The sequence below is a fragment of the Budorcas taxicolor genome, chromosome 10 (genome assembly GCF_023091745.1).
Source record: "Budorcas taxicolor isolate Tak-1 chromosome 10, Takin1.1, whole genome shotgun sequence".
NCBI classification, from domain to species: domain Eukaryota; kingdom Metazoa; phylum Chordata; class Mammalia; order Artiodactyla; family Bovidae; genus Budorcas; species Budorcas taxicolor.
This window is the reverse complement of record NC_068919.1, coordinates 29,868,653-29,940,741: the sequence shown is the minus strand read 5'-3', so window position 1 is coordinate 29,940,741 and position 72,089 is coordinate 29,868,653.

Below are 72,089 nucleotides of genomic sequence, written 5' to 3'. Positions count from 1 at the left end.
GAAATTTTGTAGGATTGAGTTAATACCTGCAAAGCACTGAGAACAGTGTCTGGGACACAGACAGCAACAATTAATGTTAGTTATTTTATGAGAAATATAGGTGCTGTGTTAAGAAATTAAATACTATATGTGGTGAACCCTCATTATGGATATTAAATGTTATTATTTATTAAAATGCTAAATTAGGTTTTAAAATCAAAACCGCTAACAAATTACATTTAAATAATTTAGAGCCTAATAATATGGAAAAATATTTCTAGGGGGAATATACTCAAAAGTTTTAAAAAATCCTACAGAAAGATTATTGAGTTATTTCAGTTAATTGAGACAGGCTATGACAAAGCAGACCCAAAATCACAGATTGGAAGGAATTCCAGACCATGGGATAAAACACAACAATTGAAGAGGAAGTTAATAAATAGATATTAGGACAAGCACTAAGGAATCTATTACCACATATTAGGGAATGTAGAATGGTGGTAGTGGTTCAAGATATTCTTATCTCACCCAAACCAATGAGACAAGAAAATCTGAATGGAGTAGCTTCTCCCCATCTATGGGGTATGTTCCAAGACCCCTTATTATTGCCAGAAATACAGATAGTATCAAATCCTCTTTCATACTATGTTTATCCTATGCATACATACCTATGATAAAGTTTAGTTTATAAATTAGGCATAGTAAGCTGCAGCCTTCGCTAAGTCGCTTCAGGTGTGTTCGACTCTGTATGACCCCATAGACGGCAGCCCACCAGGTTCCTCTGTCCCTGGGATTCTCCAGGCAAGAATACTGGAGTGGGTTACCATTTCCTTCTCTAATGCATGCATGCATGCTAAGTTGCTTCAGTCATTTCCAACTCTGTGCGACCCTATGGACACAGCCCACCAGGCTCCTCCCTCCACAGGATTCTCTAGGCAAGAATACGGAGTGGGTTTGCCATTTCCTTCTCCAAGGCATAGTAACAGAATGGTGGAATTGCCAGCATCACTACTCTTGTATTTTGGGGCCATTATTAAGTAAAATAAGGGTTACTTGAACACAGACACTGGGATACTGCAATAGTTGATCTGATAACTTAGATAGCTAAGTGACTAATGGTAGGTAAGAGGGATGATTGACCTCCCAGCAAGACAGGGTAGGACAGTGCAAGATTTCATCATGCTATTCAGAATGGCCTGTAATTTGAAACTTCTGAATTGTTTATTTCTGGAATTTTGGACTGTGGTTGACTGGGTAATTGAAACCAAAGAAACTAAAACTGCAAACGAGGGGAAATGACTGCAATGGTGATATATGCATAAATCTTAGCTAGACAGGCCTTGTGAGAGATCTGTGAGAAGATAATGGGGAGTAGGGTCCCAGCTTAGAGCTGGGATATAAGATCAAACTCCTGCCATTGGAGTGAAGTCTGAACAGAATAAAGGGTCTAAATCATTTTGTGATGTGAAGGCAGGAATTGGTCTAGCCTACCATGTTCCTTCATCCATGGGATTTTCCAGGCAAGAATACTGGAGTGGGTTGTCATTTCCTTCTCCAGGTAGGAAAGAATACAAATTCTGTTTTGAGAACTAGGAATGAGTTGGTGGCTAGTTCCTAAACAAGTCATATTCTGGTAGATGTTAAACTGACTCCTCAGGGTTAAGGTCTGTTTTTGTTTTTTTTTGTTTTTTTATAGTTTGCCAATGTCTAAACTGCAGTAGTACAAATACTCCCAACATGGCTGATTTCAAGCTACCTATGTAACATCCACTAGCTGCATAATTTCTCAAAAATGAACAATGGATTTCTATGAGCCAATACAAGTCAGCTCCAGCTCACAGAAGGAGGTCTGTTTTTCAGAATATCAATGATAAGTCAGAATATAAATCCTGAATCATCAAATGATAGACTAGACCTCCTGTGTGTGCCTGCCTGCTAAGTTGCTTCAGTCATGTCCGACTCTAAGAGACACTATGGACTGTAGCCCGCCAGGCTCCTCAATCCATGGGATTCTCCAGGCAAGAATGGGACCTTCTATATTCTTACGCTAATGGTTGAGAATGCTCTTGAGACACAAAGCAAGGCTAAGCTTTAAAGGGAGGCAATCAGGAAGCCCCAGTGGAAAGAAGAGATATAAGCAAGCTCCACACTCCTTGGCTGGCTATACATCAGCCACCCCCATACTGTTTTATCTGCATGGCTTAGACTGGAAAAGGTGCAATTATGTAATCCTGAGCCAACAACACTGGCTGACCCCCAGGTAGGCTCAACACAGAAAGTCTGGACATGCAAAATGGACTCGCCAGGGAATCGGTAAACGCTCTTCTAGAAAAGAAAGTACCATCTCATTTTATCATTTGTAAATTAAACTGCTTTCTCCTAGAAGGAAGTTCCAAAACAACTGGTGACAATAATAACATTAATGGCATTACCCAAGCAAATATTACATGGCTGGCGTTATTCAAGATCCTTTACTTTCATGGTCTCCAATAAACCATATCAAAGTGGGTTTCTACCACTATTCCTGGAGCTCAGAGCTTCATAGAGATGCCGGAAGGATTACCAGAAGAAGGAAGACAAAGCCAGGGCATGGAGCTTTGTCAGCATAGCAGCTCCACATACATATATTTATGTAATGAAGTTTCATCTAAGATGCCTTTTCAAAGAGGGACTCTATTGATAAAAAAAAAATTTTTTGTGACCAACCAAACCTTTAAATAGTCCTACAAAACTGTTATATATTTTTCTTGTTTAAAAATATTTAATTCTATCTAAGGTAAAAGACAAATACATTCACCTCTGTAATAAAACTACTATTAACCTTTTATTGTATGCCCTTCCAGATTTTTTTTAATGTACACGTATTAAGGTAGATTTTACTTTCTACATTTAACAGCTGAGGAAATGTATACTTGCTCAGAGTAATACAGATGAGCAGGGATACTAACTCAGCTCTGTCTTCTATGTTCTTACCTCTCATTCTCTTGTACACCATTTAAATTAGTCCCTTTGTCTTTCTGTGAAATCTCGTGTTATGACTAATGATGGTGCTCACATCTGCCTACTCTATCACTTCTATCTGAGTCATTTGTTCCCTAGAGGAGGAAGCCTCACACTAAATTCCATAACATGTATTACATACTCAAGGAAAGAAAGCAGACTAGATAGACAGTTTATACCCTGGCCCCATGCATTGGTATAGTTCTTAAATATTATCTCCTCCTTAGACCAGGCTTTCATCATTAAGCATTAAAATAATTTTAAAAGGGATAAAAATTGTTACAAACTTTGAAAGGTTTCAAGAGCAAATAAATGCTAGCATATCAATTTCACAGTCAAAGAATATTAAAATTAGATTAAAAATATACAATTAACCTAATACATTTTGAATTTGGACTAATTGTTTGAAATTCAAAAGGACCCCAGGATATTTTTCACTTGAAACACAGAAATAAAAAATTCATACTAAACAGGCAGAGTTGCCCTCAAGGTTGAAAACATTAATCATCATGCATCTAACTGTTAACTGTAAAAAATCATTTTTATTCTGATTTAAAGGGAATTATTTAGTGAGTGTTTTTAACTTCTCAGCTTTCTCAAGCAGAAGCAGTAACACAGGGTCAGGTTCCAGGCTCCTCTGCCCCTTCACGTCTCCCTTCTCTACAAAAAACTGCCTTTGATATACAAGGAAGCTCTTGGCCTAGAAAAGAATACACAAAGCCCACAAAGAAATGAGAGTCTGCTTGGAATGTAATTGAGATTTAGTTACTAAATTCAGGAAATGACTGGAGCTGAACTGGAGTCTTTCTAAGAAGGGACATATTAACCCCAAGTAAACATGGACTTGAGGTGACAGATGAATCAGCAGGGGTGAGTCTTCACAGAACTTCCAAGTTTCTGACAATCTTTCCATAGTTTTCAAAAAATCATCAAACTAGAAGTAACCACTTTGAAGAAAAAATTGACTTTCTATAAAATGGACAGGTATATTTCATATCAGAAAGGAAATATAATAAATCAAATATACTTAATAGCCTATTTGTGGTGCTGTCTCATGGTCCAAACCATCACAACTATCTATCTGGCCTACAATACTGTGTGTGGGCTTGTCAGTATTGAAATTGCATTAGGTGGGATCCAAGGTAGCTTTTCTAATATAAAACTATATTCTACCAGAAATATTGGAATAAGACTCAAAAGGATTCATCATCTCTGACTTTAGGGTTGATATTTGTCTCACTAGAGACAAGGGAATTTTAGATTTTTTTTTAAACTTCTGGTTCTGGACAATATTTTCGTCCTGCAGTGCTATAGATGGCATCCTTTCTCTGTATAGGTATTAATTTTAGAAAAATGTCCACTGTTCATTAGTTAAACTTCTCTTTCTCTTTCAAACTACAGTATGAAGGTTAACCTTGATTATATGCCAAAGTAAGTTTTTAAAATGATTCTCTTTCTTTCTCTTCCTAAATATTTGGAGCCATGGATTTTGCTATAAAATCTAAGGAATCTTGGGCTTCCCTGGTGGCTCAGATTGTAAAGAATCTGCCTGCAAAGCAGGAGACCTGGATTCGATTCCTGGTTTGGGAAGATCCCCTGGAGAATGCAATGGCTACCCAGTCTAATATTCTTGCCTGGAGAATTCTATGGACAGAGGAGCCTGGAAGGCTACAGTTCATGGGGTCACAAAGAATCAGACATGACTGAGTGATCAACATACATACAAAGTCATTGTCATCACACCCTCTAATCCAGTTTTATACAGTGACCCCAGAATAGGACTATAAAAGAATAATGTGAGGACTCTTTGTACATAATTATTATAACAAAAATATCCACCACATGAATAATAATTTTATATAACACTAACCAAATCTCTGGACATATGCTCTCTTTTTAAAATCACATGTTTGACCAGTAAAATATATTGTTATTATTCTCCTAATATCATACTGGATGATCAGAGTTTAGAGCAACATGTTTGTATTCTAATCATATTATAGAAGGTTCATTTTAGAAATGTGGTTTATTCAGAGACTAATTTTAACCTAATTCCAGTATTATTTATCTCATACATTAAAAAATGAAATATATTGAGCAACTTACTTACTCAATGCTAGGTCTTGTGCTATAGGAACAAGTACTGCTTTACAGTTACTGATAATGTTACTACTTTCATAATTAAAGAAAATGCTAAATTTTGGTAGAAGCTAGTAAAAATACAAGCATATTTTCTTTCCAGTGAAGTCTGTGGACTCCATGGACCTACATTAAGACAGAGCCTTATAAGTTATTACAGTCACTGTCCACTCTGCCCGTATCTTCTCGGATTCCTTTACTAATTACATGCATACCAGCTTCCAGTGTGCTTTTATGGCAAACAGGCTCTGCATCTGTAACTGGAAAGCAGGAAGTATAGGTATTTTTGTTACCTTGGGAACATGCCTTCAACAATGACTGAGATATACAGGGGTCAAAATATTCTAGCTTTTTTTGCCCCAAGTTGAATTCTTCTGAGATGTCATCAACATGGTCTTCAGGGCCCCTCTGCATGATTAAGCCAAAGTTACAATTCTTGGATCTTGGATCCTTCTATGTCCCTATCAGTTTTTCCCAGGAATATTTCCCAATAAAATATATGCACAAGAGTCTTGATCAGAGTGTCTCCTTCTGAGCTTGAGGCAAGACACACTTCATGGTTAAGACTTAGATCAACAAGGTATAAAGTGTAGACATACATGTTCCAGCTTACTTTGTAAGTACATGATCCAGCTTACTTTGTATAAACAATCAATAATCCAGCTTACTTTGTATAAACAATCAATAATTTCCCAAATAAAATTTCATCTAAACTCTAACCAATAAGCTATTTAAATTCATAAAAGACTGAGAAAGAATTAGGACAAATTTAAGGAGAGTCCACTTTCAGTAACAGCAGATTAGGTAATTCAGATTAAATCACCTCCTGAGGAAGTCCAGAGCTGAACAAAACACACATCCAAAAGCATATGTTTAAAGGCACAAAGGAACCGATTAAGTAGCCAAGACTTATCAGTTGAAGATCTAGGGAAGAATAGAGACCCAGGGAGATGAGTGCATTTTGAGGGCTCCTTTTCCTCTGAGGGCATCTGTTAATTTAAGAAGGGGGAGCCTCTTAAGTATAAGGGACCAGTATCAAGTTAAGGGGTCTCCAAGGAAAGGGGTCCTATGAACTCCTACTGCTTTGGGTTAAGATCTAGAAAAACTGTGTGGGAAAAGCAAGGGCAGAATAAGTCAGATAAGACCTTAGAATGACTGTCATGCAGCTTTAAAGAATCCCAGTGCCAGACACCAGATTAATTTCCCTGAATGAGTTTCTACACAATATTCCTCAGGCATCTGGAAGAAACAAATACTATCTAGAAGAAGACATCATCCCAGTTCTCATATTATTTTTGTAAACAAATTTTCACATAAATTAAAAAAAAAAACTAACCAGGGATGCAGAGACACAAAAATATAACCTTAAAGACAGTAAAAACCACATTAGACAGACTCACAAGGGTTCAGTACAAATCAAACAACCCAATCAAAAACTGTGAAGAAGATCTAAAAAGACATTTTTCCACAAAAGATATACAGACAGCCAATGGGCACGTGAAAAGATGCTTGATATAGCTAATTATTAAAACAAATGCAAATCCAAACCACAATAAGGTATCACTTCCCATCAGTCAAAATGGCTATCACCAAAAAGTCTACAAATAACCAATACTGGAGAGGATGTAGAAAAAAGGATATCTTTGCATACTTTTCATGGGACTGTAAATTGGTGCAGCCACTAAGAAAAACCATATGGAGTTTCCTTAATAAATTAAAAATAGAACTGCCATATTTTGTTACCTCTGGTTATATATCTGGAAAAAGCAAAAACTCTAATTTGAAATGATATATGGATCCTAATGCTCATAGCTGCATTATTTACCATAGGCAAGATATGGAAATAACCCAAGTGCCCATCAACAGATGACAAGCTTAAGAAGATGTAGTAAATATATTGGAATATTACTCAGCCATAAAGAATGAAATCTTGCCATTTGTCCAACATGGATGGACCTAGAGGGACACTATAATGATTAGAAGTATAATTCAGCAGAAACTTAGAGCAATTCTACATGTATATGCCCTTATCATAGCCTTAGATACATAAAGTAAAAACTAACAAAACTAAAGAGACAAATGGACAATCATAATGAAAGATTTTTCTTAGTAACTTGATAAAACACACAGACAAAATTAGAAATCATATAGATGTATTTGCTGCTGCTGCTGCTAAGTCGCTTCAGTTGTGTCCGACTCTGTGCGACCCCATAGATGGCAGCCCGCCAGGCTCCCCCGTCCCTGGGATCTCCGGCAAGAATACTGGAATGGGTTGCCATTTCCTTCTCCAATGCACGAAAGTGAAAAGTGAAAGTGAAATCTCTCAGTCGTGTCCGACTCTTAGTGACCCCATGGACTGCAGCCCACCAGGCTCCTCCATCCATGGGATTTTCCAGGCAAGAGTACTGGAGTGGGGTGCCATTGCCTTCTCCGACAGATGTATTTAACAATATGATAGTAAACATATTTCAAACATGGCCATCATTTCAGTATACATATTCTTTTCAAGCACATACAAAATTGTCCCAACTTACCATTTCTTGGGTCGTAAAGCAATTTTAACAAATTTCAAAAGAACAAAAACATACAGAATATGCGCTCTGATAACAATGCAAATAAACTAAAAATATGTGGAAACAATTTGGAAAATCCCTATGTTTGAAATTAAGTAATATACTTTAAATAACTCATGGGTGAAGTAAAATAAAAATGGAAATTAGAGAATATTTTAAACTAAATGATAGTAAACTATGACCCCTCAAAACTTATGGAATATTGCTGAAGTTATTTGTAAATGGAATTTATAGCTTTAAATCCATATATTAGAAAAGAAGAAAAAGTAAAACTTGATCTTTTTAAATTACAAAAAGAACAGAAATTACAGCCAAAGAGAATAGATGAAAGTATCCAAGGAAAAGAGGAGAAACTGCAAATTAAACATATATAATAGAGAACTCAACAAAATCAAATTTGTTTTTTAAGACTAATAAAACTGATAAATCCTGATACAACTGATTAAAATTAAAAGAATGGTTGGCATAAATAACCAATATCAGTATTTTAAATTGACATCTTTATAGATGCTACAGATATTAACAATGTCATGAAAATAAATTTGAAAATTTAGATTAAATAGAATATCTAGAAAAATTAACTCTAAAAATATTGACCAAGTTTGTAAAAATTTGAATAGATTACCTGTTCATCAAAATATATTAATTCAAGGGTAAAAAGACAAACCATACAGTGGAATATCTAGAGCACATAACTAATAAAGACTCCTTTACAAAACTTTAAAAAATGATAACTGTGACAAACCAATAAAGAAAAAACTGCCATTCACAAAGAGTAAGCCAATACATACACAGAGTGTTCAATCCCATTACTAATAAGGGAAGAGGAAATTAAAAGTACAATAAGACATCACAAGAATGACTATTATTTTAAAAATTTAAAAATAACTAATGATGACAACAAAGTAAAAATCAAGTCTCTCTAACACTCCCAATAGAGGTTGTAAATTGATTGGTACAGCCACTTTGAAAAACAGATAAACATTATCTTCTTAAATTGAGCATACTGCTACTGCTGCTAAGTCACTTCAGTTGTGTCCGACTCTGTGCGACCCCATAGATGGCAGCCCACAAGGCTTCCCCCGTCCCTGGGATTCTCCAGGCAAGAACACTGGAGTGGGTTGCCATTTCCTTCTCCAATGCATGAAAGTGAAAAATGAAAGTAAAGTCATTCAGTCGTGTCCGACCCTCAGCGACCCCATGGACTGCAGCCCACCAGGCTCCTCCGTCCATGAGATTTTCCAGGCAAGAGTACTGGAGTGGGGCGCCATTGCCTTCTCCAAAATTGAGCATGCATATACCTTATCTCTCAGCAATTCTTCTTATAGACACCTACTCCACAAGAGTGCATGCACAAGGGTTCCAGGAAACATGTAAAATGTTTAAGGCAGCATTGTCTGAAATCATCCAAAACTGGAAAGTACCCAATATCCATCCATTCAATAAAATACTATACAGTTCTTACAGCAACATGAAACTTCATAAAGAAGCCAGACACAAGAGAATCTACATTGTATGATTTTCTCCATCTAAGTTTTAAAAACAGATAAAACTAAATTTTGACTTTAGGTGATAAAACTAAAGGGAAAAAAGGATGGTGATTACCATGATGGGAGGCAGAAGGAAGGCAGTGATTGGAAAGAAGTTCCTAAGGTGCTAACTGATATTTCATCTGACAGGTGGCCACCCAGGTGTTTCCTTCATGGTAAATCATTGAATGATACACATTTGCTTTATAAATTTTTCCATATAAATATTTTTAATAAAAGTCTTAAAGTAATTATTTTAAAAAATAAAATAATAAAGTTGATTTTTACTATTGGAAATGTTAATGTTACACAGTCTTTGTTTTTGATGTTATTGTTTGAATGGCCAGATTCTATTCTATTCTATTTCATAGATAATTTCAGAAGATTATAATATTGGGCAGCTCATAAATGACTGATAATTGGCATTTCTGAATATGTCTTTAGAGAACTCCAACAAATGCAGATTCATTTAAGTTTGGCCTGTTCTCTACTAGAGATGGGGTAGGATATTTGGGTTATTCAATTACTCTAAATAGTAGAGTTACTATCTATATCATGCTGCTGCTGCTGCTAAGTCACTTCAGTCATGTCCAACTCTGTGCAACCCCATAGATGGCAGCCCACCAGGCTCCTTGGTCCCTGGGATTCTCCAGGCAAGAATACTGGAGTGGGTTGCCATTTCCTTCTATCTATATCATCAGTTCAGTTCAGTTCAGTTGCTCAGTTGTGTCCGACTCTTTGCATACACAAATTGTATATTTTTAAGTTGTTAGAATCTATTTTTAAAATCATTGTATACTAATAAGGCTGGGCATAATTAAACTATTAGTAATTTGAAAGGCAAAAGTTTACCTTGCTTAAATCTGTTTAGGACAATCATGTGTGCATGTTAAGTCACTTCAGTCGTGTCTGACTCTTTGCGACCCTATGGACGGTATCCAGCCAGGCTCCTCTGTCCATGAGATTCTCCAGGCAAGAATACTGGAATGGATTGACATGCTCTCCTCCAGGGGATCTTCCAGACCCAGGGATCAAACCAGAGTCTCATATCTCCTGCGTTGGCAGGCAGGTTCTTTACCACTAGAGCCACCGGGAAGCCCCAAGGATAATCATAATGAGCATCAGTTGTCATTGTACTGTTGACTTCATAGGAGGGCCAGGTAAACATAGATTTTGGTTAATGGAACTTAAAGTAAGAGCATTTCTAGTTAGTGTCTCACAGGGCATTTATAGTGACTCCCTACTTGGAAAACTGAAACTCTATTTGGACAATATTTAAAGCATATTTTGTCATGAGTTTCAGTGATGGAAGAACTGCTTTTCTTCTCACTTCTTTCATCTGTCATTACAATAATCGGTCCTAATCTTAAGGCTTATTAGTATATGAACACATGCATATGCACACAGGGAATGCTTTTGAGTTTACATTTGCATAGATTTTTAGAGTAAACATCTGTTTTCTATAACTCCAAAAGACTTTTCAAGATGTATTTTTTGAGGGCAGAGGATCAATACACAGACAATACAAAGTTGGTGGTATGAATTCAAAGATAGTACTACTATGTACCCAAGACATTGCAATCCTAATAGTAAAGGTATAAAAATGATAATGTAAATTACTTTAGGGATGAAGCTGCCTATTATAACCATTGGCTGTTAGTTTCATACAAACTCTGAAAGTGGTCTAAAATTTCTGATTTTTGTGTGTAAGTTGAAATGTAAAAGTCTTTTAATGTTTTCATGTTACTTGGTTTCAAAAGCAAGGCTCTAAAATATTCATAGTTTAATCTAAATATAGCCTAAAATGATAGAATTAGCCTCTCTCCAACATCAGCATATAACCTTCCCAACACACACACACACACACACACATGCTGTATCATTAAAAAAAAATTTACTCTCAATCTTAAGTTAGCACATTTTTATTATTATGACTAAGCTTCAACCAGGACTTTTAGCCATCTTGTAAAATTTGAGTGGCAATGAAAAGTAAGTAAAATACTTCAAAGACAGGGTGAACTGACTCATAAAGTGCCCTGCCTCAGAGAACAATAACAAATGGTATCCTTCTAAGTTCAGAGACTAAGTAAAGGTTCGAGCTAAAGCTATATGATTTAATTTTTTCTCATGGAGAGAAAACTGTACTTCCTCTACCTATACACTTCTATTCTATAACTAAGTTTGATATGGTTCTAGTTTAAATAGAATAGAAACAAAGGGAGGAAGTTATGTTTGATATATTTAACATTTATGTCTTCAAGGTTGTTTGGAAATCTTTTAGGCAGTTTTCCTTTCTCCAAAGTTCTCTTCTGCTGTGTCTCTCATTGGAAGAGGTTTTTTAAAATTTTATATACTGTATATTTCATATATATATATATATATATAGTTCTGGGCATGTTATTTGCTTTCCTTAGAGACATAAATTGCTTTTGTTCATTTACCTTCTTTGAAATTCATTTCTAGTAGCTGCAGAGCTGCTGCTATGAGTGTTAATAGGCTTCTAACATAGCTGTCATTTCGAGTAATAGGTGCCAAGCTTTCAGCAGCTTATTAACACATTATAACAGCAGCCCCTATACTAAACAAACAAATTTCACAGAGGAGGACACAAGCAAAATTACTGTATATAAATATATATATTCTTATGTATACATACATACAGTATATACTTAGGACTTACCAACATGTTTGGTTCCATACATGATTAGCCCAGAATTGGCACTTTGTTTTTTATGAATATTCACAGGGAGAAAGAGTGGATCGGATTTGTATTTGGTCCCAAATGTGAGACGAATACAAACTGGTATAATTACTGAAAGATTTCCATCCTCTCAACCCAGCGCTGCTCTCAAGACCGAAAAATTGCAGACTTGTGGTATTTCACATCATGGAACTGTGCTAACGTGATCTTTCAGCGCCACTTCATGGGGGATGCTGCAGAGGAAGAAAAAGTGGAAATAAGCAAAGAAATACACCAACTGGCAAAACCACTGAGAAAGAAAGAGATGCAAATTTGAAAATTTTCTTCAAAGAGTCAAATTTGCATTTGGATATGAACACTGGACCAACTCTACAAATGTAAATATATTCTTCCAGATGCAGGGACAGACATATGTACAGATAAATATAAGAGTGTGTATTCATGCATGCTTTATATAAATATGTATAAATACACATACACACATATATATATACATATGTATGTGTTTAGAGATACACTGTACTTTCAAGTGTTTATATATTTAATGGTTTCATAAAAAATTTTAGCAGCTTTTTTGAAGACATATTTCAATGAAGGCTCTAAATTTTACATTGTAGTAAAAGTTAACCTTTTTTCTGAGTATAAAAAAAAAATCGCAAAGCAATTTGTAATCACCCTGTAATATATTCGGAGGTGGTAAATATGTTAAATTCTACTTTTCAATCAGTTGGATCATTTTCTAAAATTCACTAAAATTTGTAGTATAAGGAGGATAACTTGATGGCCTCTAGCTATCTTGCAAGATTTAAGATGTGTGACTTTTATTGTCACTAATAATGACAGGTGGCATTATTAATTGTTCAGTAAGCACAAGTCTGAGCTAGGAACTTTATATTACTCCAAATGTTTCTATAATACTATGTCCTGACAATTTTCCAATATTGGGAAGTGAGAAAATTCAAAACCAAAATGCCAAATTTAGTGATAAAATTTAAGATAACTGATTAACAATTGAGTTTTTCAAAACAACTCCTCCTCAATAATATTCTTATTGGACTAGATGCAACTTAACATCATAGTTGGAAGGAAAATTATTTTGAACTTTATAATAAAAAACAATAATTGATTTTAAGAAACTCTATTATAGAAAATGTTCAGATCATATAGTGTGTGTGCTAAGTTACTTCAGTCCTGTCCAAATCTTTGCGACCCTATGGGCTGTAGTCTGCCAGGCTCCTCTGTCCATGGGATTCTCCAGACAAGGAACTGGCATGGATTACCAGTGCCCTCCTCCAGAGGATCTTCCCAAACTAGGGACTGAACCCACGACTCTATTGTCTAACCTGCATTGGCAGGTGGGTTCTTTATCACTAGAGCCACTTGGGAAGCCCAGATCATATAGTACAAACATACAACTGACTGCTTGCTTGCTTGCTTAGTCGCTTCAGTTGTGCCCAACTTTTTGTGAACCTACGGTCCATAGCCCACCAGCTTCCTCTGTGGGGATTCTCTAGGTAAGAATGCTGGAATGGGTTGCCATGCCTTCCTTGCGGGGATCTTCCTGAGCCAGGGATTGAATATGCATCTCCTGCGTCTTCTGCCCTGCATGCAGATTCTTCACCACTGAGCCACCAAGGAAACCCATGACTGACTATAAGAACCTCTTGAAGCTTACTTGCCATAATGTCATAATTCACAGAAATAATTAATGACGTTTAACAAAGAACATTTTCTTTTCAAGGTGGAAATAACAGTATGTAGGTAACAAAGTCCCCAAATTTGAGATCTATCTCAAGGTTCTCCCAGTCACATTACTTACATTGACTCCCATATACTCTGTATAGTAATAATTTGTATTCTACCTTCATTGTGCTTATCTAATGTTTAATACTTCAAGTTGTTTTTTATACATAAAAGCCTTTGGAAAGTAAATAATTCCTTTTATTTGATACTTTGGAAGTCCTTGGAGAAGGAAATGGCCACCCATTCCAGTATTCTTGCCTGGAAAATTCCATGGACAGAGGAGTCTGGCGGGCTCTAGTCCATGGAGTCACAAAGAGTCAGTCACAACAGGGTGACTGAGCACTGGAAGTCTTTCTGTGAATTATATCCTCACTACTTCACTCATTTCTAGACATTTCAGATCATACTGGTATATAGGCACACTGCTCACAACTTTATGCTGCTAAGTTGCTTCAGTCGTGTCCAACTCTGTGCGACCCCATAGACGGCAGCCCACCAGGCTCCCCCGTCCCTGGGATTCTCCAGGCAAGAACACTGGAGTGGGTTGCCATTTCTTTCTCCAATGCATGAAAGTGCAAAGTGAAAGTGAAGTCGCTCGGTCGTGTCTGACTCTAGTGACCTCATGGACTGCAGCCTACCAGGCTCCTCTGCCCATGGGATTTTCCAGGCCAAAATACTGGAGTGGGGTGCTGTTGCTTTCTCTGACTCACAGCTTTATAGAATAAGCTATTTCAAGATTGCGTCCTCTAGATACAATCTCCTTGGGAGATGTCTGTGTTTTATTTGTCTTTGTTTCTCTCTGCCAAGTATAGTACCTTGTTCATGACAGCTGTTTCTTAAATGTTGAATAAATGTACAAATTAATGAATAAAGACTAAGTCTACTCTGTTTTTCCTAATCTGTCTTAGCTCTTCCTGCTTAGTCAAATTCAATTTCGTTTTCCCATAAATATCTGTTTCTAGTTCTGACAACAATCTATACCTTAAGTTAGAGCCAGAGAGAAGAGAAGCGTCTGAAAGTTAGGACCTGATCTTTCTCTAAGAACTTCTTCTGTTTCTTTGCCTGAGTAAATTGATGCCAACAAAAAATAAATATGTAGTAGGGTCAGGGTTAAGGGTCCTTTTGTATGATTTTAGTAAAAACATATTTTCATAGAAAAGTATCTGCAATAGCCTCCCTAGAGTTTGGTCAAATCACCCCAGAATTTGGTTTCCAATGACAGTTATATGATATATGTGTGAAAATAATAGGCAGTGGTTTCAGATTATGAATGTTATTTTGGTTGACATTCTGAGCAACTACCATGATTTTAAAATGGGAGAGCAAAAGTAAAATAATAAATAAGAGGAAAGGGAAGAAAACAAAAAGATAACAAAAATTCTAGCTCTATCTTTACAGAAACTATTCCAGCCAATTTGGAAAGGCTGAATGCCACATGACCCATAAAATATGAACTTTGAGTTTCCAAACAAACTATGAGGGGAAGTTGCCCTGCATTTCCACCAGAATTTTTTTAAGTCCCCTATAAATATATACATGGTTGAATTCTTTGATTATAACACAACAATAAAGGTTTGTAGAAAAATCTGTTTTCCACCTCAACATTGTTTATGCTATTTTAATAAGTCAAATAAACTTGGGAGACTAAGAAAATGTCACTTTTCCAACTCTGCTAGGAAGGAATCTGACAACTGTGACATAATCATTGAAATGCTGCAATTTGTTAAAATGTTCCTAATAATTTTTTCCTGACTTTTATTCAAAGGCTAACATATTACAGAGAGAAAGAGAAAGAATTAGACTAATGGTGATTAACATATTGCAGGAGGGAAACTTACAATGATGTTTAATTTCAGAGTTGAAATGCTAGGGAGTTGGCACCTTCATAGAATCTCTGATCATGGGAGGGAGCAGGAGTTTGAAAAGAGTGCAGAAAAACACAGCCTTTAAAATAATGAACAGCTTTCCCGAGCCTTTCCATATCACAAAAATACCCATATACCACACATGCATACAATTCCCAGGGTCTCATAAATTACTTTAGTGACAAAGGATTGTACCCTGAATGATATAGGTCCAGTACTACTATTATCTTGTGGATAATTGAGGCCATAAAATAGTTCCAAAGCACCTTTTATTTGTCATTTGCTGACAATTCAACCCACTCTCCTGTCTGCCATCCTCCATATTTAATGGGTCCCTATCGAAGTATGCAATACACTCGTTTGTATGGGAAGGACGTCTTCATAGTGCTATGCTGTTGCATATCCTTTACTTTCTTATCTTGTTCATCAGTCTGCCTCCTGCTCTTTTTTCCTGTGACACCTCTGAGATGGTACCCATAGCAACACCTCTGAGGAGAAGTGAAAGTGAAGATGCCACCGTCATCCCCAGCACACAGTGCTGGCAGTGCCAGTCATTAATGCAGCAGCTCCTGCCTACTCAGATCTCCCTCGCTCCTCTCTGGTCTTGCTTCCCTTCAGTAGCAGCCACAGAGCTCACTCACAGAGATCCAGAGACTTGCTGTTAATGATTTGTCACTTGTTTAGAACACCTCAGGATGGCAGCTCTGTATAATCTGCCCTCAATGGCACTGCCAGGTTGCATTAGGAAACAATTACCTGGTTTATGACTAGCAAAGTAGGCACCAGAATTTCCAATTAAACTCACAGGTTTCCAAAGGAGCCTGGGTGCTCCTATATTTGAGGAAAGGGAGAGAAACCACCATTAGAGATAGTTGTACTCACTACTGCTTCACAGTAAGCCAGATGAGATTTAATGCACTCTAGATTAATAAACTGAGAGTCACAGAATATAGAGAATGATTTTATGTGACTTTAGTCATTGCCCTTTATTAGGTTCTCACCCTTCGTCAGGATTTGGGTAAAATGAAACAATGCACACACTTGCCTAAATGCCTTTATAGTAGAGAACCAACCAAACAAACAAACAAAAAATAAGAGGCTAACATGCAGCTTTATTACTTTAGTCACTGCCCTCCTTCTGTGTGTGTGTGCTCACACCCATGTGTATGTGAATACATAATAATTATGGTATTTTTTTCTTTCTTTTTTAATTTGAATAAATGCTGGGATTTGTAGATTATTATCACCATGAAAGGTATATTGTATTGTTAAAAGTATCTATTATTGAATGTTTAACATAAAATACAAATATAAACTTGTATAAATTGACTAAAATTTTACATTGACCAGATCTTGACTTACACATGCCCTATGGATTTAAATCACTATGAGGACAGAATAAGATATTTTTCGTAGGTAAGAGAGGTCAAATGTTATTGACTGTCAACTCCAAAAATTTATAGTCTGGAGTTTCCATGCAATGGCTCTCATAATATCAGATAACAATAACATTCATTAATAATAAACTTAAAATCTTATTAAAAGTTCCAGAAAGAGTATACAGATATTTAATAAAAGACCTGTGTACAAAAAGATCACATACTCCTATATTTCTCTTCTGTCCCTCTCAAAAGGAGGGGAAGAAAAACTAACCATTTATCAGTAGCAGTGTGAAAGGAGAAGATTTATCATTTTAAATTTTTCATTGCAGATGGTTTTCATTTTAAAAGGCAAGGAAGCGATTTTTTTGAAATCATTTTTTTCCCTAATGCAATTGAGCCAGACGTCTCTCGTAAATCTTGTTGCTTTAGTAGACAATACTCCAATTCTCTAAACTTTATATGCAATAGCCAGCTTTTTTTTTTTTTAAGATGCTTGTCTCCTAGGCATGAAAATGAAATCCTCCTGAAAGGTGGCATCATATACAAAGTGTGCCACCTAGGCCACTCCCCTTTTCCTTAGCTCACAGCTCTAGGATATTCATCTTTGTGCCCAAACAAAATGATAATTTTTCAATAACATTTTTAAAGATTCCTTCTTCTTTCTGTATATTTTCTTTTTTGTTTGTAAATATGGGGAAAATACATGAGTCTGCTAGTCAATATATCTTTTGAGTCAAATAGCAAGCAGCACCCAGTGATTCACTAAGTTCATTGAGTCAGGGAGCCAAGACGAAAAGCAACTCATGACAGAAAAAGCAGGGCAGGGATGCTGCATTTGAAATTAAAAGAAAAAAGAATCATTTAATACTGGATTTGAATTTCTTACATGATGTCACCTCCTTTAAGGAAGACCAATTTAACATTTGTGGTACAGCACTGGATATTCACATTGAGCGGATGACACGATGGTACTGTGCTGACTAAAGTCATTGTTATTCATTAAGTACATTTGCTGTCAGTTTCTGAGTCCATGGCATGCCTAGAATCAAAATGCTCATTAAAATACCATCAACTGAAAAAAGAAAAATACCATCAATCATCTTTACATGAAAAGTTAGTTATATATACATAAATATACATGTACGTGTATATATATAAAATCTTCTAAAGGGAGATTACTTCCCATTTGCCCAGACCAAAAACATGTTGCTTTTTTAGATATTGAGGTTGGTTCTCTTGTGACTATTTTTGTTCCCAGCTTCACAGACACCAGGGATTGAATAAAATACAGTCACTGGTTGGTATGTATTTTGTAAGCTCCAAATGGGCAGATCCAAAGATGAATTCTACCAAGATTCATATTTGCAAATATTTCAAAGAGATACAAACAAAATCAATAAAGAGCTACAGAAAATCCTTCCTTTTAGAATCAAAGGTAGTGAACAGTGGCCAAGATCTCTTGGATGGGAGTGACAGAAGAAATACTGGATCCTCAGTCCCCTGATATTCAGTTCAGTGTTCATGCTACAATTTGTAGCTTCATACAGAAGTGAGTGAATATTGAACATTTTAGAAATACAGAAAATGATCTCTAATCAATTATCTTTAAGTTCATTTCAAAGAGTATCTGTCATGATATTTGCTATAGTATAGAATATACTTCTGCCCTCTCATTGCCTTTTGTATGTATATGGGTTTCTATTATTAAAATATGAAAATTACTTGGAAAAATAATTCCACTTTTGAGGTCTCTATGTCCCTACAGCAAAAAATTATAACATTTATTTGAAAGAAATTTTTCATAAACATCTGAAAAATATGTCAAAATGATAAGCTGAGATACAAAAAGCCTTTGCTCCAAGAGTGCATTCTTAAATATAGTATTAAAAAGTATAAATAGGAAAATGAAAATCACTCATAATCCCATCACTAACAGATTATATATCTTGTGTGATACATATTTGTTTTCCTAAATCAAATCACATTTTACATAGAAACTCACTCTCCAGGGTTTTATAGGAATACAGTTTAAGTCACTTTTTATTTCCCCTCCTTAACAATCTTGCACAAACCTAGAATATAAAATACAGAAAATTTTAGAAGAAGGGCCTCTGTCCTTGAGTCATTTGTATCCCCCATATCAATAATCTCTACTCAAACATATGTTCCTGGCTCCTCCTCTGCTATGCAGTTCCTAGCCATGTGGACACACTACTACAGCTCAGTTCAGTTCAGTTCAGTCGCTCAGTCGTGTCCAACATTTTGCGACCCCATGAATTGCAGCACACCAGGCCTCCCTGTCCATCACCAACTGCCGGAGTTCACTCAGACTCACGTCCATCGACTCAGTGATGCCATCCAGCCATCTCATCCTCAGTCTCCCCTTCTCCTCGTGCCCCCAATCCCTCCCAGCATCAGAGTCTTTTCCAATGAGTCAACTCTTCGCATGAGGTGGCCTAAGTACTGGATTTTCAGCTTTAGCATCATTCCTTCCAAAGAAATCCCAGGGTTGATCTCCTTCAGAATGGACTGGTTGGATCTCCTTGCAGTCCAAGGGACTCTCAAGAGTCTTCTCCAACACTACAGTTCAAAAGCATCAATTCTTCGGCGCTCAGCCTTCTTCACAGTCCAACTCTCACATCCATACATGACCACAGGAAAAACCATAGCCTTGACTAGATGGACCTTTGTTGGCAAAGTAATGTCTCTGCTTTTGAATATGCTATCTAGGTTGGTCATAACTTTTCTTCCAAGGAGTAAGTGTCTTTTAATTTCATGGCTGCAGTCACCATCTGCAGTGATGTTGGAGCCCCAAATAATAAAGTCTGACACTGTTTGCACTGTTTCCCCGTCTATTTGCCATGAAGTGATGGGACCAGATGCCATGATCTTCGTTTTCTAAATGTTGAGCTTTAAGCCAACTTTTTCACTCTTCTCTTTCACTTTCATCAAGAGGCTTTTTAGTTCCTCTTCACTTTCTGCCATAAGGGTGGTGTCATCTGCATATCTGAGGTTATTGATATTTCTCCCAGCAATCTTGATTCCAGCTTGTGTTTCTCCCAGTCCAGTGTTTCTCATGATGTACTCTGCATATAAGTTAAATAAGCAAGACCAGGTTACATATTCTTTAAAAGCATATTTTTATATTTGTATGTTTCATCCTATCACTCTGCTGTGGTTAGAGTGATAACTCCTTCAGCCATCTTTTTATTCTCTGATATTTGGATTCTTTCAAAATTTCTTGTTGTTGTTGATAATCCTACATATTACATTTATACATAAGCCTTTGGCCACATCTCAATTTCATAAGGATAGATTCTTAGAAGTAAGACTTCTGTATTAAGAAGTACAGACAGTTTTAAGGATCTTTATTCAAACTTCAAAATTACTTTTCCAAAATCAAGTTAACATATTAATGATTTAGTCCTTTCAAAATATTTGTTGTAAATTTTCTTCCTTGTCTACCTTTCACATTTTTTGAAACAGAGTGAAGTTTTAAATTATTATTCAGTTCAGTTATGCATATTTTTGCAGTTTTTGCTTTTGACAGCCATAGGAATTCTTTCCATATCCTGACATTTAATATTATCTTCTTACATTTTAATTTTATTCAGTTTATACTTTATTCTAAAATTTATTTGCCACCAAGAATGAACTTAGGTTATATTTTCTTCAATAGCTAAATCAATTCTCCCACCACCATTTTCTTTCTCCAGTAATTTATATACTATCTTTCACAGATGACCTAAATAGCTCCATGTTGAGACTTAGGCCTTGGGTGAGATGAGTGAGGAATTTATCTGTAGGGTAAAATTTGAGGGGGTACTAAAAACACATCAATAACCAAGATAAATAATATTTTCATGCAATATTTCCAAAAATCAAAACTAATCCAAAAATTAATAAGGAACAACATATTTAAATTTTAAGTAAAGACAGAATCAAGTTCTATACCTTTCTGGGATTATTTTTTAAAATAAAATCTATATAAAGTCTCATTACTAGCAGTCTCCCTGATATTTCCAGGGATTCCTGTGGAGAGTTACATTCTCTGGGTGCTCATCTTAGCAAACTTGCTCAGTTGTCAACCACTTCTATAATTATCTCATCACCACTCAGCACAGCTTCATTCTCAGCATGGACATAACACCTTCATCTTTATTTCTCAAGGCACTGCTAACACAGGGCTATTACACATAAAAGATTTTTACTGAAAGTTTGGAGATAGTTGAAGATGGAAGGGGAAACACCCTAAGATTCATTATAAAATATCATTGTGTCTAACATTTCACAGTGGCATCCTCCAATCACTGTCAGGATGATTTCTCCTTAGACTGGCCAAATGCCAAGTTTGCCTTTTCCCTACTGAGTTCTCTCACCTGTCATATGTCTTTCCCAAGCTCTGCAATTATCAACCATCCTTCACCACCTTTCCTTAGTTCAGGTTATCACAGGAAAACTAAAAAGTCTGATATCTTTGCTATGCAAAATAAATGTTCAGAATACTGGTTTTTGAATACTAGCAGGTCGCTAAGAGTTGGACATAACTGAGCGACTTCACTTTCACTTTTCACTTTCATGCATTGGAGAAGGAAATGGCAACCCACTCCAGAGTTCTTGCCTGGAGAATCCCAGGGAAGGGGGAGCCTGATGGGCTGCTGTCTATGGGGTTGCACACAGTCGGACACGACTGAAGTGACTTAGCAGCAGCAGCAGCAGCAGCAGAGTATTGCTAGTTCGTCATCTATAACTCCTTGCCTTTAGCCCTTCAGTGCTTACTGGTCTGACTTCCAACTGCCAGCACCTGGATTTATTCTCTGAGGCATTATTTGGCCACCAAAATTGTTTGGTCCTTGGGAGTAGAAGGTTGGAACTACCCAGAGATTAATACATGCCTCTTTCCCAATCAAGCATCCCTCAACAAAAAACTGTTGTGTAATTACCCAAGTTCTCTTACCCTTGATAGGTTGGAGCAGATGAGTCCAGGTAGGTATTATACACCAGCTCCCAGATTTCTCCAGCAAGATCAGGTTCCATTTGCCCACAACAATAAGGTAATTGACAACAAAAACTTCCTTGGCTACCTTCCTTCCCTCTCTTATTTTTCCATTCCCCTGCCAGTATTTCCTAGGACTACCTCCCAAATCAACCACTTGCACTCAATTATTATACTTATCTCAGGGTCCTCTTCTTAAGACCACATTCATAACCAAAGGGAAGTCAAACTTGACCCCATGGCCTTAGCTTTACAAAGAGCAAGCAGAGCTTTGGAATCTGAATTTGTCTTTAAAATGACTTCAAATTTTGTGTATTTAATTTTTTGGTTGAATTAATTTCTGACTAACGGCTCTATAAGCAGAAAGGGAGAAGATGTTGGGCAGGGTTTGAAAGACAATATTTATTCTCCTGCTAGTTCAGGTAAATTCCAGAGGATGCAGCTCTTTTTATCTTTCCATTTCACTTAAATTCTAGTATATATAAGAACTGCCCTGGCAGTCCAGTGGTTAAGACTCCATGCTCCCACTGCAGAAGGGACGGGCTTGATCCCTGGTCAGGGAACTAAGATTCTGCAAGTTGCACAGACAAAATAATAAAGAATTCATCTATCTATCTATCTATCTATACACACACACACACATATACATACAAAATGTGTCTTTTTTTTCCCCTGGTTTCCATTTTTATTTTCATTGCCAGTACATATTTTTATTATTATAGCTATATAATGTTTTTTAATTATATATAATTTTGCCTCTGATTTTTGCCCTTTATTTTCTTGTCTAGTATCACTTATATTTTCATGTCAACTTAAAAATACCAAATTTAAGGAAAAAAAACTTTTTAGGAGCTAAAATAAAATTGAATTAAACCTAGAAATTACTTTCTGAAGAATTATCTTTCTACATTGAAACATGAAGCATTTCTCCATTAATTTCAGTCTTCTTTAATGTCTCTCCGTAAAAATGGGCTATTGTTTCAAATAATGAAGCACATCTTTCTTATTGCAAACATGAATTTCATTTGGCTGCAAATACAAATTCTCAAAGTGAAATTAGACCTACAGCCAAAAATAAAATAAAGGGCTTCCCAGGTGGTGCTAATGGTAAAGAACCTGCCTGCCAATGCAATAGATGTAAGAGATGAGCGTGTAATCCCTGGATCGGGAAGATCCTCTGGAGGAGGAAATGACAACCCACTCCAGTGTTCTTGCCTGGAGAATTCTATGGACAGAGGAGCCTGGGGGGCAACAGTCCATGGGGTCACAAAGAGTTGGACACAACTGAAGCAACTTAGCACACAGCACACATAAGTAATAAAAGTTTAAAAAAAAATGCTTCCTTTATAGTAAATTCATTCACAATATGGTGCAATGAAGTAGATTCAAATACAGTGATCTATTTTAGTTTACAGATAGAAGTCCAAAAAGCTTTCGTTCAAAAATGGTCTCTAGCATACAGGAAGTTTTTACCAGTATTTAATGCAGACTTAATACTATTAAGTATGCAACATTTGATTTCAGAGAAAATCAACAGGGTAGGCAATGTAACAGCAAGTTTATGATTGGTGTTAATTTTATTTTATGAAATTTCATTTTTGAAATTTCAAATTTTCTTATACCCAGTCCCCAAAATGACTTGGAATAGCTTAAAATAAAAGACATGGATGATAAGCTTAATTAAATAAGAACCAAGGAAAGGCTTCTCTGGTGGCTCAGATGGTAAAGAATCCGCTTGCAATGTGGGAGATCTGGGTTCAATCCCTGGGTTGGGAAGATTCCCTGGAGAAGTGAACAGCTACCCATTCCAGTATTCTTGCCTGGAGAATTCTATGGACAGAGAAGCCTGGCAGGCTATAGTCCATGGGGTCACAAAGAGTCGGACACAACTGAGCAACTTTCACTTTCATTTTTCAAGGAAAGAAGGAAGTATTTGCTTCTTTTCTCACAGAAATATTTATTTAGACTCAGTCTTGTTTCCATTTAGGTACTTTTTAGATTCTAGGGTCAGTACGAAGTGATCTGAATGTTTTAAGCATATGACTACAATATGACTGAGAGGTCATAAACTTTAGAAAATGTATAGACCATGGAAAACAGGGGCAATGTACTGAATTTATAGGAATCTAAAATAACAAGTTTTGCTCTCATCTGTGTAAGAGAATGGGCTTCAGAATCTGCCTTTGCCTTTAACTCTCTGTGAGATACTGGCCAGATTACACAACTTTTTTGGGCCTCTAGTTTTTTTCCACCAGGAGTTACAAACTCTCTTCCAGCATTAAAATCTTTGGTCTAGAATACTTGGAATTGGTAAATCTGGGTGGCTTTCTAAACAATTTATGTTTGTTTGCTTATGTTTGTTCACTTGCAGCAATCTAGGATGTGTACTTATTTTTTTAACACCTTTATGGAAATATAATTTACATACCATAAATTCATATCACCCATTTAAGCTGTATAATGCAATGGTAATTTTAGTCAAAATTCCATGAGTTGGATAAAGTGGGAGGGGTTATTTAGATCATAAATTCTTATTAAATGTATGGCAAATTCACTAAACCTATTGGTAAAATGAGAAGGTCACTGAAGTTCCTATTTTTTCAATGTGCTTTCATTTTATTTGATGCATTTCAAATTCCTATGATATCAGACATAATACTCTATATGTCTACAAACATTTCAGAGACAAATGAAATGTAGTAGGGGAAACTCAGGACTCTGCTTAAAACATGATAGGTAAACCAGTTTCAGATAATAAATAGTCAGACTCACAGACAGATGGTATGGCTCAACATCTCAACAATAGAAGAAAAAGACATGAATCTGACATTACACTACCCCTGCTCTGTGACTCTTGCAAATTTTCTATGCCTTTGTTTTCTCATGGTTAATAAAAGTCAATTATACTATAATCTCTCTTAACTAATCTGATAATGATAGATATTTTTATTAATTGCATATTAATATTAACTATGCTCCAAAATTAAAACTTGGTCCTCAGAACCATAAAATTTCATATTTTGATGTGAATCAGTGGCCATTGTTGGAATTGCATGCAATAGTGATTAAAGAAAAAATATGCAGAGATTAAATAACATGCTACTGAGCAATCCGTGAGTCAAAGAAAAAGTCAGAGAAATTTTAAAACACCTTGAGACAAATGAAAATGAAAGTACACCAAAATTTTTAGAATGTACCAAAAGTTATTCTAAGAGGGAAGTCCACAGCAACAAATGTTAACCTCAAGAAACAAGAAAGAAGTCTCAAACAAAAAGCCTAACTTTACACCTCAAAGAGCTGGAAAGAAAGAAAGAAAAAAAAGCCCAAAGTTAATAAAAAGAAGGAAATAAGAAAGATTAGGGAAAAATTATAAAGAAATTCAATTATAAAGAAGTCCAATGAAACAGAGCTGGTTCTTCAAGAAGAGAAATAAAATTGAGAAGCCATTAGCTAAACTCACCAAAAAAAAGAAAAGCAAAACAACATATCAATAAAATCAGAAATGAAACATTACAATGATACCACAGAAACATAAAGGACCATAATAGACTGTGTTGTGCTGTGCTTATTCACTCAGTCATGTCTGACTCTTTGGGATCCCATGGACTATAACCCACTAGGCTCCTTGTCCATGGGGAGTCTCCAGGCAAGGATACTAGAATGGGTTGCCATGCCCTACTCCAGGGGATCTTCCCAACCCAGGAATCAAACCCAGATCTCCTGCAGTGCAGACATATTTTACTGTCTGAGCCTCCAGGGAAGCCCTCATAATAGACTACTCTAAACAATTACATGCCAAGAAATTCAACAACCTAGAAGCACACACCCTACCAAAACTGAATCATGAAACAGAAAATTTGAACAGACTGATTACTAGTAAGGAGATTGAATCAGGCATCATAAACCTCCCAACAAACAAAAGTCCAAGAATAAATGGCTTCACTAGTGAATTGCACCAAACATTTAATGAGGAGTTAATAACCATCGTACTCAGATTCTTCCAAAACAGAGAAGAAGAGTGAACTCTTTTCAACTAATTTTATGAGACCAGGATTACCTTGATATCAATACCAGACAAAGATATCACAAGAAAAGAAAATTACAGGCCAATAACCCTGATCAACACAGATGACAACATCCTCAACAAAATATTAGAAAACCAAACTCAACAACATATTAAAAGGATTATACGCCATAATTAAGTGGGGTTTATTCCAGAGAGACAAAGATGGTTTGGCATTTGCAATCAGTCAATGTGACATACCATATTAAAAAAGTGAAGGATGAAAATCATATGATTATCTCAATAAAAGCAGGAAAGGGATTTGGTAAAACTCAGCATCTATTTATGATAAAACTCTCAACAAAGTGGATATAGAAGGAACATTTATTGTTGTTTAGTCTCTAAGCTTACAATAAAGGCCAACTTTGAAAAGCCCTCAGCTAATATAATACTCAACAGTGAAAAGCTAAATCTTTTTTGCTAAGATCAAGAACAAACAAGGATAACCGTCCTCATCACTTTTATTCAACATGGTATTGGAAGTCTTGGCCAGAGCAATTAGGTAAGAAAAATAATTGAAAGGAACACAAATTAGAAAGTAAAAGTAAAATTCTCACTAATTACAGGTGACATATTATCACTAATTACAGATGACATAATAGTATATATAGAAAATCCTAAAGACTTCATCAAAACACTGTTAAGACTAATAAACAAAGTCAGTAAAGTTATAGGATACAAAATCAATAAGTAAAAAATCTGCTCCATTTCTATACACTAATAATGAACTATCAGAAAGAGAAGTTAAGAAAAACATGCCATTTACAACTGAATCAGAAAGTATAAAATACCTTGGAATAAATTTAACCAAAGAAGTAAAAGACCTGCATATTGAAAACTACAAGACATTAATGTAATAAATTGATTACCAAAGGAATGGAAAGAGATACCATGATTATGGATTAGAAGAATGGATGATTTTGAGATATCCATCCTACCCAAAGCAATTTGCTGATTCAATGTAATCCCTATCAAAATTCTGATAGCATTTTTCACAGAAATAGAACAATAATCCTAATATTTGTATGGCACATGTAAAGACCCTGAAGAGCCAAAGCAATCTTGAGAAAGAAAAAACATGGAGGCATCACATCCCTGATTTCAAACTATACTACAAAGCTAATAGTAAATGAAACAGTATGGTATTGGCATAAAGGCAGACATATAGATCAATGGAACAAAATAGAGAGAGCCCCAAATTAAACACATGCATATTTTGTAAATTAATTTGTGATCAAAAAGCCCAGAATATACAACTGGGAAAGGACATTCCTTCAATAAATGGTATTGGAAAAACTGGACAGCCACGTGCAAAAAAGTAAAACTGGACCTCTATCTTATACAACACACTAAAATCAACCCAGTATGAATTAAATACTTGAACATAAGACTTGAAATCATAAAACTCCTAGGAGAAAATGTGGGTAGAATCTCCCTGACATCAAACTTAGTGATTTTTTTTGGATATGACACTAAAAGGAAAAACAACAAAAGGAAAAATAACCATGTATGATTACACTAAAATAAAAAGCTTCAGAAACAACAAAATGAAAAGACAGCCTATTAAAATATTTTTATATCACATATCTAGTAAAGAGGCTATAATCCAAAACAGCTAAATAACTTTTGTATTATTCAGCTGTAAAAAAAAAAAAAAAAAAGTAAATTTAAAAATAAAAACAAGCAACCTGGTTTAAAAATGAGTAGAAGATCTAAATAGATATTTTCCAAAGAGGACATACAGAGGGGCCACGGGAACTCGAAAGGTACATGCTTGATGTCAGTAAACACCAGGGAAATGCGAATTAAAACCACAGCAAGTCATCTCACACATGTTAGAATGGCTATTATCAAAAAGACAAGAAATAACAAGCATTTGCAAGGATATGGCCAAAAGGAAATCTTTGTGCATGTTGGTGGGAATGTAAGTTGCTGTAACTACTATGGAAAACAATATTAAAGTGTTAGTCACTCAGTTGTGTCTGACTCTTTGTGACCACATGGACTGCAGTCCACCAGGCTCCGCTGTTCATGGGATTCTCCAGGTAAGAATACTGGAGTGGGTAGCCATACTCTTCTCTAGGGGAACTTCCCAACCTGACCCAGGGATTAAACCTCAGTCTCCTGAATTGCAGGCAGATTCTTTACCTTCTGAGAAATCAGGGAAGCCCATGGGAAACAATATGAAGTTTCCTCAAAAGATACAAAAAAAAGAAAAAACCCAGCAGAACTATCATATTATACAAAATTCCACTTCTGGGATTTTATCTGAAGAAAACCAGCTCGAAAAGATATGTACACCCCATATTCACTGCAGTATTATTTACTATAGCTAAGATATTGAAACAAACTAAGTGTCCATCATTAGATAAATGGATAAAGAAACTGTGGTATAAATGCACAATGAAATATTATTCGTTCATAGAAAGAACTAAAACTTGCCATTTGTGATAACATGAATGGATCTCAAGGGCATTATGCTAAGTAAAATATGTCAGACAAAGACAGACAAATGCCATATGATCCCTCTCATATGTAGAATCTAAAAAAGAAAAATTCAGAGACACAGAGAAAAGGTTCATGGCTACTAGAGGTTCGGGGTGGGATTGAGGGAGGTAGGATAAATGGATGAATAAAAGTAGTTAAAAAAACTAAATTAAAAAGTTATTTGTTTTGATGGGAACCTGTGATCATGGTTAGAATACTATGCTACAGTAACTATAGAAAATACATAGAAAAAAAAATACTTGGTCAAAGTAAAAGATTCATATTTTTAATTTGAGAATAAATTACAAACAAAGCATTTAGTTATTTTTGTAGTGAGTAAATCATTACTATATTTAAACTTACTTCTGTAAGAAGTTTCTGAGATGACCCACCATATTCAGGGAAAGTCAAATTTAATTTCATGGCTGATCTGTATGATCGGCCAAATTCTATGTTTGACAGAATTCCATTTATGATTCAAAATATTGATTTAACATGACTTTGGCTAGTGTGAATCCTGCTTTCCACAGTGGAATTGGTGTCTGAGTGAGCTAGATAGATATGACAAGGGAAACAGGTGGTGGTGAACATCTGAACCCTGAGCTGGTGGCTTCTTCCAGCATGAGTTCCCAAGCTGGTCGCTACTCTCCATCCTGCTGCACTGAAAGAAGAAATTTAAAGGTGTTCACTGCACATCATGGCAACCCACTCCAGTACTCTTGTCTGGAAAATCTCATGGATGGAGGAGCCTGGTGGGCTACAGTCCATGGGGTCGCAAAGAGTCAGATATGACTGAGCGACTAAACTTTCACTTTTCCCTTTCACTGCACATATGTGTTTCAGACCTATGTAGTCTGAATAACAAATAGTTCTTCACAGTAATGATCAGTAAAATAAGTATGTATTAAACACATATTATAGACAAAATCCTGTACTAAGAGCTGTAGCATATGCAAAGATGAATGCTAAAAGGCCCCTGGCTTACAAGAGGTTGGGTAGTGTGCATAAGTAACCTTAAATCAAGGCAGACTATGAGAGGATATTATAAGTGGGAAGAGGAGACAAACTGACTGAGGGTTCAGGGAAGCTTCTTGAAAGATTGGAGATTTGAGACTGGCTTTAAAGTGTTAGTCAGTCAGCCATGTCCAACTCTTGGCAACTCCATGGGTTGTAGCTTTCCAGGCTCTTCTGTCTATGGAATTCTCCAGGGAAGAATACTGGAGTGTGTTGCCATTATCTTCCTGATCCACGGATGGAACCCATGTCACCTGGGACTCCTGCTTTGCCATCAGATTCTTTACCAGCTGAGCCGCCAGGTTTTAAAGGTAGACCTTAATTGCCTACCTTAATCCGGATTAAGTCACCATGACTAAATAAATTTTGATTCAAGGCCTTAATCATCAGTGAAAGATTTGCCAAATCTTCTATGTGTATACAAAGTAAATATTAAGCCATGTGTTATGTATATTGCTTTCGTAGAAAGCACAATAGTGAATGTAAAAATCAGAGAAGTTACTCCTTTATGTATAAAATATAATTTCCATGCCTAAATATTTAGATGCTAATATTCAGATAAAAACACTATCCTATGGCTTCCAACAGATACAATACAGAAATAAAAGACTGATTTTTTTTTTTTTTAATTTTTTTGGCCGTGTTGTGTGGCTTGCAGGATCTTAGTTCCCAGACCAAGGACTGAACCCTGGCCCATGGTGAGTACTAACCACTGGACAACCAGGGAATTCCCAAAAGGATGATTAAAAAAAAACACAAAAAACCAAACCATAGCTGTAATGTGAAATCACAGATGCGTAACTGAATGCAGGAAATTTTGTGCTTAGTTGCTCAGTGGTGTCTGACTCTTTTAGGCTCAATAATCTGTAGTCCACCATGCTCCTCTGTCCAAGGGATTTTCCAGGCAAGAATACTGGATTGGATTGCCATTTCCTACCCCGGGGTATCTTTCTGACCCAGGGATCAAACCTGCATCTCTTGCACCTTCTGCGTTGGCAAGTGGTTTCTTTACTGCTAGCACCACCAGGGAAGCCCCTGCAGGACATTTCAGCCTGGGCTTAATGCACTGGAAATAACTGGGTCTCAATTTGCAGGGCTCCTCTTTCTTGACTATTCAGCTTTCATGGCATTATTCAGTTCTGAGTCAGTGGGGACATCATCCACCAGGCCACTGCCCCACCCTCACTTGCCCAGGATGCCTTTGATGTATGAGGCTAAATTATTATATAATGAAGAACCAAGTACTCAAGCTTTTCTAATTTTCACAGAAAACGAACTTTAATTCCAAACTATGTCTGACTAATTAAACTTTCCTGTGATCTAATTTGCTCTAATTATTTCCATAAATTGAGATATAGCAGGGGTTATATAAAATTATTATAACAGAAAATTGAGTTTTAGTCTGAGTTTTAAGCTAAGGTGAAGTTTCTGAATTATTGCAACCTGTTGATAAATGTGAATACCCTTATACAAAAATCACGACCAAATAAAATAAAGTTTTTTCTCTTCCTCTTTGAAATCCTAAGTTTCACTGTCTTAAAATACTAGAGACTGAAGTCATACTGCACAAATAAAGCTGAACAAACAGTTTCAATTTAGATCCCATGAAAAACTGAGATATATGAATCTAAACATTGACCATCCAATACTAACTATAAGCTAAACTACTTCCTACTTCTTGAAGGATGTAAAATCTAATTATATCCTATATTAAAAAGCATTAATATCACTATCCAATTATATTTTCATATCTCTGTGGCACTAGGATGGCAACTTTTGAAATGTTTCCAACACATTTTTTTGTTGTTGGTGGTGAGAAAGAAGGGAAAGGGCAACAACCTATGGAAGAAATAAAATGATTATCATAAATGGGAACATAAACTGAACCAGAGAACTTTGCCCAGAGTTAGAACCAAGACTCAAAAGATGACATGAACAGAATGAACTCACCACCCAAACAATTAAAACATACATAATTTTGGACCTTAGGATATTCTTCATTGTGGCTAACTAGATCCCTTTCTACCCATGCTGGTGTAAACTTCACAATAACACAGAGCCTGAACTCCACCAATGGGAATAACAGTCATCTATAGAAGTCTTGTGAGACTGCCTGATGAAAGTTATTTTTTTTTTGGTAATCAATTAAATAAATATATTAAATTAAACTCATATATATTTTTACTGTACCTCATTGTAGTTCATTATGTAAGACCCCCATATGTTCTGTATCATTAGTGAAACATTCTCAGCAGTGTAATGATGTACATACACATGGGGTAAAGTAATGCGTTTTTCTTTTTTTCTGCACATTTCATTACAGGGTGGAGATGCTGCAATTTTTCACTTAAGATTCCATTTTGGTGTGGGAGAAGGGAAATAGACCCAGAGCTAGAGCTGCTTCCAATTTCTCTAATTTCATAATTCAGCAACTGATAATTTGCTGAGGATAACTTTTCTTAACAGTTCTCTTCCCATCAGTGCTCAGTAAAAGAGAGAGAGAGACTTCAGTTCCTAGCTTTTTTTTTTTTTTTCAAATAAACCCAAGGTGTTTGATTTTTGAAGAAAACTAATGCTTTCATTCCCATTGACCACTTTTGCCAATAATAATTATAATTTATGATCCAGTTCCTTAAAGGGAAATTCCAGTTTATGGAAGATGGGAAATGTCGGATCCCATACTTCTCAAAGTTAGTTCTTTTTGCTTTAGGGATTATCCACTCGAGTTTACTTTATTATTATTATTATTATTATTATTGGCTTGATTGGTGCAAGTAGAGCTTTTTGATGACCTCATCAAAAATGACTGCTCCACAGAGTAGTCTATAACTTTAGGATGATTTGAAAGGCTGTTGGATCATAGCCTATAAATAGCTGTGCACTGATCCCATGGCATGTCTGTTTCTAATGAAAGGTTACAAGCCAACACAAAGGTACAAAAGTTAAGTATTTCCATGGGATATTTCAGGGACCCTACGACTGAAGCGACTTAGCAGCAGCAGCAGTAGCAGCAGCAGTATTTATAACTGCTGCTTCTCCATTTGCTGAGCTTGTTTGCCCTTTCGTTTCTCATTTATCAACAACAATGAAAGGGCTTCTCAGAGTCTGAGCACTAAACTGGTTGTGTAATATCCTTCCCTCAGTCTCTCATCTTGCGTCATCTTGGCCCAGGTATGCAAGGCAGCTGCAACATGACCTACCCCACCTATCTCCATCTTCCCTGTGCCCCTATCCCTGCACAAGTCAAGAAGCATGTCTTTCTATAAGAAATGTCATTACATATTATTTCATTAAAAGACTCCTATTGAGTGGGGATGGCCAATGGGCTCAATTAAATGATTCTTGGGACATGTGTGGCTATTATGGACTGATACCAGACAACATGTCTCATCTTCCATGGGGTGTATCCAGCAATATGCATTTTTCTCTCTCACCATTTGCAAATATCTGATCTAACATATTTTTCATTCCTTTACTTTTTCTGTGGATTTTAATGTTAATAATTACTATCCTCTTTTCCTTTGACCTGTCTAAGTTAGGATAAGACCTGAGTCAGGGAGAGAAGAAGAAAGAAGGAAAGGGAAGGAGCAGAAGAAACCCCCAAGGGTTGGTAGGAAGGAAAAAAAAGGTTAAAGTAATAACCTACAAGCCAGCAGTCCCGGTTGTCTACTGACTGCCTCTTTAATAAGAAGTCAGGGAGACAATGACATTGAACAGTTGCTATTTTCTGTTGAGCATCACCTCCTTATCTGACATTAAGTTGATATCCAAGAAGGCAATGGGAGACCCAGTTCTGTCTGCACTCCTCAAGCTCAAATACTTGCAGGATAGTCAAGGCACAGATGAGTCAATGAATATGGTACTTTGTTGCAACAAGAGTTGATCAGTTGCTCAGTTGTGTCTGACTATTTGCGACCTCATGGACTGTAGCCTTCCAGGCTCCTCTGTCCATGGGATTTCCCAGGCAAGAATACTGGAGTAGGTTTCCATTTCCTACTCTACTGTTCTGTTTTCTAAGGTAAATTTCTCTGTGGAGGGGGCAGAAAAAAATTAACATAAAGAAAAATAAAAGCCAAACTGAAGTGCAGGGCTAACTATGTTTGCTGGCTCCTCTAACAAATTTCCTTTCAAGTCAACTGAAGCAGGCAGCATCTACCATGGGATAGTCCATTCCTCGACAAATAATGGCCCACATAGAATGGTGCACATTATCTGGCTGACAGATGTTGGGTTAGGGCTGCAGTTGATACAGTTCATATGCAGAAAGAAAAAGAACAGTCCATTAGTGCTAATTCTCTTCTTTTTTAACAGGTTCACTATTTGAACCAGACCCTCCACTTAGTTTATCTGTAAAACATAGTAGATTCAGTATCTTCTTGATGTTCTCCTGTTTCAGAGAAGAGTTAATTGGGTTAAAGGTTTCGGCCTTTAGCCAAAACCTCTGATTCCAGACTTTAAACAGGAATGCTCTCACTTTCCCCCTGGTCTCCATAACTACGTTCTCCGGGGAGTTTAAGCTGAAATTAGATGGCTACAAGTGATAACACCTGCTACAAGTTCATCAGTTTTTGCTGACTTTACAGCAGTCTCAGGCATTTCAGCAGTTTGTTCAGTAAAAGATGGAGAAGGGAGCAGTGGCCCTATTATGGTGTGTCATTTTTTCTTGGTGGCTTTTCTCATGTTCTGCCTTCACAGCCACACTATGACTGAGCACTCTGTCTTCCCTCTGACTTCCAAGTCATTACAGACACCCACAGAAATAAGACCAATGGAGGCAGCCACAAATGCCTTCCTCATCTGAGAGTGCTAGAAGTTCATGAAGGTGACCTCATTCTTAATATTTATAGCTTTTCCTTTTTAATCCGTATGTGCAGGCTAGGGTGGTAAGGAAGATGGCCCACTCTCCGATTCTGTTGGAAAAAAACCCCCACAATTTGAGGTCTCAGACTTATGTGGAAAATGAGAACCAGATGAAAATGTCTTACTGGCCACTCCCAAAACAGCACAAACAAGTGGGAATGGATCTCAGCTGGGAACTTTAGTCTTGAGAGGTTTGGAGAGGTGGGGGGAATGAGGGAGGGAATGAGAGATCCTGAAATCAAAGACTAATTCTTACTGTCCCCCTTTCACCAGGAAGGGCCCTCATGGCAGGGAGATGCCCAGTCTAAAATGTCCTGCCATCATTCACAGCTATTCGTCCAAAGGAGAGGCAAACCCCAACATCAGCTAAGCTGGGAGAGCATGTCCGACAAATGTACCTGTTGCCCTGGTCTGCTCTGGTCTAGCTGCACATCTTGCATTGTTATGAAGCTCTCCTGACAAAGAATTCCAACATTAAACAGGCTCTTGCCTGGGTTCTAAACTGTGTCTGCTTTCATCCATCTTTCTTTTCATCCTACCATTTAAACTCAGGTAAGCTCTTATCATCTATACCCTTCTAGTTTCTGAAAGCACAAGTTTTATCATGCTCTCCTATTTAGTATTCTGCTCTAAACCGCTGTGTATAAAAGGCAATTTTACTCCAGGTCTGCTGGCATGCATGGGGACTAGCCCAGTGAGTTCTTGTCTCTCTCTGCATTTCATTCCTAGTGAACTGCCTCCTTACCCCAGCAGGATTTGACTCTATCTCTCTTCCCTTTCTGAGGTTTGAGGAACACAAACAATGAAAACTGAGACTCTCACCAGTCTACTTGGTGTTGTCTGGGAAGACCCATAATTAAGACATTTCTAACACATTTGCATTCAAACGTAATATCTACACTTTTTCTCTAAAAGTCTCATTGTCCCAGAATCCTAGATTAGAGCAACCAAGTCACCTTCAAAAGACTGTCATTTCTTTCAACTTCATTTTGCTAGAATTGAAGCTGAGGCACAGAAAGATGAAATACTTTGTGCAATTTAGTGTTTATTCTAATTTTTTTAAAATTAAATTTTGTCTTATGCATGTTAAAACACAAATCTCTAAGCCCTTGGTTAAGAGGAGAAGTATATAGCCAGAGGGTATGAAGTGAAACTTCTTTCCTTCTAATTCCATACTAATTTCCTCTGGCTATACAAAAAAGAAACTATACAAGAACTATACAAAAAAGATCTTCATGACCCAGATAACCATGATGGCGTGATCACTCACCTAGAACCTGACATCCTGGAATATGAAGTCAAGTGGGTCTTAGGAAGCATCACTATGAACAAGCTAGTGGAGGTGATGGAATTCCAGTTGAGCTATTTCAGATCCTAAAAGATGATGCTGTTCAAGTGCTGCACTCAATATGCCAACAAATTTGAAAAACTCAACAGTGGCCACAGGACTGGAAAAGGTCAGTTTTCATTTTAATCCCAAAGACAGGCAATGTCAAAGAATGTTCAAACTACCACACAAGAGCATTCATCTCACATGCTAGCAAAGTAATGCTCAAAATTCTCCAAGCCAGGCTTCAACAGTATGTGAACCGTGAACTTTCAGATGTTCAACTTGCATTTAGAAAAGGTAGAAGAACCAGAGATCAAATTGCCACCATCTGCTGGATCATCAAAAAAGCAAGAGAGTTCTAGAAAAACATCTACTTCTGCTTTATTGACTATGCCAAAGCCTTTGACTGTGTGGATCACAATAAACTGTGGAAAATTCTGAAAGAAATGGGAATACCAGATCACCTTACCTGCCTCCTGAGAAACCTGTACACAGGTCAAGAAGCAACAGTTAGAATTGGACATGGAACAACAGACTGGTTTCAAATTGGGAAACAAGTACCTTAAGGCTATATATTGTCACCCTGGTTATTTAACTTATATGCAGGGTACATCATGCAAAAACCCGGGGTGGATGAAGCACAAGCTGAAATCAAGATTCCTTGGAGAAATATCAGTAACCTCAGATATGCAGATGACACCACCCTTATGGTAGAAAGCAAAGAAAAACTAAAGAGCCTCTTGATGAAAGTGAAAGAGGAGAGTGAACAGTTTGGCTTAAAGCTCAACATTAAAAAAAAAAACAAAACTAAGATCATGGCATCTGGTCCCATCACTTCATGGCAAATAGATGAGGAAACAATGGAAACAGTGAGAAACTTTACTTTTTGAAGCTCCAAAATCACTGCAGATGGTGACTGCAGCCATAAAATTAAAAGACAGTTGCTCCTTGGAAGAAGAGCTATATAGACAGCATTAAAAAGCAGAGACATTTTGAGTTTATTTTTGTGTGCGGTGTTAGAAAGTGATCTAGTTTCATTCTTTTACAAGTGGTTGACCAGTTTTCCCAGCACCACTTGTTAAAGAGATTGTCTTTACTCCATTGTATATTCTTGCCTCCTTTGTCAAAAATAAGGTGTCCATATGTGTGTGGATTTATCTCTGGGCTTTCTATTTTGTTCCATTGATCTATATGTCTGTCTTTGTGCCAGTACCATATTGTCTTGATGACTGCGGCTTTGTAGTAGAGCCTGAAGTCAGGCAAGTTGATTCCTCCAGTTCCATTCTTCTTTCTCAAGATTGCTTTGGCTATTTGAGGTTTTTTGTATTTCCATACAAATCTTGAAATTATTTGTTCTAGTTCTGTGAAAAATATGGCTGGTAGCTTGATAGGGATTGCACTGAATTTGTAAATTGCTTTGGGTAGTATACTCATTTTCACTATATTGATTCTTCCAATCCATGAACATGGTATATTTCTCCATCTATTAGTGTCCTCTTTGATTTCTTTCATCAGTGTTTTATAGTTTTCTATATATAGGTCTTAATTTAGGTATATATATTCCTAAGTACTTTATTCTTTTCGTTGCAATGGTGAATGGAATTGTTTCCTTAATTTCTTTTTCTACTTTCTCATTATTAGTGTATAGGAATGCAAGGGATTTCTGTGTGTTGATTTTATATCCTGCAACTTTACTATATTCACTGATTAGCTCTAGTAATTTTCTGGTGGAGTCTTTAGGGTTTTCCATGTAGAGGATCATGTCATCTGCAAACAGTGAAAGTTTTACTTCTTCTTTTCCAATTTGGATTCCTTTTATTTCTTTCTGCACACAAAAATAAATTCAAAATGGATTAAAGATCTAAATGTAAGACCAGAAACTATAAAACTCCTAGAGGAGAATATAGGCAAAACACTCTCCGACATAAATCACAGCAGGATCCCCTATGATCCACCTCCCAGAATACTGGAAATAAAAGCAAAAATAAACAAATGGGACCTAATTAAAATTAAAAACTTCTGCACAACAAAGGAAAATATAAGCAAGGTGAAAAGACAGCCTTCTGAATGGGAGAAAATAATAGCAAGTGAAGCAACTGACAAACAACTAATCTCAAAAATATACAAGCAACTTATGCAGCTCAATTCCAGAGAAATAAATGACCTAATCAAAAAATGGGCCAAAGAACTAAATAGACATTTCTCCAAAGAAGACATATGGATGGCTAACAAACACATGAAAAGATGCTCAACATCACTCACTATGAGAGAAATGCAAATCAAAACCACAATGAGGTACCACTTCACACCAGTCAGAATGTCTGCGATCCAAAAATCTGCAAGCAATAAATGCTGGAGAGGGTGTGGAGAAAAGGGAACCCTCCTACACTGTTGGTGGGAATGCAAACTAGTACAGCCACTTTGGAGAACAGTGTGGAGATTCCTTAAAAAATTGCAAATAGAACTACCTTATGACCCAGCAATCCCACTGCTGGGCATACACACCGAGGAAACCAGAATTGAAAGAGACACATGTACCCCAATGTTCATTGCAGCACTGTTTATAATAGCCAGGACATGGAAACAACCTAGATGTCCATCAGCAGATGAATGGATAAGAAAGCTGTGGTACATATACACAATGGAGTATTACTCAGCCGTTAAAAAGAATACATTTGAATCAGTTCTGATGAGACGGATGAAGCTAGAGCCGATTATACAGAGTGAAGTAAGCCAGAAAGAAAAACACCAATACAGTATACTAACACATATATATGGAATTCAGAAAGATGGCAATGATGACCCTGTATGCAAGACAGCAAAAAAGACACAGATGTATATAATGGACTTTTGGACTCAGAGGGAGAGGGAAAGGGTGGGATGATTTGGGAGAATGGCATTGTAACATGTATACTATCATGTAAGAATCGAATTGCCAGTCTATGTCCGACGCAGGATACAGCATGCTTGGGGCTGGTGCACGGTGATGACCCAGAGAGATGTTATGGGGAGGGAGGTGGGAGGGGGGTTCATGTTTGGGAACGCATGTACACCTGTGGTGGATTCATGTCAATGTATGGCAAAACCAATACAGTATTGTAAAGTAAAATAAAGTAAAAATAAAAATTTTAAAATAAATAAATAAAAAGCAGAGACATTACTTTGCTGACAAATGTCCATGTAGTCAAAGCTATGGTTTCTCCAGTAGTGAGAGTTGGACTATAAAGAAAGCTGAGTGCCAAAGAATTGATGCTTCTCAGCTGTGGTGTTGGAGAAGACTCTTGAGAGTCCCTTGGACTGCAAGGGGATCCAACCAGTCCATCCTAAAGGAAATCAGTCCTGAATATTCATTGGAAGGACTGATGCTGAAGCTGAAACTCTAATAATGTGGCCACTTGATGGGAAGAGCTGACTCACTGGAAAAGGCCCTGATGCTGGGAAAGATTGAAGGCAGGAGGAGAAGGGGACAACAAAGAATGAGATGGTTGGATGGTATCACCAACTCGATGGACATGAATTTCAGCAAGCTCTGGGAGTTGGTGATGGACAGGGAAGCTTGGCGTGCTGCAGTCCACGGGGTCACAGAGTCGGACATGACTAAGTGACTGAACTAACTTCCCTCTGGCTTGCCGATTGGTGCAGTGGTAAATAAAAATCTGCCTGTCAATCCAGGAGACAAGGATTTGATCCCTGGATGAGGGAGATCTCCTAGAGGAGGAAATGGCAAACCACTCCAGTATTCTTGGCTAGAAAATCCCATGGACAGAGGAGCCCAGCGGGTTACAGTCCATGGGGATTCAGAGAGTTTTCCTCAGCCACGTACTGAGCAGTTTGCCTCTAGACTATCTTCGCCTGGAGGCTGAAGTGTTGCTGGGCAAAGCCATCGAGGCAGAAGTCAACTGAGAACATACATCCCAGTAGCACCTGCTGTAATCTGTCCTGCATAGTGGAAGCAGAAAGCAGGACTTTTACATGCTTGTCTCCCTCAGACTTCAGCTGCAGGTGGAAGCACAGCAAGGACTATGGGCAGGTAGGGTCTTCTCACTGCCCGTGAGTGTTTAACAACATAGAGAAGATGATCACTTCCAAACAGATACCCTCTGAGGATGGCCTAGGAAGCACAGTGGGTGATTAACATTTCATCTCTGTGTTCTGAGCCTACCTTCACCACTGGAAAGGCATTGGGTGGCAGCATATGACTTAGCCCCTTCCTCAAGTCCCCAGGTACCATTTTGACTGGCAGGCTGTGATCAACACCAACCCAGAGGGAGAAGAGTGGGAATGTGGCAGATGAGGACAGAAATACAGGGACAGTGTCCCATGCTATCCTGTTTCTCTTTAAAACCTCTGTTGTGAGCTTTGCCACATACAGATGACATTCCCCCAAATTATTAAAGTAGAGAAAAAAATCCCCATCACAATTACATGGATGTTCTGTCAACAGCAGTAACAGTAGCAGTTACAGAATAACTACAGATAATTACAATCATTTAATTCAAAGTACCAAGTCACTTCATGCAGAACATGACTCATTTATCATTATTGACCTTAGAAGAAGCAAATTTACCCAAATCAATAAAGGTTCCAAATATCCATTAGAGCAGACAGAGATTGGTTACAAGTGTTAGGAGCTTCTATATACCTGGATTAATAGGGGGAAGTAGATCTGGATGTTTTTGATTAATGAAGAGTGTTTTTTTTTCCCCCTTTTGAGACAGTTATTTGAAACAGAATTGACCTTAATTTCTCCTTTAATTCATGTTATGGAAAGTGAGTTGTTTTTGTTAAGAAGTTTCTTTCCCATTAGTTGCTGAAATATAGTGTAATTATAAAGAGAAGTAATCCATAAGCAGGTAGAGTTCAACTTTGTTTTTAATGGACTGTTCAGGGAGCTGTGAATATTCATATGGTAGAGATCCATCTTGTGGCGATGAGTAAGAGAGTTTGGTAGGAATGGCCAGACATCATTGTGGGCCCCTTTTAAACTACTGCTTCTTCACACTCAGATAAATTTCACCCAAATTATGAAAGAGAGGGAAAAAAATGATCAAAACAATTACAGAGATGCTTTATCAGCAACAATAGTAGCAGTTTCAGAGTAACTATGGACAATTACACTATCTCTGTTGTATAAATGAGAAGATGTGGGCTGCTTTGGAGATTTGGGTATTGAAAAATAAAATGGAATCTGGAAGGAAATGAGATAATAAATCAGTTTAGTCACTTAAATATCAAATAGTTCAAATTGATTTCCTGGTATATTACAAACAAACATTACACTCTCCCCTCCTCCTCAGCAGCTTTTGACGGCTGGTGGGGAGGAAGGGGAGAATTAGAGGAAAAATCCTCCTGCCTTAGCTAAATACACACAGATTAGAACATGCCCCACCCAGCATCCCAATCCAATGTCCTAGGACAGAGAATTCAGATTTCCGTTAAAAACAAAAACAGAATAGGGCATGTGTTAGCATAAAATTGGCTATTGTATGAGGGGGAAAGAAAAAAGGTGACAAGTCTATTTGTTTTGAAATTGTCAAAATTACAAGATTTCCTTCATGACAAAAATTTCAAATGTTCCACATTTAAAGTATTGTTCCACAGGAAGTATTGTTCCACAGGAAGTCCCCTCACCACACTGTCTGACTGGTCTCCTGCCACACTCCCCAAACTGTAAGCCACACCACTAGATCCTCCTCCCACCTGACTGATGCAGAAACTGAACTGACTTTTCCAAGGTCATCCAATCAGTAAAGACAGAGCTGACGTCTGAGTCGGGCTGCAAAGGCCATCTTCTTACTGCATAAGAAGTCTTCTTATGCCATACCTTACTGTTTCCAGCAAAAAACAGAATGATCCCTAGCAAAGAAGGCATTCTGCAAAGAAGTCATCTGGAAGAACTAAATCAACATTCTGAAATAGGTTTTGAATGCTCCATACTCCCAAGAAGAATAAATGATCTTTCCCACTCCTGTGGGGGTCTCTCAGAATCAGGTGAAGGGTAGCCCACACTTTACAGTGATTAGTTCTTGTAAAGAAGCCAAATTCCACAGCCCTTTGAGTATGGAGTTTAAAATCCTTACTTGAGGAACTGAGAAAATTCACCCCTGCTAAAAATCCAGCCCAACAGGAAATCCAGGTACTGGCAGAGAGAGAATCAGCTGGAACCACTAAAGAAACAATTGCTTCCTTAGCACCATCTGGGGAGGAGAAGCTAGAGTGGGGGGTTGAGAACATGGAAGGAGGCTCTGAGGAAGAGGGAAAACAGCACAAGATGCCTGGGACATGTCACTGGGACTGAAAATTTGTTCCATTTGTGTCTTTCTGCAGGAAGAAATAAAGAAATGCTGACAAGGCATGCCAGTCTGAATCCCTCGAGCAGTTGGCCTGTTTGACTTTGTGTGATGGTGGGCCAACCTGTGTGCCTGCCGGCTCACACCACTGTAGCTCTTCAAACACATTCTATAGATCTCGCTAATAAATTCCGTTTGGCTGCAACCCTTTCCCGGTTCCAGGCAGTCGCCTCTGAAGTGTAAGTGCAGCTTGTCTTTAAGCCAGGCTACTGCCACTTACTGGTGATCTGTACCTCTTTGGAAAACTAATCTACACTGCATTTGAAGGCAGGAAGCAAGAGTTTGAATGAAAATGCAGTACCATGGCTAGAGGACACAGCGCTCACACCTTCTGCGGCTCCAGAATAAGTGCTATGTTTTAAAAATATATATGTATGTGTTGGCAACATTGAAAAGGGGGCTAAAAAAACATCCCCCACAGAAGTGAGAGCAGCAGCAATAGAAACGTTAGCACCCTGCTGACGGGAACAATAGAGCATATGGACATCGCACTGCGCTTGCCAAGCAGACGAGGGCAGGATGATCAAAATGGAGTCAATCTGCTTCTCTAATAGCAGAAGAATTGCCTGTGTGAACAATGTCTCCAAGTGTGTTCCGAGGCTCTTTAATTGCCTGAGAAAGGAGAGAAGGTTTGGTTCACATTTTAGCCAAGCATGCTCCTTCCCCTGGGGCTTTTATCTCGGGGCATGTGCCATGATGAGTCTTACAGGTGGCCACCATCTGTGGACCTACACACCTGAGACTTGGCAGTAAAACAGAACACACCCTGTGTGAGAACACAGGGTTCTCACCCCAGAAACCATTCTTGACTGTCATCAGGGTAGAGTTGACTCAATGCATAGCATAAACCAAGATATACAAAGCTCAGCTCAAGCACAGGTTCATCATTGTCCATCAAGCAACTTCTTGGTTCCTACATATTTCCTTCCAAATCCAATGCCTTTGCCCTTCAGGAAATCTACATAGAAATCTATTTCTAATTGCTATGGGTTGATTAGTAAACTGCTCTTCTGACAGCCCTGTTGGAATGACACTCTAGAATATTGTTTCCCTTTATAGGGACTTTTGACCCGCAAAACACACTATGAGCATAACTGGAGGCCTTGGGTCTTTTACTTGTCTCTGTGACAAAAATACTGTACACAAATACACCTCCAAATTTACATTTAAAGCATAGAACCCTCTTCTGATCTCCAGACTCATGTGTCTAAATGCCCATTTAACATCTCAACTTGGAGGTCACACAGGCATTTAAAATTGTGCCACAATACATTGATTTCTCCCCACTGCTTTCTCTCCAGTTCAAATTACATTATGTTTCATCTGGACAACCATGAAACTCTCCTTGATGATTATCATCCTTCATGAGCTTCCTACCATCTACTCTCCAAGCAAAAGCTAGGGTATTTTTAAAACACTAATTGTATGACTTGACTTTCCTACTTCAAACATTTCAGTCATTTGTCATCGCACTTTCATTAAAAGCCAAATTCCTCCCCATAATGTTTGAAGTCCTGTACAATCCCATATACCTTCTAATTTCATCTTTTCAATATAGTTCTCCTATTACCCACAGTGGCTCCCCTAGTGACTCAGTCTGTAAAGAAGCCACCTGCAATGCGGGAGATTGTCTGCAGGTCAGGAGACCATTCACAGAGCTGCAATCACAGAGGCCTCCTTAATTTTTTTTGAACCTGCCAAAAAAAAAAAAAAAATGCTTTCGAGCCTCGGTGCCACTGCACATATTGGAATGCTCCTCCCCTACTCCATGTCCATGGTTTAATTTTCTACTTTCCTCAGTTCACAGCTGAAATGTCACTTCCTCAGAATCTTCTGGGATAGTCCTCTCTAATTAGGGTTCTCTGCCTCCCCCATCATTATTGTTCATCCCTGGATCACGTTTACTTCCTTCATAATGCTCATAATTTATTACTACAAATTTACCTGTTTATTTTTAATTTATTTTCAATCTCCTACATCCCACCAAAACTTCAATGAGAGAAGAGCCAAGCCTGTTTCTTTACCACACTGTCTACTTAGTACCCAGCAAGCATCTATTATATAATAGGTATGTGGCTAATACTAGTTGAAAGAATTAACAAACATGCCAAATGAGAAAAGGGAGTCAGTAGAGTTGAAAAAGGAGGCAAAGAAACAAAAGAGGAAAGAAAAAAATGCGGAGGTAAATGGGCATCAGTATAAACTTAGGTTCGATTAGGCAAAATCAGAAAATGTTGAGATAGTACATGCCAGGTGTGGAGGAGGCAAAAACCTCAAAGATTGTAATTTCCTATCAGACATAATTTTAAAATACCAAAAGAGCATACTGACCCTACTTAAAGCCATTCAGTATAACTAATGGACTTCAGAAAAATGAATATGATCATAATTGTACTGATCAAGGCAATGCTAACCACTGTAAGAGATAAACCTACAAATATCAGTGACTTAACACACTAAAAGGTAATTTCTGGCTCTCATAATAGTCCTTTGTAGGAGTCTCTAACTGGGTGGTATCTCTATTAGGAGATGAGTCAGAGACTCAGGCTCCACCATTTTCAACAAGCGTTTCCAGTGTCTCCCAGGGACTGACTCTATCGTAGCTAACTGGAAAAAGAAGAAAAGGTGAAGAGTAAAAAGTGGGGAAGCTTTTATGGCCAGGCCCACAAGTGGGTATGTAATTTCTGATTAGTTTCCATTGACTGAAACCCAGTTTCATGGCCACACCTAACTGCAAAGGAGGGCTGGGAAGTGGAGTTAGCCTTGTGACCAGAGAGTAAAGGAAATGAAGGAAATGGGTTAGTGATCTGTGTCATAATATTCTCTAACTTTGAGGAATGCCTTTTAAATATTTTATTCAAGTTGTCAGTTATGTGAAAAGAAATGATGTTTATAGCATATGACTGACAACCCTAAAAACAGAATGAGCCCATTTAGCACATAATTTGTAATAAAATTTTTCTCAGGTGCCAAGGGGCACACTGTCCATGAGATCCTAGTCAGTCTCCTTCCTTCATTAACAAGTGAGTTGCAGGAGACAGTGAAGCATGCACTCTGCTTGTGTCCTTAAAGTGTTAATGTGCAAGGTCTGTCTGCAGAAGGCAAGCTGCCATAGATCTCATTGACTTTGGCAGCAACTCAGGGGTTATATTTTTCTCAGGGATGAAATATTCTTGGATAATTGTTCCAACATGTGAGACCTCAAAATTTTTTCAGAAAAGATCTCAGGAAATAGAGACAGACAAAAAAAAAAAAAAAAAAAAAAAAGCCTACTAAGTTATCTAGACCATCCCTTGAGAATCCCAAGCAGATTTATATACTTCAAGATATTTCAAAGGATAATCCATTTGTATGTGGAACAGTCAGCCACGGACCTCCCTGTCAGTCTGCCTTTATGGTGCATGACACACAACCCCACCCCACGCACATGCACAATCATCTCTCTCAAACACAGGCTGAGTTGGCTTTACAAGTGTGCGTAGACTCAACAGATGCCTATGTAATATGGTATGAGAGATGCTGGAAAAAAGACTCCACGTCCAAAAATATCTCCCTACCTAGAGTGTAACACTTTCCTACAATTCTGCTATGAACAGATACACAATATGAACTTCTCTAACCTATGTGTAAATTAGGTTACCAGATCCTTCTCCTCCAGAACACTTTGCTAAGATCAAGAACATCACTATTTTAAAAGATAAAATAAGATGGAAAAAGATAAGCAAGGAGTGTACGACTCTGTACAAGAAAAGGGGGAGCTCCAGACACTTGCAAATGGGAAGTAACTGTACAGAAAAGACATTGATATCGTTATCAGATGCTTGTGTAGATATTCAAGCTCGTTCACTGACATTAAATTCAATAATGGCAAGTCAGTTCTGCAAGATCAGTGAATAACTACTAGAATAATTTTATTCTATTTTAACTTCTGAATAGATTCTTGTAACCAACCGACTCATGCCATCTATTTCAACCCTATTGGGGGGTTTTGCCCTATGATTCCCTCGTGGATAATATTCTTTTTTCAATCCTCCCATTTCACAGATAAGAAGCCAAGGCCTGGAGACATTAAGATCTCATAGTGGCAGAGCTAGGACTATAACTTGAGTCTCTAGATTTCTCATTCATTATTATTTATCTAAAGTAATAGTATTTAGTATGTATGAAGTCTTGACTCAGTCCTGGGCACTTTGAGTTAAACAAAGCACTAATATGGTAGTGCTTGCTCTCAAACATCTCATCTTTAGGGGAAACTAAACCTATACATATAGAATAATTAGCAAAAGATAACAATGTTAATGGAAAATATATTTTTCCCATTCCTTGTGTTTCCTTCCTATGAAGGGAACCCAAGATGTGCAATTCTAGGTTTCACCCTATGCTTGGGGAGGCAGAGTGCTTTATCTTACAGTTTAATTTGGAAAGGATCCCTGGACATGCCTAGATCTACTCTGTCCTTCTCCCTCTTATGAATTGTCCTTACAGAAGAGACCTCAGCTTTGTCTCTGCACCTCCATGCTTAAGCTGTACTGCCCAAAACAAAGTGGATAAGTCTGCCCAATTTGGAGCTTTGGTTACAATACCAGTGGTTTCATACTACACTAGGTCCTCCAAGGCAGGTAAAGAAAACTACAATGGATAAATAAAGACACTGAACTGTGCAAACAGAGAGGAGAATTTATGTTGAGAAAGAGAAGCCTAAAATCTCACAATTGAAGAAATCTTTCAAATCAGATGTTGAAAGCTCAAGCGTGTTCAAGAACTAGGCAGGTTAAAGACAAATATATGAAGTGGATAATTATGGCAATAAAATAAGGTAGACTCTGGAAATTAATGAACAAATGAGTTCTGCTCCATCTAAATATATATAAGCTCTTTCTTTAATTCTTCATGATACTAAGTGAGCCAATCAAACAAAAAAATACATCGAAGAGACTATCTAACTGAAGAATAGATGAAGCTGATCACTCCTGAAGAATAGATGCCCAATGTAGACTTAGGCCCAGGATACTTAGGTATTGCTCTGTAAATCAGAAAATATTCTTTCACAGAAGCAAAATCTGACTCCTATAAATTCAAACCCCTTTCTTGCTAATTTGAGTCTTGAGGTCATACAAAATAAGCCTAATTTCACTCACACCTCAGCATTCAGTGGACCATCAGAAATCAGTGTTCTTGTCTTCTTCTGAGTGTCTTCTTAGGACATGTCGTTTTTATTCCTTCACGTCCTTGCTGTCAACCTTTGAAAAACTGTTTGATTCTGTCTGGGTTACTTTTAAAATCTGGCTCCCAACATTTTATAGGATAGAGTATTACATAAATATTATTCCTAGTTTTTTGAGGACTCTCCGTGCTATTCTCCATGGTGGCTATATCAATTTACATTCCCACCAACAGTATAAGGTTTTCTCCATAACCTCTTCAACATTCATTGTTTTCAGATTTTTTTTTTTGATGATGGCCATTCTGACTGGGATGAAGTGGTACCCCAGTGTTCCTCTGATTTGCATTTCTCTAATAATGAACAATGTTGAGCATCTTTTCTTGTGTTTATTGGCCATCTACATGTCTTCTTTGGAGAAATATCAGTTTAGGTCTTCTACCCATTTTTATGGACACATAGTGTGGGCGGCTGTGACCGGCGCACAGAGCGCGGCCGAGAGGAGCTACCCCACGTCAGAGGTCAGGGGCAGAAGCCAGGAGGACCCCATGCCGGAGAGGCAGTGGCCAAGAGGAGCTATCTGACGTCCGAGGTCAGGGGCGGCAGCCAAGAGTGCTAGGCTGCGACAGTGCAGGAGCAGCTGAGAGGAGCTAACCCACGTCCGAGGCCAGGGGCGGCAGCCTGGAGGAGCTAATCCACGTAAGCCCAGGGGCAGCGGCTGGGAGGACCAATCCCACGTCCAAAGAGCAGTGGTTGTGCAGGCGCAGGAGGGCCTAGAGGAGCTACTCCATGTTCAAGGTCAGGAGAGGCGGCGGTGAGGAGATACCCCTTGTCCAAGGTAAGGAGCAGCGGCTGCGCTTTGCTGGAGCAGCCGTGAAGAGATAACCCATGTCCAAGGTAAGAGAAACCCAAGTAAGATGGTAGGTGTTGCAAGAGGGCAGAGACACTGAAACCATAATCACAGAAAACTAGTCAATCTAATCACACTAGGACCACAGCCTTGTCTAACCCAATGAAACTAAGCCATGGCCGTGGGGCCACCCAAGACTGGCGGGTCATGGTGATGGAGAGGTCTGACAGAATGAGGTCCACTGGAGAAGGGAATGGCAAACCCCTTCAGTATTCATGCCTTGAGAACCCCATGAATAGTATGAAAAGGCAAAATGATAAGATACTGAAAGAGGAACTCCCCAGGTCAGTAGGTGCCCAATATACTACTGGAGATCAGTAGAGAAATAACTCCAGAAAGAATGAAGGGATGGAGCCAAGGCAAAAACAATATCCAGCTGTGGATGTGACTGGTGATAGAAGCAAGATCCGATGCTGTAAAGAGCAATATTCCATAGGAACCTGGAATGTTAGATCCATGAATCAAGGCAAATTGGAAGTGGTCAAACAGGAGATAGCAAGAGTAAATGTTGACATTCTAGGAATCAGCGAACTAAAATGGACTGGAATGGGTGAATTTAACTCAGATGACCATTATATATACTACTGCAGGAAGGAATCCCTCAGAAGAAATGGAGTAGCCATCATGGTCAACAAAAGAGTCCTAAATGCAGTACTTGGATGCAGTCTCAAAACCAACAGAATGATCTCTGTTCGTTTCCAAGGCAAACCATTCAATATCACAGTAATCCAAGTCTATGCCCCAACCAGTAACGCTGAAGAAGCTGAAGTTGAGCGGTTCTATGAAGATCTACCAGACTTTTTAGAACTAACACCCAAAAAAGATATCCTTTTCATTATAGGGGACTGGAATGCAAAAGTAGGAAGTCAAGAAACACCTGCAGTAACAGGCAAATTTGGCCTCAGAATACGGAATGAAGCAGGGCAAAGATTAATAGAGTTCTGCCAAGAAAATGCACTGGTCATAGCAAACACCCTCTTCCAACAACACAAGAGAAGACTCTACACATGGACAACACCAGATGGTCAATACTGAAATCAGATTGATTATATTCTTTGCAACCAAAGATGGAGAAGCTGTATACAGTCAACAGAAACAAGACCAGGAGTGACTGTGGCTCAGATCATGAACTCCTTATTGCCAGATTCAGAATTAAATTGAAGAAAGTAGGGAAGACCGCTAGACCATTCAGGTATGACCTAAATCAAATCCCTTATGATTGTACAGTGGAAGTGAGAAATAGATTTAAGGGACTAGATCTGATAGATATAGTGCCTGAAAAACTATGGACGGATGTTCGTGACATTGTAGAGGAGACAGGGATTAAGACCATCCCCATGGAAAAGAAATGCAAAAAAGCAAACACAAAAGCTGTCTGGGGAGGCCTTACAAATAGCTGTGAAAAGAAGAGAAGCGAAAAGCAAAAGGGAAAAGGAAAGACATAAGCATCTGAATGCAGAGTTCCAAAGAATAGCAAGAAGGAATAAGAAAGCCTTCCTCAGCGATCAATGCAAAAAAATAGAGAAAACAACAGAATGGGAAAGACTAGAGATCTCTTCAAGAAAATTAGAAATACCAAGGGAACATTTCATGCAAAGATGGGGTTGGATAAAGGACAGAAATGGTATGGACCTAACAGAAGCAGAATATATTAAGAAGAGGTGGCAAGAATACACAGAAGAACTGTACAAAATAGAGCTTTATGACCCGGATAATAACAATGGTGTGATCACTCACCTAGAGCCAGATATCCTGGAATGTGAAGTCAAGTGGGCCTTAGAAAGCATCAGTACGAACAAAGTTAGTGGAGGTGATGGAATTCCAGTTGAGCTATTTCAAATCCTGAAAGATGATGCTTTCAAAGTGCTGCACTCAATATGCCAGCAAATCTGGAAAACTCAGCAGTGGCCACAAGACTGGAAAAGGTCAGCTTTCATTCCAGTCCCAAAGAAAGGCAATGCCAAAGAATGCTCAAACTACAGCACAATTGCACTCTTCTCACATGCTAGTGAAGTAATGCTCAAAATTCTCCAAGCCAGGCTTCAGCAATACGTGAACCGTGAACTTCCTGATATTCAAACTGGTTTTAGAAAAGGCAGAGGAACCAAAGATCAAATTGCCAACATCTGCTGGATCATCGAAAAAGCAAGAGAGTTCCAGAAAAACATCTATTTCTGCTTTATTGACTATGCCAAAGCCTCTGACTGTGTGGGTCACAATAAACTGTGGAAAATTCTGAAAGAGATGGGAATACCAGACCACCTGACCTGCCTCTTGAGAAACCTATATGCAAGTCAGGAAGCAACAGTTAGAACTGGACATGGAACAATAGACTGGTTCCAAATAGGAAAAGGAGTACGTCAAGGCTATATATTGTCACCCTACTTATTTAACTTATATGCAGAGTACATCATGAAGAACACCGGGCTGGAAGAAGCACAAGCTGGAATCAAGATTGCCGGGAGAAATATCAATAACCTCAGATATGCAGATGACACCACTCTTATGGCAGAAAATGAAAAGGAACTAAAGAGCCTCTTGATGAAAGTGAAAGAGGAGAGTAAAAAAATTGGCTTAAGCTCAACATTCAGAAAACGAAGATCATGGCATCTGGTCCCATCACTTCATGGCAAATAGATGGGGAAACAGTGGAAACAGTGTCAGACTTTATTTTTGGGGACTCCAAAATCACTGCAGATGGTGACTGCAACCATGAAATTAAAAGACGTTTACTCCTGGAAGAAAAGTTATGATCAACCTGGATAGCATATGAAAAGCAGAGACATTACTTTGCCAACAAAGGTCCATCTAATCAAGGCTATGGTTTTTCCTGTGGTCATGTATGGATGTGAGAGTTGGACTGTGAAGAAAGCTGAGTGCCGAAGAATTGATGCTTTTGAACTGTGGTGTTGGAGAAGACTCTTGAGAGTCCCTTGGACTGCAAGGAGATCCAACCTGTCCATTCTGAAGGAGATCAACCCTGGGATTTCTTTGGAAGGAATGATGCTGGAGCTGAAGCTCCAGTACTTTGGCCACCTCATGTGAAGAGTTGACTCACTGGAAAAGACTCTGATGCTGGGAGGGATTGGGGGCTGGAGGAGAAGGGGACAACAGAGGATGAGATGGCTGGATGGTATCACTGAGTTGATGGACGTGAGTCTGAGTGAACTCCGGGAGTTGGTGATGGACAGGGAGGCCTGGCGTGTTGTGATTCATGGGGGTCCCAAAGAGTCGGACATGACTGAGTGACTGAACTAACTAACTACCCACTTTATGATTGCGTTGTTTCCTTTTCTGACATTGAGCTGCATGAGCTGCTTATATATTTTGAAGATTATTCCTTTGTCAGATGTTTTATATACAATGAAATACTTTTGTTCTTCAGCTGCTCAGTTGTGTCTGACTTTTTGCGGCCCCATGGACTGCAGCTTACCAGGCTTCCCTGTCCTTCAACATCTCATGGAACTGTTCAAAATCGTTGTCAATGAGCCAGTGATGCCATCCAATTACCTGGTCCTCTGTCGTCCCCTTCTCCTCCTGCCCTCAATCTTTCCCAGCATCAGGGTCTTTTCTAATGAGTTGGCTCTTCACATAGATGACCAAAGTATTGGTGCTTCAGCTTCAGCATTAGCCCTTCCAATGAATATTCAGGACTGATTTCCTTTAGGATTGACTGGTTTGATGTCCTTGCAGTCCAAGGGACTCTCAAGAGTCTTCTCCAACACCACAGTTCAAAAGCATCAATGCTTCAGTGCTCAGCCTTCATCTCTCACCTTCATACATGACTGCCAGAAAAACCATAACTTTGACTATCCAGACATTTGCAGGCAAACTAATGTTTCTGCTTTTTAACATGCTGTCTAAGTTTGTTATAACTTTTCTTCCAAGGAACAAGTGTCTTTTAATTTCATGGCTGCAGTCACCATCTGCAGTGATTTTGGAGCCCAAGAAAAAAAGTCTGTCACTGTTCCATCACTTCTCCATCTATTTGCCATGAAGTGATGGGATGGCATGCCATGATGTTAGTTCTTTTTTTTTTTTAATGTTAAGCCAGTTTTTTCATTCTCCTCTTTCACCTTCATCAAGAGGCTCTTTGCTTTCTGCCATCAGGGTGGCATCATCTGCATATCTGAGGTTGTTGATATTTCTCCCAGCAATCTTGATACCAGCTTGTGCTTCATCCATCCTGGCATTTTGCAAGATGTACTCTGCATATAAGTTAAATAAGCAGGGCGACAATATACAGCCTTGACATACTCCTTTCCCAATTTGGAACTAGTCCATTGTTTCATGTCCAGTTCTAACTGTTGCTTCTTGACCTGCATACAGATTCCTCAGGAGGCAGGTAAGGTGGTTTGTTGTTCCAATCTCTTTAAGAAATTTTCCAGTTTTTTGTGATCTACACAGTCAAAGCCTTTAGCATAGTGAAGCAGAAGTAGACATTTTTCTGGAATTCTCTTGCTTTTTTGATGATCCAGTAGATGTTGACAATTTGATCTCTGGTTCCTCTGCCTTTTCTAAATTCAGCTTGAGCATCTGAAAGTTCTTGATTCATGTACTGTTGTAGCCTAGCTTGGAGAATTTTCAGCATTACATTGCAAGTTTGAACATTCTTTAGTGTTGCCTTTCTTTGGGATTGGAATGATAACTGACATTTTCCAGTCCTGTGGCTACTGCTGAGTCTTCCAAATTTGCTGGCATATTGAGTGTAGCAGCATCATCTTTTAGGATTTGAAATAGCTCAGCTGGAATTCCATCACCTCCACTAGCTTTGTTCATAGTGATGTTTTCTAAGGCTCACTTGACTTCACATTCGAGGATGTCTGGCTCTAGGTGAGTGATCACACCATTGTGGTTATCTGGGTCATGAGGATCTTTTTTGTATAGTTCTTCTGTGTATTCTTGCCTCCTCTTCTTAATATCTTCTGCTTATGTCAGGTCCATACTGTTTCTGTCCTTTTTTTGTGCCCTTCTTTGCATGAAATCTTCTCTTGGTATCTCTAATTTTCTTGAAGAGATCTCTAGGGAAGGAACACAGCTCTACCCATCAGCAGAAAATTGGATTATAGATTTACTGTCATGGCCCCACCCACCAGAGCAAGACCCAGTTTTCCCCACAGTCAGCCCCTTCCACATTCAGCCCCTCCTATCAGGAAGTTTCCATAAGCCTCTTATCCTCAACCATAACAGGGCAGACAGAATGAAAATCCCAATCACAGAAAACTAAACAAACTGATCACATGGATCACAGCCTTGTCTAACTCAGTGAGCCAGGCCATGTAGGACTACCCAAGAAGGATGGGTTATAGTGAGGATTTCTGACAAAACATGGTCCACTGGAGAAGGGAATGGCAAACCACTTCAGCATTCTTGCCTTGAGAACTTCATGAACATCATGAAAAGACAAAAAGGTATGACACTGAAAGATGAACTCCCCAGGTTGATAAGTTCCCAATATGCTACTGGGAGAAGAGTGGAGAAATAGCTCCAGAAGGAATCAGAAAAGTCTGCACCAAAGTGGAAACAATGCCCAGTTGTGGATGTGTCTGGTGGTGAAAGTAGAGTCTGATGCTGCAAAGAACAATATTGCATAGGAACCTGGAATATTAGGTCCATGAATGAATGTAAATTTGAAGCAGTCAAATAGGAGATGGCAAGAGTGAACATTGACAGTTTAGGAATCAATAAACTAAAATGGACTGGAATGGGCAGATTTAATTCAGATGACTATTATATCTACCACTGTGGGCAAGAATCCCTTAGAAGAAGTGGAGTGGCCCTCGTCAACAAGAGTCCAAAATGCAGTACTTGGATGCAATTACAAAAATGAACAAAAACTGTTCATTTCCAAGGCAAACAATTCATATCACAGTAATCCAAGTCTATGCCCCAACACCAAGGCTAAAGGAGCTGAAGTTGAGTGGTTCTACGAAGACCTACAAGACCTTCTAGAACTAACACCCAAAAAAGATGTCCTTTTCATCATAGGGACTGGAATGCAAAAGTAGGAAGTCAAGAGATACCTAAAGTGACAGGCAAGTTTGGCCTTGGAGTACAAAATGAAGCAGGGCAAAAGCTAAAAAGTTTTGCCAAGAGAACGCACTGGTCATAACAAACACTCTCTTCCAACAACACAAGAGATAACTCTACACATGGACATCACAGATTGCCAATACCAAAATCAGATTGATTATATTCTTTGCAGTAGAAGATGGAGAAGCTCTACACAGTCAGCAAAAACAAGACCAGGAACGGGTTGTGGCTCAGATTGTGAACAACAGAATATCACTCAGATAAAAAAAAAGGAATGAATTTGAGCCAGTTGTAGTGAAGTATATGAGCCTGTTATACAGAGTAAAGTAAGTCAGAAAGAGAAAAACAAATAGAGTATATTAAAGCATATATATGGAATCTAAGAAAATGGTACTGTTGAACCTATTTGCATGGAAGGAATGAAGACACAGGCATAGAGAATGGATTTTTAGACACAGTGGGAGAAGGAGAGAGTGGGACAAATTGGTAAAGTAGCATGGACATATATACATTATCGTGTAAAATAGATAGCTGCTATATAATACGAAGAGACTGCAAATGAGCCAGCCTGCTGCTTTGTGATGACCTAAAGAGGCAGGAGGTGGAGAGGGGAGGTTTATTTATTTATTTATTTATTTATGCCTGAGAAAAAGTATGCCCCAAAATGTTCAAACTACCATAAAATTATGCTCATTTCACATGCTAACAAGGTAATGCTCCAGATCTTTCAAGCTAGGATTCAATAGTATGTGAACCAAGAATTTTCAAATGTATAAGCTGGACTTAGAGAAGGTGAGGAATCAGAGATCAAATTGCCAACATCTGTTGGATTATAGAAAAAGCAAGAGAATTCCAGTAAAACATCCACTTCAGCTTCTTTGATTATGCTAAAGCCTTTGACTGTGTGGATCACAACAATCTAGAAGATTCTTCAAGAGATGGGAATACCTGTCTCCTGAGAAACCTGTATGCAGGTCAAAAAGCAACAATTAGAACCAGATGTGCAACAACAGACTAGTTCAAAATTGGGAAAGGAGCACATCAAGGCCGTATATTGTCACCCTGCTTATTTAACTTATATTCAGAGTACATCATGCAAAATGCCAGGCAGGATGAAGCACAAACTGGAATCAAGATAGCCAGGAGAAATATCAACCACCTCAGATATGCAGAAGATACCACCCTAATGGCAGAAAGCAAAGAGCCTCTTGATGAAGGTGAAAGAAAAGAGTGAAAAAGCTGGCTTAAAACTCAACAGTTAAAAAACTAATGGCTGCAATCCAAAAGTCTACAAGCAATAAATGCTGGAGAGGGTGTGGAGAAAAGGGAACCCTCTTACACTGTTGGTGGGAATGCAAACTAGTACAGCCACTATGGAGAACAGTGTGGAGATTCCTTAAAAACTGGAAATAGAACTGCATTATGGCCCAGCAATCTCACTGCTTGGCATACACACCAAGGAAACCAGAATTGAAAGAGACACGTGTACCCCAATGTTTATCGCAGCACTATTTATAATAGCCAGGACATGGAAGCAACCTAGATGTCCATCAGCAGACGAATGGATAAGAAAGCTGTGGTACATATACACAATGGAACACTACTCAGCCATTAAAAAGAATACATTTGAATCAGTTCTAATGAGGTGGATGAAACTGGAGCCTGTTATACAGAGTGAAGTAAGCCAGAAAGAAAAACACCAATACAGTATACTAATGCATATATATGGAATTTAGAAAGATGGTAATGATAACCCTGTATGCAAGACAGCAAAAGAGACACAGATGTATAGAACAGGCTTTTGGACTCTGTGGGAGAGGGAGAGGGTGGGATGATTTGGGAGAATGGCATTGAAACATGTATAATATCATATATGAAATGAATCGCCAGTCCAGGTTCAATGCTTGATACTGGATGCTTGGGGCTGGTGCACTGGGACAACCCAGAGGGATGGTACAGGGAGGGAGGAGGGAGGGGGGTTCAGGATGGGGAACACGTGTATACCTGTGGCGTATTCATGTTGATGTATGGCAAAACCAATACAATATTATAAGTAATTAACCTCCAATTAAAATAAATAAATTTATATTAAAAAAATAAATAAAACTAAGATCATAGTGTCCAGTCCCATCACTTCATGGCAAAAAGATGGGGGGAAAATGGAAATAGAGACAGATTTTATTTTCTTGGGCTCCAAAATCACTGTGAATGGTGAAACTGCAGCCATGAAATTAAGAGACACTTGCTCCTTAAAATAAAAGCTATGACAAACCTAGACAGCATGTTAAAATGCAGAGACATCACTTTACTGACAGAGGTCTGTATAGTCAAAGCTATGGCTTTTCTAGTAGTCATGTATGGATGTGAGAGTTGGACCATTAAGAAGGCTAAGCACCAAAGAACTGATGCTTTTGAACTGTGATGCTGGAGAAGATTCTTGAGACTCCCTTGAACAGTAAAGGGATCAAACCAGTCAATCTTAAAGGAAATCAATGCTGAATATTTATTGGAAGGACTGATGGTGAAGTTCCAATACCTTGGCCACCTGATGTGAAGAGTTGATGAGTTAGAAAAGACCCTGATGTTGGGAAAGATTGAGAGCAGGACAAGAAGGAGGCAACAGAGGATGAGATGGTTGGATGCCATCATCGACTCAATGGACATGTGTTTGGGCAAACTCCAGGAGATAGAGATGCCTGGCTTGCTGCAGTCCATGGGGTTGCAAAGAGTTGGACACAACTGAGTGACTGAACAACAATGGGGTAGGATATGGCGGAAGGGGAAGGCTCAAAATTGAGGATATATACATATATATATATATATGTACGTGTGTGTATATATATATGTATGTGTGTGTATATATATATATATATATATATATATTTATGACTGATTCACAATGTTGTATGGCAGAAACCAATATAACATTGTAAAACAATTATCCCTAATTAAAATTTTTTAAAAATAAATTTCTTTGGATAGTTTTGAGAAAGAGAGAAAAAAGTCTTAGGTATTACAGTTATTTTCACACCAGCAAAGGAGAATATAGGATTATAACTTCCAGTGCTCTACACACCTTATTTACCCGTATTGATGCTCCCTATAATCACATTGCTCCCAGATGAGATTACAGTAGACTAAACCTCCAGGTCAACTTTATTCACATAAGCCACATAGCCTACCCTATATATCTTATACTTGATTAGAATATTTTTCACATTTAATTTCACATAGTTAGTGCCGGTCCCTAATGGTAATGGACAAAATGCAACAACCAAGTATCCAGTAGGTGCTTCTCATTTCTTTGGATGCTAACAATTTTGTGATAGAAGTAGTAAATAGTAAATACAAATAGTAAAACTATTGTAATCAAATAGCTCACAGGTAGTCAGGACACTAAGAAGTACATAAAAGAAACCACAAAATGAGGAATGTTATGATGGAAGGTTATGGAAAATGCTGTGAAGACAAAATTAAGGATTTAATCTTAGGAGGGTTAAGAGAATTGAGGAAAACAGCAGAGAGAATATGATATCAAGCTAGACTTTGAAGTATATGTAAGAGTTTTTTATTTGTTTTATTAAGGCTTTATTTTTTTATGTAGTTTTAAGCTCACAACAAAATTGAAGGGAAGGTCAGAAATTTCCCATATTCCCCTGGATTGTTGTTGTTCAGTGTCTAAGTTGTATCCACCTCTTGCAACTCCATGGGCTGCAGCAGGCCTCCCTGTCCCTCCCTGAAGTCCCAGAGTTTACCCAAGTCCACTGAATTGGTGATGCTATTCAACCATCTCATCCTCTGCTACTCTTTTCTCCTCTTGCCTTCAATCTTTATCAGCATCAGGGTCTTTTCCAGTGAGTTGGCTCTTTGCATTAAATGGCTAAAGTATTGGAGCTTCAGCTTCAGCATCAGTCCTTCCAATGAATATTTAGGGTTGATTTCATTTAGGATTGACAGGTTTGCTCTCCTTGCTGTCCAAGGGACTCTTAAGAGTCTTCTCCAGCACCGTAATTCTAAAGCATCAATTCTTTGGCACTCAGCCTTTATGGCCCAACTCTCACATCCATACATGACTACTGGAAAAATCATAGCTTTGTCTATAAGGACCTTTGTCGGCAATGTGATGTCTCTGCTTTTCAATACGCTATCTAGGTCCATCACAGCTTTCCTTCTGAGAAGCAAGCGTCTTTTAAGTTCATCACTGCAGTCACCATCTGCAGTGATTTTGGAGCTGAAGAAGAGAAAATCTGTCAAGCTTCTACTCTTTCCCCTTTTATTTGCCATGAAGTAGCATCCCCTGATGGAGAAGGCAATGGAGACCCACTCCAGTACTCTTGCCTAGAAAATCCCATGGGCGGACAAAATCCCTGGTAGGCTGCAGTCCATGGGGCCGTGAACAGTCAGACATGACTGAGCGACTTCACTTTCACTTTTCACTCTCATGCATTGGCGAAGGAAATGGCAACCCACTCCAATGTTCTTGCCTGGAGAATCCCAGGGACGGGGCAGCCTGGTGGGCTGCCATCTATGGGGTCGCACAGAGTCGGACACGACTGAAGCGACTTAGCTGCAGCAGCAGCAGCATCCCCTGAATAGTCTCCCCCATTATCAACACCCTACCACAATAGTGGCAGGTTTGTTACAATTGAAACACTGACACATCATAATCACCCAAAGTCCACAGCTAACCATTCACTTCTGGTGTTGTATAATCTATGAGTTTATAATGACATTTATCCATCATTTTGGTATCATGAGAGTATTTTCACTGTCCTAAAAATCCTCTGTACTCTGTTCATCCCTCCCCTGCCTACCCAACCCAAACCCTGGCAATCTTTTAATTTTTTCCATAGTTTTGCCTTTTCAGAAGGTTATACAGTTGGAATCATGCAGGATGTAGCTTTTCAGATTGGCTTCTTTCACTTTGTGTTGGTTTAGTTGCTAAGTTGTGTCTGACTCTTGTGACCCCATAGACTGCAGCCTGCCAGGCTCCTCTGTCTACAGGATTTCCCAGCAAGAATATTGGAGTGGGTTGTCATTTTCTTCTCTAGGGATCTTCCTGATCCAGTGATCAAACTCAGGTCTTCTACATTGCAGGCAGTCTCTTTACCGACTGAACCACTGGGGAAGCCCTTCTTTCAATTACTAAAATGCATTTAAGATTCATGCATGTCTTTTCATGGCTTGATAGCTCATTTCTTTTTAGAACTGAATACTCATTGTCTGGATGTACCACGGCTTATTTATCCACTCACCTACTGAAAGACACGTTGGCAGTTATGAATAAAGCTGCCATGAACACTGGTATGCAGGTTTTGTGTGGATATATGTTTTCAACTTATTTGGATAAATATCAAGGAATGTGATTTATAGATTGCATGATAAGCATAAGTAGGAATTTTTTAAGGAGAAGGAATACTTGTAGCATGAGATTGTTTCCAAATGATGAAACCCCTTGAGGAAAGTTACTGAAGTGTGAAAAGTCAAGAAGCATGAAGAAATTGTTGGGCAAGCTAGAGTACAAGGTGTGGGAAACACAATGGCAAGAAATAAAGACTGATGCTCCAGGATGAGAATCATGGACTCCAGCCTGAAGATGATAAAGAACCATAAAGTAAGGGAGAGATAAGTCTATATCTTATGGATTCTGATTCTTTTGAAGAAAAAAAAAAAGTACTCCATATTCCTTTCAGAGTCCTGCCATCTGCCTATTTAATATTGATTTGTATATTTCATCCAAGTTAATTGATTAAAATGTTGACAAGGACAGCCCAGCCAAAAGAAAGTTTCCTTCATGTTTATATCAGTCCATTCATCTAGTGCCAAAAGAGGTAGGGAAAGAGTCTAAGGAAAAATATAAAGTACTCTTCAGATGAAAGAAAAAAATTGGTAATAATCTGGTTATATGGAATGATGGAGAGGCAAAATCAAGGATAATTTCAAGGTCCTCAGCCTGGATGAATGGGAAAAATGTAGTTCTGGAAACAGAGAGTAAGATTATGAAAAGATAGAGAAGGTATGGAAAACATGCCAACTTTGGTTTGAGAGCTACTGAATATCAGGAGTCTGCAAAGTCTAAAAGTCTTGAAGCTTGTTATAAACTGAGTACTGAAGTTTGAGTGAGAGATCAGTGCTAAAAATGAAGATTTGGAATACATCCACTTGGATGATTATCTGAAACTGAGAGTAAACAATGTTTTGGAGAGAAGCAAACTTGAAAAATCATAAATAATTCAACATGATTTGTTTTGCTCGGATCTATTATATTACCAGTAGGTAGATGATAGAAACAAGTTAGTGAATTTCTCTTATCTGTCTTTAATGATCCAGGAATATGTGAAGAATATTAGATGAGTTGAGAATTTCAACACTCAAGGATTACCATCAATAGGCTGATTCTTCACTGCATACTGAGTCATCAAAGAAACATAACTGAATCCAGGCTATAATATATGCTCTGAGTTTAAAATCATGTCCATGTTTTTTTAAAAATGAATCTCCTTTCTTGAAATGTTTTGCCGTCACAGATAGAGGAAAAAATCATGCTGATGAAAGCATGCTATAGAAACAGAGTGATGCCATTTGTATTTGATTAGTATTTAATAAGGTCTGCTTTTATTATACCACTTAGCCATAGGAACTCTGTTTATTATTTCATCATTGAGCTTTTGCTAATATTCCTTCAGCCTAGCTTTAACCCTTGCTTCCAATGGAGTGGGAGGGAAGCATGTGTGTATATGGACACATGATATACTTTATTTTGCTTTGTAAGCCATCCCTCTCCACTGAAAAACTATGACTTTTAAGGGTTTAATCACAATAGAGAATAATTGCCTAAAACCCAATTTCTTCATTTCGTATATCTCTATTAGAAAACTCATCCCCTAAGACAGTATAAGTTACCACGAAAAGGTGAATATTGTTTTTTGTAAAATTCTTTTATAGTTAAAAAGAAACTTTGTACAAAAATCATTTTTCAGTTCAACCTTTCTTCAGTCCTGGCATCCTGCAACAGGCACACATTTGTGCATAGATTCACACTGTCCCACTGCATCTTCTTATCTGAAATTATTAATTTGATGGCAAAGGCCTCCCATTAATATTGTTCTCCTTTGGCAAAAGTCAAATCTCCTCAAAATCACCTTCAAAATAGCTTGACCAGTGACTAAATTTATGAATTTTTAAAATATTGTCAGTCAGCATTGAATGCATTTACCTACTTAAAATGAGTTTTGTTTCAAAGCACTTTGCTGCCATCCATGGTAATTGGAAAGTCAGTTTGAGATATCTTCTAATGTGTTTTTTAAAATTGACCAAGGCTGCAGAAACAGCTTCTTAAACCTAATATAATTAATTTCTATCTGTCCAATCTGATCACTGTAAGATGACAGTCCCTCATATTCTTTATTTTTAATGTATGTGTATTTTTTTTTCCAATAGAGAACATTGGCCTTTCATCTCTCCCTTTCCCTCTGCAAATTGGCACTTTCTGTCTTCTAGGAGTCTCATTACCATCCAATGATTTTTTATTCCACTTCACAATAAAGGCACTAAACTGGGACACCTACAAGAAAACACTCACACCTACTTATATAGCACATTTTATTTTCTTTCTCTGAATCTTCCTCCATGTGGTCTTTATGGTTTCAATAGTTCTCAAGTGTCAACAAGACCTGAAACTTTTCAACCGTTGGCTGCCTACCTCATTCGCCCTCCATTCCTCCCAGGCAGCATCCTAAGTAGAATAGAATGTTACAGCACCTGATTGGCTCATAGACAGAGCATTCATTCTCCAGAAATGCCCTATAGATACCAATTGAAACTGCATCATCCATAAAAGTAATCCATAGACCCATTTGCTTTTCATTTTTGGCTTATGATAGCAATAATGACTGTAACACAGGGCCCAGGAATTGATGACCAGCTGGGGTTAATGGCCCTTGGCTGCACTGTGGGCTATCAACTCCCTGAGCTGGTCATGAATCCCCAGGAAATGCCCCATACCTTGATCGTTATTACTTAATTAATGCCTCTTTCACTTTCAGCCTAAGTGGTCAGAGCACTGTAACCCTAACAGCATCTTGCAGTTGGAAATGCACATTTCCACTCAAATACTGGAATTCCCTATGGCTGCATACATATTTTAAATTTTTCCTAGAGTAGTTGATTGTTTGCCTCAGGCCTTTTCCCCCCTCTTACAAAGCGGGGTGGTGGCTTTGAGGATTTGTTTTTCAAGTGAAAAATTGCTACTTACATATCAGACCTAGAAAACTTACAGGTGCTCATCTTGCCTTTTGTTTTTAGGTCTTTTGGAATGCTTTTTCTTCGAGAGAATTAAATGCAGAAGTAAACAAGAGTAAGAAGGGGACGATCCCTTCTGCAGCTGTTTAAAACAGACTTCACAGTCCTTGAAGCGGCATAATAACAGAATTTATTCCACTGTTGTAAAACTCCAATTGCTTTCATAAGTAGCTAAATAACACCTGAAATACTCATAGTATTAACATTATTAGGTATTATATTTTCAGAAATTGCTTTAAACTATCATTGAAAAATAAGTTACCAGGCTGACAAAGAAGGTTAGATTTGTTTGGTTTAGTGGTAACTGGCAAATGTGACTAACGGGGAATATAAGGGGAGTTTTGTCTGAGCACACAGTTACCACAAGGAACAAGCCAGATGCTGGTTTGGATCCTCTGGGTTTATATACAAAGAACCACCTGTTTATAAACCAAATACCAACCAAAGTGATCTTAACTTCTTTGCTCTCAAGTAAATGTCTACAATTATTCTCAGTGCAGGCATAAAGGAAATGCAGTCTTTCTTTCCACTCCATATTCTGAGAGAAACTGATGTTATCTGGAGAAATATGTTTCTAAGAGATTAGGAGTGATTCATGACTATCGGAGGCTCAAGCATGTAGAAAAACTTAGAGGAGATCATTTGGGAAGATCCAAACTGTGATGCTTTATCTTAAAGTTTACTTTGAGAATCACACATCTCCAGGATGAATGTTACAAGTAGAAATGAACTTTCACCGCTGGAACCATTGAATCTTAGGACTGGACAAAGCATTTTGCAATCGTTTAGCTCCCTGACTTGACTTCATACAAGCTTAGGCATAAACTAACTCCAGTAGATAAAAATCTATCCAGAATAGAGTTGTATGACCACTTTCCTAAGTGTATCTTAATGATAAACAGTTGTAACTGATGGGTAATTTTTTTTCTTATACTCGTTTGGGTTAATTTTCTCTTCCATCTTCAATTCAAATGGAAATACCTTACTGAACCATGAAGATTTTTTATTAAATTGACTTCTCTTTTAGGCTCCTAAAGAAACAAAGTCTATTTCCTTTATTCTTTCTTTCGAATACTTATTTGCCTACAAATTGTCATCTTTTTGTTCCTGCTGCTCCTGCTGCTAAGTCGCTTCAGTCACGTCCAACTCTGTGCAACCCCATAGACGGCAGCCCACCAGGCTCCCCCGTCCCTGGGATTCTCCAGGCAAGAACACTAGAGTGGGTTGCCATTTCCTTCTCCAATGCATGAAAGTTAAAAGTGAAAGTGAAGTCGCTCAGTCGTGTCCGACTCTTCGCGACCCCAAGGACTGCAGCCTCCCAGGCTCCTCCGCCCATGGGATTTTCCAGGCAAGAGTACTGGAGTGGGGTGCCATTGCCTTCTCCGCCTTTTTAAAAGAAAAAAAACAAAAACAAAAACAAAAACAACTTTTTGTTACTAGTTCCTTTCAATTCCCTAAAAATCTGCTTTTGGTTGTGTGCTTGCAGATTGTATATAGGTTGTGTTGGGATCTGAACAATGAAAGGTATTTATTGAGGATTCCCTCCTGACTCATGATATCTGCACTAAATTACAAAATATCAGAATCTAGGTTTGTCTCTGTTGATATCCTGTCAAATACTTGAGAGAACTCAATATGGGTACAATATGGGCTTATTTTTGCCAATCCTTTTATTCTGCAAACATAGGAGAGTATTTACAGTGATTGCACATTGTACTAAGAATGGAACATGACACAGAGATTTAAACAACAAAAAAAGAAAAGAAATTCACAAATGATAGCAGAAAACTAAGAGACAAACAGATATGGTTCAGGTCAAAAGAACTGTCTCTAATAGAAAGTTCAGGACACCATAAAAGACACAAAGGAGGGGCACTCAACTCAACCTGGAGAGTTAGGGACCTTTCCCCCACTACCCAAAATATAACATCAAACTGAATTGCAAAGATGGAATTGGAGTTAATGAAAAAGGAAGAGTGTACCCAGTAAAAGAAGCAGCCACAAAGATACGAAAATAGGTGCTCCTGGCAAATGGTTCAGATGTTGACATTCATATTGGTCTCATGGCTTCTTCTATTCATTTAGTGAATTTCTAAGTTATTTCTTGCAGAATCTTCCCAACTCATCCTTTTCCTCTCCCTGAATCTCATTTTCCACCTGCCTCATTATACATTCTTGCATTTCTGTAGCTGATTTTCTGAGTAGGACTGGCTTCCAGGGCCAACCCTCCCTCTGTCTCATCTCATTGTCTGACCAGCCTGATGAGCTCTGGGCTCCTATTCAGAATCCTCCCCTAGCCATACCTTGAGTGTGTGCATGTGTGTGTGTGTGTGAAGTCACTCAGTCACGTCTGACTCTTTTGCAACCCCATGGACTGTAGCCCGCCAGGGTCCCCTGTCCATAGAATTTTCCATGTGAAGAATACTGGAGTGGGTTACCATTTCCTACTCTAGGGGATCTTTCTGGAGTCCTGCTTCTCCTGCATCAGCAGGTGGATTCTTCACCACTAGCGCCACCTAGGAAGCCTAACCATATCTTGAACATCTGTTAAGGGTTATTAGTACAAGAGCTGCACACCCCTAATTTGCACATCACTGTAATACATTATCATTATCGTGACCAGGAATACAGAGTTAAAATTTATTACTCTGTCTAAACCCAACAAATCTTTCCCAAGTGTGTATATTATATTTGTTCTTTTGTGACTTTAACCTATTATCTAGGCTTAGAATCAAAACTCCTCTTATATTCACCGTAGGAGAACTGTGAAATCTACCTCATCACCAACGAAAATGTTAAACACTATATACTCTAAGAGTAATAGAAATATAGAATACTCTTGGTTGTGGAAATTATTCACAATTTTCTAATACTTTTATTATATATCAAGCAATCTGACTCATATTTCTTTGGTCATATACTATATAAAATTGAAGATGATAAAGAGAATAAATCTACAGAGTAATCTTGAATGTTCCATACATTCTATTTAAAATTATATAATTTATTTCCAAAAGTTAAATCATATCTGAAATATGTAAATTCTTATATCAGGTAGGATATGATAGTAAACAAAAATATCAATAACAGTCATACACAAAGAATACTTTTCTTTAAACATTCAACAAACTTTCTGATTTTAGAAAAATTTTAGAACTACTGAAAAATTGCAAAAATGTTGCAGAGAGTTCCCATATACCCCATACCCAAGTACTACAATACATTTGTCACAACTAATACCAATAATGTTACATTAGAAATAATTAAGGCCCATACTTTATTTAGGTTTCCTTAGTTTTTACCTACCCTGGAGAAGGAAATGGCAACCCATTTCAGTATCCTTGCCTGGCAAATCCCATGGACAGAAGAGCTTGTTGGGCTATAGTCGATGGGGTCACAAAAAAGTTGGATGCGGCTGAGCACAGCATAGTTTTTACCTAGTGTCTATTTTGATTCTAGGAGCCCATCCAGGATATCACCGTATATTAAGTTGTAAAATCTCCTCAGGCTCCTCTAGACTGGGAAAGTTTCTCAGACTTCTCTTGTTTTTGATGACCTTGATGAGAAATATTGGTCAGGTGTTTTGCCCAATGTCCTTTCATTTGGGTTTGTCTGATGCGTTTCTTACGGCTAGATGGGGTTATGGCATATAGAAAGGAAGACTACACAGGTAAATCACCCCTATCGCATGTTATCAAGATATATGCTATCCACATGACCACTGATTACTGATGACTTATCAACATAACTTAACTCTTAACCTGGATCACCCTGCTAAAGTAGTGTTTGCAAGTTTTCTCCACTGTAAGTTAATCTTTTCCTCCCTTTTCATACTGTACCTTTAGAACAAAGTCCCCATGAGCATCTCACAATTAAGCAGTGGTGAATTATGTTCTACCTCCTTGAGCGGAAGTACCTATATACCTTAGTTGGAATTGTGCAACAGATAGTTTTTAGTGTAAAAAATTCACCTTGTAATAATGTATATTATCTGTCAGTATATGTATTTTTAAAAGGATGATAGGTAGATCAATAGATATAGGGAAAGATAATGTAATGAATATGTAAGGACACATAGACCAAAAACATGTTTTTCTGTAGTAGTAGGGACTAGAACAGTGTGGGATGATACCTTATTTACCACTGAATACAATAATTCAATTTTGTGTTTCTTATTTACTTTGTCCATTTTTTTTAAAGTATTTAAAATGTAATCATGTATGGATGTAGGTCAAGACAATGCAGAAGAGAGATGAATGGTCACAATGCTTTACGCATATTCTGTTATAATGAAGAATAGTAACAGATCAGTGATTTCAGTGATCATTTTCTGCACCTCATGATAGATCCCAGAGCACCTTAATGTATACAAGTTAGAAGTCAATGTTAGTGGCTAGTTTTGATAATGAATAGTGTATGCCAGAGTTGTATGCCTGTGTTTGGTGGTAAAGGCAGTTGGGCAAGAGAATCAATAGCCTGATTAAAAACAGAAAGCCCAAGAGCCTTCTAAACCTAAAATTTTGATTTGCTATTTTAGTACATGTCATTGAATGTACAAAGTACCCTGGTCACCAGATTTACTAGGAGAATTATCCTCCACATAGGTTTCAACAAAGATTAATATTGGCATTGATAAGGAGAAACACTCGTGTTAGATTATTCCCTTGAAACATGCTTTATTTTATATTGTAGAACTGGTGATTCCCAGGGGATAAATAATCTGAATTGCACCTCACAGATGCATTACAGAGCTCATGTTTGTTTTGAGTTTCTACTGAAGTAAGCTTTCACTATTCCACGTTAGATAGGAGATAGGGATTATGTTGTTCAATGGTTCATTAATGGGAGTAAACTAAGGGACTAAAAGAAACCCTTCTAAATTGGGGAGCAAAATATTGTGACAAGAGTTAATCTAGACAAAATAGGAATAATGAAAAGAGACTGAATTTAAAAAGAGAAAGTAAAGTGGGATAATTTTTAGGAAATATCAAAACTGATCATTTCTGATGATTGAGAAGGGAGAAATAGACATTGAGAAGAAATTGAATGTATTTGCCGTCTGATAGCAGGAACCTACTTGATTTTATATGGCTCTCTCCAGAGGCCTTTGCATAGATTAAGCACTGTTTTAATATTGATTGTTTAACCTTATATTGGAGAAGGAAAAGGCAACCCACTCCAGTATTCTTGCCTGGCAAATCCCAGGGACAGAGGAGCCTGTTGGGCTGCTGTCTATGGGGTCGCACAGAGTTGGACACGACTGAAGCAACTTAGCAGCAGCAGCAGCAGCCTTATATAGATTGTGATGGTGTCTGAAGATGCTAATTTTCTACATGATACATAAATAGTCAAAGAAAAAAAAGAGAAATCATAAGGCTGACCAAAGAAAGTAGGTCCGAGAAACAAGCACAGAGTAACATATTTTTAGAAAACTGGGTTGCTGAGAACATATTTTAAATCTTTTGGTCATCTCAGGAAGTCACAGCTTCTCTTCAGATTAATGTATATGATCACAAATTTATTTCTAAAATTATAGCCATAACCAGACAAAGTGCACTCTAAACAAAATTCTGTGCCAAATTTCAACTAGTATCAAATGAGTTCTATGTTCTCTGACACACAGAAGATATATAATAAACTGGCAGTTCTTTAATTGAGAGGAGACTATAACTTAATTTTTATACCATCTCACTATAAAATTTTATCAATGCTGTTTCATTAGGAATGGATACAGGAGTAATGTTGTCTCCTAATATGTTATTTTATGTCAGCATCAGATTCACAAATGGAACTAAAGGGTCTTAAGATGAAGCCTTTACTCTATAAGCTTAGCAATATTTGCAACAAATTTGGAGCTTATTTCATGATAAGTCTAAAAAAATTGGATGGCATTTGAATGAATGTATTACATATCCCTAAAATCTAAAGTAGATAACATATATGGAAGGGTAATGATTTATCTGATTTAAAAAGTTAATGTCATTTTAATTTCCAGACATGTCAATCATTAGAGTATTAATGATTGGAATATAAATGATCTTAATCATATACTTTAATACACAAAATAAGTATTTTATTTCAATTGTACTGTTGAATGGTATTTGGTTATATGGATCTTGGTCAAAAAACAGAATGTGTTTCATCTAGTGTTTTAGTATTTCTAGTAGATGAGACTATGTCATTAGGCACTACATATTGATTTTAATTAGAATAGGCACACCACCATTAATATGAGTTGTGATGCCACTAAGCCAGTTGTCAAGGGGGGATTAATTAATTAATTATAAATTAATTAATTGAGAGTGAATTAAATCAACCTAGCAAAATGAATATAGAACTCAGGGAGGAGGGTTAAACTCACAAAGCAGATTGAAAACCCAAGACAATCTAAATTTTTAATCAAGACAGAAGAAAATTAAGCAAATCATTATAAAAGAGGACCTGTTGTTTTTGAAAAAGGAAAGCAAAAGCAAAAAAAAAGCAATAAGTTAAATTTAAACATTACCCTTAAAAATAGGAAATGAAATTGTGGAAAATACTAAGACTTTGTCACTCTATGTTTTAGACCTAGAAAGATAAATTGTACTTAATAACACTCTTCACAAATTTAATCACCTCATTTTCTGTTTATTGTTACAGAGGAAATTCACTCACATGCTTAAAAGGAAATAAATACATCAAATTGAAGAAAAAGTCTTTTAAAGGGAGAGTTGTGCCCTCTTTTTTAAATGAGTTTCCCTCTAGTTACTGGATTCCAATGTTTATGAAACTCAGTGCTTCAGGGCTGAGCAACATAGATGTTTGACTAACAATTGAAGGTTATATTTGAGAAAAAAAATTAGATGTAAACAAATTTTATGACTTCAGTTATAAAAAATATACATTAAATAGACAAGCTGATAATATATTAAAATCAAAATATTGTGTTAAAAATGATGCTTTTACTAAAAATGTGTTTAATATTTCTGTGCCTGCACATATACACACAAAGAAAAATAATCAGATTTCCTAAAGACCAATGAAAGATCATATGTCAATTACAACCTATTAGTTAGGATTGAGATAAAATAGTCCAAAGTGAAAATTAAACTCAGATGTGTATGAGCCTCTGATTTCTTAAAAAAAAAAAAAGTATATATATATAACATGTTCTAGATAGTCTATACTTGTAGACAATGTCTTTCTAGGGACAAGGCATTGGAAATGAATGCCTGGAAGAGAAAAACTATTTGCTCTTGCTATATCTGCCTGCTAACATAATGTTACTTCTGCTAAAACATAAGCAGAAACCATTAATAAGCAGTGCTAAACTTTATTAGATCTTTGTTAGACAATCAATAAACAGAGTGGCAAAATGTCAAATGGCAAGAAAAGGGCATGCCTCTGAGTGCCCTTAACAGGTTTAGGGATAGCAACTCACTCCAATACTCTTGCCTGGAAAATCCCATGGGTGGAAGTGCCTGGTAGGCTGCAGTCCATGGGGTCGCTAAGAGTCAGACACGACTGAGCGGCTTCACTTTCACTTCCACTTTGGTCAAAGGAACACACTGCATTACACCACAGGTATCCCTGATTTAACCTTAAAAGCAGGGTATGATATGAGCCTGCCTACAGTAACTGCCTATTGGTCTTCCCTGGTGGCTCAGATGGTAAAGAATCTGCCTGCAGTGCAGGAGACCTGGGTTCAATCCTTGGGTCAGGAAGATGCCCTGGAGAAAAAAATGGCTACCCATTCCAATATTCTTGCCTGGAGAATTCCATGGACAGAGGAGCCTGGTGGACTACAGTTCATAGGGTCACAAAGAGTCAGATACAGCTGAGCAACTAACACTTTGACTTTTCATAATCACCTAATTTGTCTATAATCACAAAAAGGCAGTTGTAATTTGTCCTAGAATAGTTGACAGTGACCCTGTAGTACCTTCAAAAACACACTGTAATTTCTCAAATATGAATTAGTTTGTTAATTTAATAACTGTTTATTGTGTATATATTATGATTCATACACTGTTCCAGGAGACTGGGATATATGTGTAATTTTTTCTTAAATACCTCTGCCCTTAAGAATTTTATATTCTAGCAAATTGACATAAAGTATCAACAAAGGAAAAGCATAAAAAGCAACTAATGTATTACTAATATATTAGAAATAAGTTGGTGAAAAAAAAAGAAAAAGTAGATCAGAATATGGGAATTTAGGATAAGGGTTCAATTTTAAATTTGGTGATCACATTATACTTCTTACCTCATTAAGAAAGTCGACTTGGAATATTCTTATTCCACATAGAAGAGACAGCCCCCAAAATTTCTGAAATGAATAAAAGGTTTTGAAATGATTACCTGATTACCTGCCTGGCATATTTGGGGAAACAAGGTGAATGAGAGTAGTAAGGACATCAAAGAGAATTTGGAGGGCCAGAATGTAGAGCTATAAGTAATGATCAGAATGAATCTTTGCTCATTTCCAAGGCAAACCATTCAATATCACAGTAATCCAAGTCTATGACCCAACCAGTTGAAGAAGCTGAAGTTGAATGGTTCTATGAAGACCTACAAGACCTTCTAGAACTAACACCCCCCAAAAAAGATGTATTTTTCATTCTAGGGGACTGGAATGCAAAAGTAGGAAGTTAAGAGATACCTGGAGTAACGGGCAAGTTTGCCTTTGGAATACAAAATGAAGCAGGTCAAAGGCTAACAGAGTTTTGCAAAGAGAACACACTGGTCATAACAAACAACCTCTTTCAACAACACAAGAGAAGATTCTACACATGGACATCACCAGATGGTCAATACCAAAATCAGATTGATTACATTCTTTGTAGCCAAAGATGGAGAAGCTCTATACAGTCAGCAAAAACAAAACGAGGAGCTGACTGTGGCTCAGATCATGAGCTCCTTATTGCCAAATTCAGACATAAATTGAAGAAAGGAGGGAAAAACCACTAGACCATTCAGGCAGGATCTATATCAAATCCCTTATGACTATACAGTTGAGGTGGCAAATAAATTCATGGGATTAGATTTGAAAGACAGAGTACCTGAAGAAATATGGACGGAGGTTCGCGACATTGTATAGGAGGAAGATGTCAAGACCATCCCCAAGAAAAAGAAATGCAAAATGCAAAATGGTTGTTTGAGGAGGGCTTACCAATAGGTGAGAAAAGACGAGAAGCTAAAGCAAAGGAGAAAAGGAAAGATATACCGATTTGAATGCAGAGTTCCAAAGAATAGCAAGGAGAGATAAGAAAGCCTTCTTCAGTGATCAGTGCAAAGAAGTAGAGGAAAACAACAAAATGGGAAAGACTAGAGAGCTCTTCAAGAAAATTAGAGATAACAAGGGAACATTTCATGCAAAGCTGGTCACAATAAAGGACAGAAAATCTATGGCCCTATAAGAAGCAGAAGATATTAAGAAGAGGTGGCAAGAATACACAGAAGAACTGTACAAAAAAATTTCATGACCCAGATAACCACAATGGTGTGTTCACTCACCTAGAGCCAGACATCCTGGAATGCAAAGTCAAGTGGGCCTTGGGAAGCATCACTATGAACAAACCTAGTAGAGGTAATGGAATTCTAGTTGAGCTATTTCAAATCCTAAAAGATGGTCTGTGAAAGTGCTACACTCAATATGCCAGCAAATTTGGAAAACTCAACAGTGGCCACAGGA